Source organism: Lolium rigidum, chromosome 2 (genome assembly GCF_022539505.1).
Source record: "Lolium rigidum isolate FL_2022 chromosome 2, APGP_CSIRO_Lrig_0.1, whole genome shotgun sequence".
Lineage (NCBI taxonomy): Eukaryota > Viridiplantae > Streptophyta > Magnoliopsida > Poales > Poaceae > Lolium > Lolium rigidum.
In genome coordinates this window covers 247964611-248036699 of record NC_061509.1, presented here as the reverse complement: position 1 = coordinate 248036699, position 72089 = coordinate 247964611, and the positions used below count along the sequence as shown (strand labels likewise).

Below are 72089 nucleotides of genomic sequence, written 5' to 3'. Positions count from 1 at the left end.
ATGGCCAGACATTTCTGGAAGTAAGTTGAAACTTTGCAGGCGAGGTCCGGATGAGTTTACATGTTTAACAACATCCCTGACAGGCTCAATTGCTCCCTTGATAATATCCATACCATCTTGGACAACCAAATTCAAAATATGTGCTGCGCATCTCACATGCAGATCTTCGCCACCAAATGGCTTGTCCATCCAAAGTTTGGCCTTTAACTTATTCACTGCAGCAGTACTTGATGTGGCATTATCCAGAGTAATAGCAAAAGCTTTGTTGGACAAGTCCCAATCATGGAGACAATCCATAATTGTACTATGGATTGCAGCAGCATTATGAGGATATGGAACACTTTTAAAGCTGATTGTATGCATGTGCAGATTGAAGTCTTCATCGATATAATGCGCAGTTAGGCAAATGTAGCCAAGTTCTTGGACTGATGTCCACATGTCAGTTGTGAAACTAACACTAGAGCCAGAATTAGCCAAACTGTTTTGAATCTTCTTCTTCTCTTCATCATACACACCAATACAATCCTTTTTGAGAGTTTTTCGGCCATGAACATTCAAACTTGGGTGCGCTGACTTCATCATTTTCTTGAAAAAACCCATTTTCAATCTTTCTGAAAGCAAGATTAGCACTGATCCAAAACTTGGTCATGAAATCCCTTGTAACAGCTGGATCTAGTACAAAACCGCGTCCATCTGCAGCAGCGTCACTCACGGGAAATATTGCATTACGGTCAAGATCCTGTGGGAATTCTTGGCATCCAGAAAAGATATGACGCTTGAAGTGTGACACGCCAATCCCTTGATGATATGATAATTTGGTTTGACAATAAACGCAAATAGCCTTTCCTTCATCAGGTAGCTCTTTGAAAAAATCCCAAACTCTTGATCGTTTCTTGCTTCTGCGATTGGGGAGCTGAGTCACTTCATCCGCTCCGTCACGAAACTGTGATTGCTCTGCAGTTTGACTGTTTGACATTCTGACAATTGGAGTATTACTAACGAGTATCAACAACTTAAGATGCTCTAAGTGAGACAGCGCAACTGCAGTAAATATGAGCAAATGATAGTCACTAACAATATTGGAGATTACAGGGCATGTAAAAATAATAATCTGAAAGATATGTCACAGAGCCCAAACCTTAATGGAACTGTGCATATTTTTTACTGAGCAAAAGTAATGTATAGTTTATAGGGGAAACAAGATATATCCGGTATCCATTTGCTCATCATAAAATATATCATTTCTACTGAAAGCTACCCAAACGTTCGACCTTACTAAAATTTAGCAAACAACACCATTCTACATTACTCAAAATTGTCAGATAGTAGTAGGCAGAAATATTCAGCACACGGCTAGCAGGAACGCCAGCAATAGAAGATGCATTGCAACAGGTGAAGCTAGTTGTATCATAAATAAGCAATCCGGTGTGTGCTAGCTGTAGGGCTAAAGTCCATGATATATATTCATCGAGAAGGTAAGCTCATACTGTATCATACATAAGCAATCTGAGTTGGACAAAAATAGCTTAGTTGTACGCATGTTTGGACTCATGAGTCAGTACAGAACTTGGCACACACATTTGCATTGGCACTACGGATTGACCATCAGTTTCCATGTTCTAGTCAAGCAATTAAACTGAGAACATATTCCAAATTAACAAGCACAGCCGGAAATCCATAGTTCAATCTAAAAGTAAACAAGATTATTTTAACACTAATATTTACCGGCTAATGGACACCTAGTATCGACAAAATAACAAGCTATTGCTAGAACTCTTCTTATTGCTAACTGAATATTGCTACCGCACATACATGTTCACTACATTGATGTGAATACAGAATAACGCCGAATTGCAGAATGTGAATACAACTTTGCAAGACGAATTGCAGGCAGCAGCGGATGCAGACTGCCAAGTACGTACACCAATTAGTGCAAATCAAGAACAAGAAAGAGGCCACCTTGACAGAGAAAAGGCAGCTCACCTTGAGCTAGGGGAAGGGGCGGGCTTCAGGGTCCTGGTATTGGTGGCCAGGAGCTTCGGGGTTGTGCAGGCAGCGGCGGAGAGGCTCGTCGGAGTCCAGGTGGAAGGGATGGCGGAGACGTCTTGAGGAGGAGGTGGCGGCTGTTAGGCTGTAGGCTCCTCTTCGGGCGTCGTTGGCTACCAACGGCGTAGTCGGGGAAGGTAGTTCCGGCTCGCGATCGCCATCGAGTCTCCCGACAAGCTTGGAGGATCTACGATCGCCGACGGAGCGGGCGGAGGGCAGCGGCGAATCGGGCGGTTGCCGGCAGCGGAGGGGCGGCTGCCGGAGTCGTGGGGGCGGTTGCCGACGGCGGAGGGGCGGCTGCCGGAGTCGTGGGGGCGGTTGCCGACGGCGGAGGGGCGGTTTCCGGTGGCCGGCGGCGGAGGGGAGGTTGCCAGCAATGGAGGAGCCTTGGGGATTTGGGGGCAGAGGTAAGGGTCGTTTTGTCCAGTGGATACAGGATGGTCAAAAGTCAAAAGCCCATAGGAATCCACCGTTATGGACCTGACGTCCAGTTCACGCCCATAGTCCAACGAAGCCCAGTCTAGTGAGGTCCGTGTAATTTCAGGTCCAAAGTCCGTGGATTTCGGGAATCCAGTTCCAGATTTATATGTTCCTGGTGGTGTGGAAGGCAACCATTTTTAGAGCCTATGTGTCGACGGCGACCAAGGACTTGATTGCTATTGCAATCAACCAACTATCAGTCAGGAACTCAATTGATCGAGTATGGACACAAAGCTGTTAAAATGGGAAAACTGGAAGCTTATCCACTCCCGTATCCTTTTCTTCTTTTTATTTCTTTCTTCCTTTCTTCTTTACACATTTGTCCTCTTGATATCTACATATTACATATAAGTACATAGATAAGGGAAAAAAGATAATACATTGCTAACTCAACACTCCCCCTCAAGATAGGGAGAATGCATCATATAGCCCCATCTTGTAACATAGACTAGAAAAAACCTTCTCCGATAAGTCTTTGGTGAATATATCTGCTAGTTGATTTGAAGAGCTCACATAAGGTATACAGATTATCCCTTGATCAAGTTTTTCTTTCATGAAATGTCGATCAATTTCAATATGTTTAGTCCGAGCATGTTGAATCGGGTTATGTGCAATATCTAGTGATACCTTATTATCACAATATATCATTAATGGTTTTGCTTGACATAAACCCAGCTCCGTCAATATGATTTTCAGCCACATCACCTCACATATTCCATGAGCCATAGACCTAAATTTTGCCTCGGTGTAGACCGAGCAACAACGGTTTTGCTTCTTACTACGCCAAGTAACTAAATTTTCTCCAATAAATGTACAATAGCCAGATGTGGACCTTCTATCATCCAGTGAACCTGCCCAATCTGCATCAGTGTAGCATTCTACTTGCATATTCCCATTTGATTGGTATAACAATCCACGCCCTGGATTACCCTTAAGATATCGAATTATTCTAAGTACTGCATCCATGTGGTGAGTTCTAGATCATGCATGAATTGACTAACCACACTCACTTGCAAAAGCAATATCCGGACGAGTATGAGACAAGTAAATCGGTCGTCCAACTAGTCGTTGATATTGCGCTCGGTCTACAGAGTTGCTCGGTTCACTAGTAAGTCTATGGTTTTGCTCTATTGGTGTTAAGGCAGGTCGGTAACGCAACATACATGTTTCTGACAAGATATCTAATATGTATTTTCTCTGAGACAAGTAAATACCTTTTGAGCTTCGAGAGACTTCAATCCCAAGAAAATACCTTAGCTGGCCCAAATCTTTAACCTCGAATTCTCTTGTTAATTGCAGCTTCAGGTCTTTGATTCCTGCATCATCATCTCCTGTGATAACAATGTCATCCACATAGACTATCAATATTGTTAGTTTGCTCATATTTATCTTATAGAACATAGTATGATCAGCATTACTCTGTTTGTAGCCATGTTTCAATACAACCCTCCTAAAACGATTAAACCATGCTCGTGGTGATTGTTTTAGACCATATAAGGAGCGATGTAGTCTCAACACTTTGCCCTTCGGTTTGTGCGATATTGAATCCCGGAGGTATTTGCATATAAATTTCCTCTTGGAGATCTCCATGAAGGAAAGCATTTTTTACATCAAGTTGATGTAAATCCCATCCAAGATTAGCTACACAAGAGATTGAAATTCTTATTGTATTCATTTTAGCCACCGGTGTAAATATCTCCTCATAATCCACTCCATATGTTTGTGTGTACCCTTTTGCTACTAAACGTGCTTTGTACCTTTCCACTTTGCCTTCAGGATTATGCTTCATGGTATACACCCACTTGCATCCGACCGGTTCTTTATTTTTTGGCAGTGTCACCAGTTCTCATGTCTTGTTTTTCTTTAAAGCCTCCATTTCTTCAAGCATAGCAACACTCCATCTTGGATCCTTGATGGCATCTTTCCAATCTGTGGGTACAGAGGTCGAGTCTAAAGATGCAATAAAGTTTTTAAATGAAGAACTACACCTCTTGTAAGATAGATATTTTGCGAGATTGTGTTCGTATCCCACATAAACCTTTAGGTGTGCTGGAACATCAGCATGTCTTGACAGTTTTCGTAGTGCAATAGGATAATCAACTATTGGAGTAATAGGTACTGGTGAAGAATTTTCATTACCGTCACCTTCAACGACATCATGTATAATCTCCTGATGTGATGGAGACTCTCGAATAATACAAGTAGGTTCAATATCTTCAATTGCTTCATGATGTACAGGTTCGCTTGTCGATGCTCCAGGTCCCACAGATGCTGACGGTGTAGTGGTTTCCATCACTTGTTGATCAGACGGAATGTTGTTTGCCTCATAATTTGTTGAATTGGCATCTCCTTCATCAATACTTTCACTTCTCTCCCCCTGTGTTCCATTCTCTGGCTGATAAATATCCATTAGCGGAGCCAACACAGAACCACCTGAAGCATTATCTTTGTTTGAATTCTCCCCCTTACTATCAATACCATAATTAGGAGCATTAAGCAAATAAAATGGTTCATTTTCATGAAAAGTAACATCCATACTCACAAAGAATCTCCTTTCATCGGGGCTCCAACAACGATACCCCTTCTAACTGGGTGAATATCCCACAAATATGCATTTGATGGCACGTGGATCAAGCTTTCCAACCGAACCCCTATAATCATGAACAAAACACGTACAACCAAATACCTTAGGAGGTACAATGAAATCATTAGTGCCATTTAAACATTCCATTGGGGTTTTATAGCCCAACACTCGTGATGGCATCCGGTTTATTAGATAAGCAGCTGTTTTAATAGCCTCGTCCCAAAGAAACTTTGGCACATTAATCGTGAACATAAGAGACCGAGCTACCTCCAATAGATGCCTATTTTGTGTGTTCACACATGTAGTCTGATGAAGAATGTCATGTGATGACAAGAAATTATTAAAAGCTTTGTTAACATACTCAGTCCCATTATCTGAGCGAAGTATTTTTACAGTGACCTTATATTGATTGTGCACTATGTTATAGAAGTCTATAAATGCGGATAATACTTCAGATTTGTGCTTTAGCAGATACAACCAAGTACATCTACTAAAACCGTCAATAAAGGTCACATACCATCTTTCTCCTAAAAGAGAAGTCACAACTGAAGGGCCCCATACATCAGAATGAACTACTTCAGAAGGGATATTAGTCTTCTCACTAGTACTAGGATAACTTGTTCTTGTGTGCTTAGCTAGTTCACACACATCACAAACCAAACCTTCCTTACAATAGATATTAAATTTTGACGGGAACAAGCGACTTAGGGACTGAAAGGACACATGTCCAAGTCTATAATGCAACAAAGTTAACTCACCTTTGGCAGGGCTACATCTTGTACTAAGCGTCAATGGTGCTGGAACATTGCCGAGGTAGTACAAGCCATCTCGTTCAGTCCCAGTCCCAAGTATTCTTCCCGACTTTAGCTCCTGAAATATACAGAAATAAGGTTGAAACCATGCTCCACAATTCAGTTCCTTTGTAATTGAGCTAACTGATAATAAATCCACTGGAAAGTTGGGAACATGTAAAACATGACTCAATGACATAGAAGGAGTACAACTAATGGTGCCACTACCCATTATTGGAGCAGAGGATCCATCGGCAATACGAACTCTTTCTTTGCTAGAACGTGGTGTATAAGATGAGAAACTTTTTGATGAACCGAGTCATATGATTTGTTGCCCTGAATCAATGATCCAAGGGTTGGATGAACAATTCACACCTTGACTCGCATGAGAGGTGGATGCAGATTCAGGGACATCTGTAGCAGTGGCCGTCATCATGGATTTAAATTCCTCCACTGCAGTAACATCAGGTGATTCCTTTACAGTTGCAGTAAGATGGCTTCGTTTAGGCTTCTTCTTGAATATTGTCCCATTATTGGGACGGTTTGGTGGGCTCTTACGCAACCGGGGGTAACCAATCAGCTCAAAAAAATCTTTCTTCACATGACCAGGTCTTCCACAATGATCAAAGATCACTCTGGGTTTCATCTGGTAACCAAATTTCATGGCGTGTGCTTGATCATTCTTTGAACCAACATATTGTTTATCATGGGTCAGTGAGGACAGTGCTGCTCTATTGTCGACACCTGTATTTAGGACTGAAATCTTGTTAGATCGACGAGTTTCCTCTTCCAGAATGCTAGCAATTGCCTCGTCTAAAGTGGGCCAGTCAGGTGTTAACTGAGCTCGAAAATTAAATTCCGAATCCAGGCCTTCGAGAAAGGTTTGCACAAGCGATGGTTCAAACCATTCTCGAAGGAGTGGCACATCTCCGGGATCGTGTGCCTTGAATGGTCCGAAGAACTCTAGGTCCCTGTAGAGCTTCTTAATCTCCCTGCATACTCGGTCATAGTTTTTTGATCTTGCCCGACATGCCTCATCTCATGGAGAATCCTGGCGACTTGCATTTTGTTTGATTTTCCTGAAAACTGTTTTTCAATATCTACCCAAAATTCAGCTGCAGTTGTAAGGCCTTCTACTGTTCCCGAACTGTTTTCTCCATTGAGCTTAGAAGCCGAGACCATTACCTTCATTTGGTTCCGCTCCCATTGTTCATGTGCAACACCTTCGGGTTTCTTCTTATCTTCCTCAAGAAAATTTTTGCGAGACCATGCGCTTCCGAATGAACTCTGCATTTCGTGCCCAACTAAAATAGTCACCTGGGCCAGTAAGCTTGACTGGATTTGACTCCAAAGCAACGGATACGCCACCAGATGCATTAGCAGATTTTGTCTGAACTTGTTCCATCAACTGAGATAGCATTCTCTGCATGCTCTCACACAATTTTTATACACTCGATTCCCCACTCTTGTCCACTCTGATACCATATTGCAATCAACCAACTATCAGTCCATGAACTCAATTGATCGAGTATGGACACGGAGCTGATAAAATTGATAAAATGGGGAATCTGGAAGCTTATCCACTCCTGTCTCCTTTTCTTCTTCTTATTTCTTACTTCCTTTCTTTTTTACACATTTGCCCTCTTGATATCTACATATTACATATAAGTACATAGATAAGAAAAAAAAGGATAATACATTGCTAACTCAACAATTGCTTTTTCTATATTCTCTTAGGATCCTTTGTGATTATGTCCAGAACTTGCTTGTACTTTTGTTATAGTCTAGGGCCCAGTTTGTAAAACGGTATATAACTGTCCTACTTTATCGCAACTTTCATGCCTTTCGAGGACATTCCCGTTCAAAAAAGAAGTGTTTATTCGGTATCACACATATCGGACTTCATCCATACTTAGGGAACATCTCATTGTGGTTCCAAAAAAAATCTTTCCAAAGGAAAAAATAACAAATCTGACGTTTAGACATTTCTTATGTAGCATCACACTTTATAATTTTCATCGGTACACAACAACATCTCTTTGTAGTCCAAAAATCGTTTCCAACTAAAATGGAGAATGCATCCAACATTTATAAATTTCTTATTTAGCATCCCAAAAATTTCAGATTTTTATCAATACTTCAGTAACATCTCTTTGTAGCAGATTCAGAAAACATTTACATAAAATCAATAACGAATCCAACATCTAGAAATCTCCTTCGAGTTTTTTCTTGAATCCAAACCATTTGTGATAATATCAGCAATGTTTTGCATTTTTATTAATGCGAGACGATCTTGGATGTTTGGTTTCCGATTTCCGTCTAAATTTTGTCAAACCTAAATTTGCCAAGTATGCTAACTCGAAAAGTGTAATTAAGAATTTGTAAGCCACAAAGTGTGGCAAAAGTTGAGAAGAAACTCAATCAACGGAAAACCAAATCTGATCCCGGGTGCATATGCACCTGGTATATATAAAACTTATTTCCAAAACATAAAAAAATTAGTAAAAAAATTTAGCATATAGAGGGACTTGATTGCTATTGCAATCAACCAACTATCAGTGTGGAACTCAATTGATCGAGTATGGACACAAAGCTGTTAAAATGGGAAAACTGGAAGCTTATCCACTCCCGTATCCTTTTCTTCTTTTTATTTCTTTCTTCCTTTCTTCTTTACACATTTGTCCTCTTGATATCTACATATTACATATAAGTACATAGATAAGGGAAAAAAGATAATACATTGCTAACTCAACACTCCCCCTCAAGATAGGGAGAATGCATCATATAGCCCCATCTTGTAACATAGACTAGAAAAAACCTTCTCCGATAAGTCTTTGGTGAATATATCTGCTAGTTGATTTGAAGAGCTCACATAAGGTATACAGATTATCCCTTGATCAAGTTTTTCTTTCATGAAATGTCGATCAATTTCAATATGTTTAGTCCGAGCATGTTGAACTGGGTTATGTGCAATATCTAGTGATACCTTATTATCACAATATATCATTAATGGTTTTGCTTGACATAAACCCAGCTCCGTCAATATGATTTTCAGCCACATCACCTCACATATTCCATGAGCCATAGACCTAAATTTTGCCTCAGTCTGTAGACCGAGCAACAACGGTTTTGCTTCTTACTACGCCAAGTAACTAAATTTTCTCCAATAAATGTACAATAGCCAGATGTGGACCTTCTATCATCCAGTGAACCTGCCCAATCTGCATCAGTGTAGCATTCTACTTGCATATTCCCATTTGATTGGTATAACAATCCACGCCCTGGATTACCCTTAAGATATCGAATTATTCTAAGTACTGCATCCATGTGGTGAGTTCTAGATCATGCATGAATTGACTAACCACACTCACTGCAAAAGCAATATCTGGACGAGTATGAGACAAGTAAATCAGTCGTCCAACTAGTCGTTGATATTGCGCTCGGTCTACAGGTTGCCTGGTTCACTAGTAAGTCTATGGTTTTGCTCTATTGGTGTTAAGGCAGGTCGGTAACGCAACATACATGTTTCTGACAAGATATCTAATATGTATTTTCTCTGAGACAAGTAAATACCTTTTGAGCTTCGAGAGACTTCAATCCCAAGAAAATACCTTAGCTGGCCCAAATCTTTAACCTCGAATTCTCTTGTTAATTGCGGCTTCGGGTCTTTGATTCCTGCATCATCATCTCCTGTGATAACAATGTCATCCACATAGACTATCAATATTGTTAGTTTGCTCATATTTATCTTATAGAACATAGTATGATCAGCATTACTCTGTTTGTAGCCATGTTTCAATACAACCCTCCTAAAACGATTAAACCATGCTCGTGGTGATTGTTTTAGACCATATAAGGAGCGATGTAGTCTCAACACTTTGCCCTTCGGTTTGTGCGAGTATTGAATCCTGGAGGTATTTGCATATAAATTTCCTCTTGGAGATCTCCATGAAGGAAAGCATTTTTTACATCAAGTTGATGTAAATCCCATCCAAGATTAGCTACACAAGAGATTGGAATTCTTATTGTATTCATTTTAGCCACCGGTGTAAATATCTCCTCATAATCCACTCCATATGTTTGTGTGTACCCTTTTGCTACTAAACATGCTTTGTACCTTTCCACTTTGCCTTCAGGATTATGCTTCATGGTATACACCCACTTGCATCCGACCGGTTCTTTATTTTTTGGCAGTGTCACCAGTTCTCATGTCTTGTTTTTCTTTAAAGCCTCCATTTCTTCAAGCATAGCAACACTCCATCTTGGATCCTTGATGGCATCTTTCCAATCCGTAGGTACGGAGGTCGAGTCTAAAGATGCAATAAAGTTTTTAAATGAAGAACTACACCTCTTGTAAGATAGATATTTTGTGAGATTGTGTTCGTATCCCACATAAACCTTTAGGTGTCTTTGGAACATCAGCATGTCTTGACAGTTTTCGTAGTGCAATAGGATAATCAACTATTGGAGTAATAGGTACTGGTGAAGAATTTTCATTACCGTCACCTTCAACGACATCATGTATAATCTCCTGATGTGATGGAGACTCTCGAATAATACAAGTAGGTTCAATATCTTCAATTGCTTCATGATGTACAGGTTCGCTTGTCGATGCTCCGAGTCCCACGAGATGCTTGACGGTGTAGTGGTTTCCATCACTTGTTGATCGGACGGAATGTTGTTTGCCTCATAATTTGTTGAATTGGCATCTCCTTCATCAATACTTTCACTTCTCTCCCCCTGTGTTCCATTCTCCGGCTGATAAATATCCATTAGCGGAGCCAACACGAGAACCACCGAAGCATTATCTTTGTTTGAATTCTCCCCCTTACTATCAATACCATAATTAGGAGCATTAAGCGAATAAAATGGTTCATTTTCATGAAAAGTAACATCCATACTCACAAAGAATCTCCTTTCATCGGGGCTCCAACAACGATACCCCTTCTAATCGGGTGAATATCCCACAAATATGCATTTGATGGCACGTGGATCAAGCTTTCCAACCGAACCCCTATAATCATGAACAAAACACGTACAACCAAATACCTTAGGAGGTACAATGAAATCATTAGTGCCATTTAAACATTCCATTGGGGTTTTATAGCCCAACACTCGTGATGGCATCCGGTTTATTAGATAAGCAATTTGTTTTAATAGCCTCGTCCCAAAGAAACTTTGGCACATTAATCGTGAACATAAGAGACCGAGCTACCTCCAATAGATGCCTATTTTGTGTGTTCACACATGTAGTCTGATGAAGAATGTCATGTGATGACAAGAAATTATTAAAAGCTTTGTTAACATACTCAGTCCCATTATCCGAGCGAAGTATTTTTACGGTGACCTTATATTGATTGTGCACTATGTTATAGAAGTCTATAAATGCGGATAATACTTCAGATTTGTGCTTTAGCGAGATACAACCAAGTACATCTACTAAAACCGTCAATAAAGGTCACATACCATCTTTCTCCTAAAAGAGAAGTCACAAGCTGAAGGGCCCCATACATCGGAATGAACTACTTCAGAAGGGATATTAGTCTTCTCACTAGTACTAGGATAACTTGTTCTTGTGTGCTTAGCTAGTTCACACACATCACAAACCAAACCTTCCTTACAATAGATATTAAATTTTGACGGGAACAAGCGACTTAGGGACTGAAAGGACACATGTCCAAGTCTATAATGCAACAAAGTTAACTCACCTTTGGCAGGGCTACATCTTGTACTAAGCGTCAATGGTGCTGGAACATTGCCGAGGTAGTACAAGCCATCTCGTTCAGTGTAATATCCCAGGTATTGGGGTTACAAAAATAGAGGAAACAGATGTGTGCATTGCATTCATGCATAGAAAATCTGGGGAATTTTCGCGCTTTAAAGTTAAACAGTCACGATGAATCGAAGTTTCACTTGACCTTGGTGGAATTGAAGTAGCTCATCAAGTCAAGCGCTATAAACCTCAATGTGACTTTGTTAAAACCTTGTTTTGGGTAAAGATGATTTGATCTAAGGGGTTAGATCAAATGGAACTAATAATCAACACAAGAACACTTTACTCAATGATCAATTGCTTGACCTCATAAAAGATCATATTATGGAATTCCCTGCCATAACATATGAACCTACAATTAATTGGGAATCAAGTAACAATAAATGGAGAAACCATTCTTCACTTATCTTTTCCATGTCTTAAACAAATCCTTGATCCTACCATGAACCTCATGGCATTCATTCTATCTCATTCTTGGAAGCAAGACCAGGAGATAAATTCTAGAAATATATAATCCTCTCTACTACATATTAATATACATCAAACCTAGAGAGGTGAGAGTTCTATGATAATTATCAAAGAAGCAATAACAAAACTTGAGCTAAACCTTGGAGATACATCCAAGTATTCAAACCATCATCTTTCAGAGAAGCTCTAAGATATTATTCTAGACATTCTCAAATGAGAGAGACCATCCATGCTAATTTCAGTTCAATCTATTCAAATACCCAAATGGTTAAACCAACATTTCTTGAGAGAACTTTAAGTGAATATCTCAGGCATTCTCCTGGGATATAAAACTATTGAGACAACCATGACCATGACCATCCTAGATAGTAAAATAAAAGTGCAATACCTTAAATTGATCAAGACAATGCTTGATCATGGAAGGGAGAAACCATTTAATGAGAGATACTTTAGGAAGCCAAACCCTGATCAATATAAATTGTGTGATGATCATAAAACCTAAGAACTTGAGGAAATGACATCAAGAACAAGTTGATCATGTCTAACCATGATCATGCTCTTGAGATATGTGAGTATAAGATAAACCCTAATAGGAAAAGTAGATATCATTCACCACATAAAACTATGGGGAGATCATTAGTAAGCAACCCTAGACTTATATCCTAACCTTTACTTGTGAACCACTAGGTGATCACAATTAGAAACCTACCATATCTATGTTTCCTAAATTAAGGAACCCAAGAGCACCTTAGAGTTAAACACTATACTTTATGTAGTGAGAAACCATACCTCAATGTGACCAAAGTTAACTATAAAAAGAACCATAATCATTCTAGTTACTTTAATGATAAGTTGGGGAAAATAATAGAAGTTAATTGGTAGAAGATAAAACCAATTCTCAAATTCTTAGTAATTAGAGAAGCACATAAGGTATTAAGCAAGTAACCTTATCATAGATAGGGAGATTAAACTTTAGCCAATACAATATGGGTCACCTCATTCATACAAACTAAAATTATATCTCAACCCTAGTTATGGTATCACTATGGTGATTACCATATAAACCTAGACCATAATTGAGATTCAAACCAATTGCCATTAGGTAAATATAATTAGAACTTCAGAATTGCACTCTATTTAAAACCTATGCTTAATTATTGAACATAAGAGACATCTAATTCTAAGTCCTATAAATAAACCCACAAGTGGTGATCAACCACTTATCATTATAACCAAGACCAAACCATATTGAGAGTAGCATCTACTTTAGGTATTTCAAGGTGTTAAGTATTAACCTTGAAATAGGGTTGTAATCAAACCTACAAGACCTCAATAAAGAAGTACTCACATAAAATCATATGCAAGTAACCAAATTTCCAAATATGAGATCAAGTCCTTAGAAATAATCTAGCACTTGAAATCATGTCATTAAATCACTTCTTAAAAGAAATCCATAAGTATATGTTACTTTGAAATTGTTCCTTGCCAGGTGATACCAAAGAAAACTCTATATATCACTAAGTAAGAAAGGTTATCATTGGAGAACAAATTGAATATTTACAAAGATAATATCAAATTCTTGTCCATAAGGGTATTCAAATTCAAGTCCTAACTATAATAATTCAACCAATGTTATAATACCTATATTCACATTCTAATACACCACTAAAGTATTTGCAGTATCTTAGGCTAATCCTTGTATTGTTCAAATAAGAAATACCTGCAAATACAAAAGCATTCAAAATTGAATTAAAAACAGAATTCAAAAACAGAAAATAAGAAGAAAAAGAAAACAGAGAAAAAAAATGGAGCAGGGGCTTACCAGACCTCATTTGGTCGTGGCAGCCCAGTCTGCAGCCACCGCAGCCCAGCACGAGCCCCACCAGCACGACCCAGTCCATCGCCAGAACCAGCCCAGCCCAGCCCAACTTACCCCTTCGCATCGTCAACACGCACGGGAGGAGTCATCCTCTTCCTTCGTTCACTGCAAGCAGCTCGGTGGCAGCCTCCCGGCCACCAGCCACGCCAAGATACTCGCCGCCGCTCCTTGGCGCCTATAAAGGTCACTGAGCCGCCGCCAAGAACCCTAACCCTAAATTTCCCCATTCATCTTCTTCATACTCGGAAAAACCGAAACCCTAGCTTCTCCGGCCAACTCTTCTCGCCGGTAATTGGAGCTTCCCCACGACTCGACGTGGATGCCATCGTCATCTACACCCTTGACTTGGTCATCCTGATCAAGGAATCGAGCTTCCGAGGTCGAAATCACTCGCAGTGAGCTCCTCCTATCCGACGATGGAGATGGTCGATTCCGGCGACCTGGACCTTCCCAGACCTCGCCGTCCAGCTCTACCGATTCCTGGTGAGCTCCTACATCTCGCAGTGTCCCTAGCCTGCTCGATTGTGCCCCGTAGTGCCGCCTCGTCGTTGTTCCCTGTCCGCCGCCGCTCTGGCTTGCCGCCGGCAAGGCTCCGGCGACCATTTGGTCACGGCGCCGCCCCTTCTCGGCTCGAGCACAACGCCGTGCGTCTCCCAGCTCGCTCGGGATGGGCGCGGGGGCCCGAATCGACGTCGCCGCCGATGAACCGGCCGTCGGCCGGCCACTTCCCTGCCACATTGGCGCCCCGTGGCAGCTTACTTGGACCCCGGCCCACTCGTCGGTGTCCCCGAGGGTAGCCAACCCGGGTAGGTTTAGTCATTTCGTTATAATTTTTCAATTCAATAATTACTGCAACTTCAAATAATTATAGAAAAATCATATTAACTCGAGAAAAAATAAAAATAAGACATCTAAATTCTTATAAAAGTAAATTCTATTTAATAAAAATATAATATGAAATTTTTATTTTTAATAAAAATTTAATTGTTTAATACCTGTTAATTAAGCCTTTTCTTTTAATTCAAAATGCAATTAAAATTCAATAATTACGAAAACTTTCTAAATTAAATAGAAACCAGTAAGTAAATAAGTAAAACATTAAAATTAATTTTTATTTACTATTAACTTATTAAATCCTTATTAAAAGGATTTAAACCCTAATTAATAATTACCTTAATTATTAATTCTTTAAAAATAATAAAAGGACAAATCCAATATTATTTTAATTCCAAAGTTATTAATAACTTCAACTTTATTAATGAAGTTATTAATCCAAGAATTATAGGGTAATTAAGAAACCCTAGTTCCATTAGAAACAAAGTGATAACTTCATCATTTCATGTGTAATCCTAAAACCCTAATGCCATTTAGACCCTAGATCCATTACTTCTTATGAACCCTAAATTGTTCCCAAACCTAAACCTAAGTAACATGTGATCATGTTACTTCACCAGTAAACATAGATTCATATCTAGCAACTAAATACTAGTTCAAATCCACATAAAATATGGGAACCCTATTACTACTAATTAACATTCCATGTGTTCATCTTCATCAGACCTAGATAATTAAGTAGGGCTAATCAAGCGTAAACCCTAGATCCTATTACCAAAGCCATCATCCTTATTCATTCCTATTTAGCATCACGCCATTGTGATGAACCCTAACAACAACCATACCTACTATTTTACTTTACATAACCCTGTTCCACTAAACCCTACTAGTGTGAGATACTTATGAACCATCCTATTTAGGAGCCAGCCATTCCCTACTTAGAGATTCAATGGCTAGTACAAGACAACCTCAACCCTAATTGATATACTTCTTATTGTTTAAGAAGTATGTTCTTCAAAAGTTATTCTTTTGAAGAAAATAAGGAATCATCACCAACCCTGCTTATAAGGACCTACAAACCCTAGCCAGCTATCATTAGCAAAATAAACCAACCTTGACAACAACACAGTATAATGAATTGCTTAGGATGCCTAGGCTTACCTTAACCTTACAAGCCCTAGGTATTGATGAATCCAACTTTGTTGGGATCCATCTAATACTTATCCCAGCAACTACATGAAGTCATAGAAAACCATAGAACCCCACAACCCTAATTATCATACTTGTTCTTTACTAAAGAACATGTTCTTCAAAAGTTATTCTTTTAAAATATATGATAATTAATCATTAACCATGCCATAGAGTGCTAAAACCAACCACTGTTCATTACATGTTAGGATTTTACCAAATGTTATTGTTGTGTGCTATTTATGCTATTATTATGATATATTGCAGCACATGTTCATGATACCAAGTAATCCTACCTGAATAAGAACCTTGTTTGTGAATCACTCTAAAAAGTGCAACACACCCTGAACTGATCATTACAACTCACTAATCCTAAATCATTGGGGTTAGGTCACGCTTAGAGCGATTGCATCTCATTCTTATGCATTATTGCATCCTTGCCAATCTTTTAAACATCGTCCTTACCGGACGATGATGCTATTTCAGAATTTGGAGTTATTGCGTATCGAAGACCTTGTCTGCATAATCTTGCGAGTCAAGAAAGGCAAGTTCATCACTTGCTCATGTCATTTGAGTATTTTTATAAAATTACTTGCAAAGTATTATGGTTATCACTATTGCACAAAAATCAAAACCACTACTTTCATAACTATGAATATGACTATGTGGTGGGCAATGGAACCATGGATTGTGTTGATATGGTGGAGGTTCCATTGCACGGGCTTGTATCCACCTAGGATTAAACAACAAATGTCGCCAGTGATTCTTGTGCCGTAATATCCGTGTTAACCATAAGATCCGGAGTGGGACGGAGTAGTCAAAAGTGTTTCCACCTCTCGTTCATCAACGGATGCGCTTTACCGTAGACACTTGTATCTGTCGGGGCAAGCCGTAGGCTGGGGAAGCCTTAAGTCCCCACGGCATAGTCCGTAGACACTTGTCGCTCGAAGTGCAAGCGGTGGGCTGGGGAAGCCTTAAGTCCCCACGGTATTGCGGTCTATGATGGGTTGCAGCTACCGGCGAAGGAGTTTGGTTAACGAGTCCCAAACTGTTGTCGTGGTCGGGGTCCATCCTTAAGTGGTATAAGAGGACCGACGAGGACCCCGGGTCGGGGTATGCAACAAAGGGTGGGTGTTCGAGGTAGCGGAGGAACATGATTGGCTAGACCTTATACCGGGCCTCACACCAAAGGAAGTGTGGACGAGAACTAGACTCGGTTGGCACCAAGGTTAAGATCTCTTATGGGTAAAGCAACACACCTCTGCAGAGTGTAAAGAACCGTGACCTGTCACTCCCTGTTCCGGGATATGGAACTGCGAACGCGGCCGGAAAGGAGCTCCATGAAGTTCTAGTAAACCGGTGAAGGCTGACGGACATAGTTCTTCTGAATAAAAGCAACCTTTTGAAGAAATGATTATGAAAACCTGCATTGGTATTAGACTTTCTGGTCTAATGCTGTAGCTAGTGCATTAAACACCTCTTTCCTATAATGAACTTGTTGAGTACGCTCGTACTCATCCCACTCTTAAATCTGTCGTGGTCGGGGTCCATCCTTAAGTGGTATAAGAGGACCGACGAGGACCCAGGGTCGGGGTATGCAACAAAGGGTGGGTGTTCGAGGTAGCGGAGGAACATGATTGGCTAGACCTTATACCGGGCCTCACACCAAAGGAAGTGTGGACGAGAACTAGACTCGGTTGGCACCAAGGTTAAGATCTCTTATGGGTAAAGCAACACACCTCTGCAGAGTGTAAAGAACCGTGACCTGTCACTCCCTGTTCCGGGATATGGAACTGCGAACGCGGCCGGAAAGGAGCTCCATGAAGTTCTAGTAAACCGGTGAAGGCTGACGGACATAGTTCTTCTGAATAAAAGCAACCTTTTGAAGAAATGATTATGAAAACCTGCATTGGTATTAGACTTTCTGGTCTAATGCTGTAGCTAGTGCATTAAACACCTCTTTCCTATAATGAACTTGTTGAGTACGCTCATACTCATCCCACTCTTAAATCCCCTGCTTAGATATGGAGGCATCGAAGGAGGATCTACAGTGCAACTCGAAGACCGAGGAGTCAACAACTACTTCAAGGGACAGGAACCTGTCAGAAGATTCAGATACCACATCCAACAAGGAGAAACCTAGATTAGCAATAGAAAGGAACTAGCTTCCTAAACTTAGCTCCTATTTAGCTAGAATCTATTCATAGCCTCTATAGCTAGGTAAATACTCTACAAATAGAGTTCGTGATAGGCTTAGACCACGAGTCGTTCTTCTGGAGTTTATTTGCAGATTTACCTCATTGTAAAGTAGGAGGCTATGCTGATCTTCTGTAACAGAGTCTGTATGTAATTCTTTAGACATGCCTTGGACCCGCATATGTTTCTGTTGTACCACTCTGAGCGATATAATACTAGTGGAACGATGTTTCATTGGTGTTATATCAGACTTGCATACTACACCATGCAGTGGTATGCCGGGTCACCACAGTTGGTATCAGAGCAAATGCTTTGACCTAGAATTAAAACCTTTAAAGGAGACCTATAGGATTGGTAGTGTCTATAGGAAGTTGTATTAGCTAAGTCAACTATGCTAAACCAAATACTTTTTATGACTTGAGATGGATACTCACTTGAGAATAATCCTGACACACTTGAGTCAACATTTCTTTTCTAGCTTACCAAGATAAAATAAAGTTAGTTAGCTAATCTCAAATATGTAGTATACCATTAAGTCCTTAAAACAATAGATGAGTAGACCACAGTTGGTATACAATACATGGTAGTCCAAAGAGAGGATACAACCATAAGGAAGCTATCCTATTGGAAGATGTGTACCAACACATATTATGATTAAATACAAGTATTCAGACCTGTAATAGGAATAATATCAAGTGATGAAGATAATTATGATATCCTATTAGAAGGTATATGCTAAGACAAGTAATGAGTAAGTAAAATTTATCTAAACCTGTGAAACAACTGATAGTAAGTGATACAAACAAGTAATATGAAGTAGTATAGACCATGATGAGTCAATCATGGGAGATAAGGAAGAGAGATATGAATAAAATATGTTTACTTACAAAGTAGAGTTGTTAATCATATATGATTCACCTGAGAATCATTATGTGATGGAATAGAACGTCATAAATACTTAGGAGGAGTACAATAAGAAGTCAGGTGTTCACCAATAGTGCAAGAGTTGTTATCCAAAACCATGGGAAGTGTGCCAAGCACATCATGACCATAGATTTATGATAGAATCACTTGGAAGTATAGGAGCTATATTCCAATAGTTATGTGTTTAGAGTAGCCATGCTAGAACCTAGACATATCATAGGAAATAGTCCTCAATAACACTTATATATGGTATAATACTTTGTTAGTACTTCCAAAGAAAATTAGGTTAACCACAACTATCCTAGACCACTTTGTTTCAAGTTTATCTCATTGCAAATGTGCAATTAAGGTAAAGGTTGAGACAAATAGTAGAATTCCCTATATTCGTGCTAAGTATTACGATATAAACCTATCGTATGTGGTGTTATATACTACACATCTCAGCCTGATGTTTAGAGATGTCTTACTCAACTAGTATATTCAGGCTTATGATGGTGTGTATTATATGCACAAAGCTGAATCTTCTTGGATTTTATTGGATTTTCATTGTTTGACTAGATCCATACATGAAGTTTGACGTTGATATGCAAATGCATGTTGCAATATCAAGTCCTTACTTGATGCTATAGATCTAGAGGGTAATGGTAAACGTGTGAGGAAGTGACGAATTCTATATATTTTAAAGATAACATGAAGGTTCATCAGATAAAGGAAACAAAGTTGTGGGAAGCAACCACAATACTCTGAAGGAAGTGCCAATCAACATTCATGCTTTACCTCAAAAGAGGAGTACTTTAGTACATGAGAAGCATGAAGGTTAGGAATATGGTGATTATGGTGAAGCTCAAGCAGATCCATAGTCAACATAGAAGAGGGAATGCATGGGAAATCACTTAGGATACTATAATCATAGTGTCAGCTAGTGTTTTCTTGCAAAATAAACCCTGAATAAAGGAAGGTGATATATGGAACCATAGCAGTTATAAGAAGACCATAGTTGGTATCAGAAGGCCACAAATGGTATAGGATCAATACTGCGAGATAAAGTAGAAGGTGTCTCGTCCAGTTGATCAGAACCTATAATAGAATCCATTTTTAGATACCAAATAGCCACATTTAGTATAATAATCACAGCTGGTATCAGTTGGTGTTACAAATAGTCCACGATTTAATTATTTGTATTAATGAAGTTGTGAACAAATAAAATTTTGTTAGCCAAATAACAATGACCTATTATCATTTAGTCAAAGGATTCACATTGGATGTCCACAATTAAGTGGATACATCACAAGGATTCTTCACAAGACCTTAGAAGAATATAAACCATACGCTACACCTAGACAAATATTCTAACCATCAATCCAATGTTTGGAATAAAAGGAGTCGAAGAACATAAGTAAACTCTAAGGGGTAGAGTAAAGATTGAGTTGGATGTACAATGACTCAATACTTTAAGTTAGATATAAACAGAAGGTCTGAACTGAGAGGAAGTTCGATCTTATTTTCATAAGATTGTTGGACATTACTTTCAGAAGGATGTCAGACCAAAAGCCGAGGTTTATACTTCGAGGAAGTAAGAAGTGGACTGTAACTTGAGAAAGTGAGTAATATTTACTCAGAAGTATGATAGCCCAAGTAAATTAAGGCTAAGGAAGTTGGATAAAGGAAATATCGGAGACCAAATACAGCTTGAGAAGGCCAAAGCCCGAAGGATATTGATTATACCAAACCTAAAGACTAATAGAATGATTCCTTTCATGGAACCTGAATAACCTGAAATAGTTACAGGTATCAATTATAAACTCTGATTGGATGGACTAAATGAGTCAAATCCATTCTTAGGAATAAACCATCACGATCATTTCCATGATAAGTACCTTACGAAGTACCAATATTGAAGTTTTGGTAGTAAGGGGAAAACAAAGACCTATTTTATCAAATAGGAGGATGTTATCCAATTAGTCCTCAATAAAGACTGCCAGGACAAGAAGAAGTCCTAATCATTGAATATTCAATGAGAAATGAAGCAAGATTATAATAGTTGGAAGAAATCAATGAATCAAACTAAGACCCATGGTTCAGAGACAAGTATTATTAGATTCCGGAGAAAAATCATAGAATTGGAGCAAGAAACTGATGTTCAGATACAAACCCTAATGGATTCCAGGAAGAATCTGGATAAGGGATATATACAATTATATCCAGTGAGATTACCACGGAGTTCGAGAAAAGTCGTAGTCTGCACAAGACAGATCCACACTTCGGAAACGTGAGAGAGATCAAACTTCGAGGACGAAGTTTAGTTTAAGGGGTAGAGACTGTAATATCCCAGGTATTGGGGTTACAAAAATAGAGGAAACAAATGTGTGCATTGCATTCATGCATAGAAAATCTGGGGAATTTTCGCGCTTTAAAGTTAAACAGTCACAGTAACTGAAGTTTCACTTGACCTTGGTGGAATTGAAGTAGCTCATCAAGTCAAGCGCTATAAACCTCAATGTGACTTTGTTAAAACCTTGTTTTGGGTAAAGATGATTTGATCTAAGGGGTTAGATCAAATGGAACTAATAATCAACACAAGAACACTTTACTCAATGATCAATTGCTTGACCTCATAAAAGATCATATTATGGAATTCCCTGCCATAACATATGAACCTACAATTAATTGGGAATCAAGTAACAATAAATGGAGAAACCATTCTTCACTATCTTTTCCATGTCTTAAACAAATCCTTGATCCTACCATGAACCTCATGGCATTCATTCTATCTCATTCTTGGAAGCAAGACCAGGAGATAAATTCTAGAAATATATAATCCTCTCTACTACATATTAATATACATCAAACCTAGAGAGGTGAGAGTTCTATGATAATTATCAAAGAAGCAATAACAAAACTTGAGCTAAACCTTGGAGATACATCCAAGTATTCAAACCATCATCTTTCAGAGAAGCTCTAAGATATTATTCTAGACATTCTCAAATGAGAGAGACCATCCATGCTAATTTCAGTTCAATCTATTCAAATACCCAAATGGTTAAACCAACATTTCTTGAGAGAACTTTAAGTGAATATCTCAGGCATTCTCCTGGGATATAAAACTATTGAGACAACCATGACCATGACCATCCTAGATAGTAAAATAAAAGTGCAATACCTTAAATTGATCAAGACAATGCTTGATCATGGAAGGGAGAAACCATTTAATGAGAGATACTTTAGGAAGCCAAACCCTGATCAATATAAATTGTGTGATGATCATAAAACCTAAGAACTTGAGGAAATGACATCAAGAACAAGTTGATCATGTCTAACCATGATCATGCTCTTGAGATATGTGAGTATAAGATAAACCCTAATAGGAAAAGTAGATATCATTCACCACATAAAACTATGGGGAGATCATTAGTAAGCAACCCTAGACTTATATCCTAACCTTTACTTGTGAACCACTAGGTGATCACAATTAGAAACCTACCATATCTATGTTTCCTAAATTAAGGAACCCAAGAGCACCTTAGAGTTAAACACTATACTTTATGTAGTGAGAAACCATACCTCAATGTGACCAAAGTTAACTATAAAAAGAACCATAATCATTCTAGTTACTTTAATGATAAGTTGGGGAAAATAATAGAAGTTAATTGGTAGAAGATAAAACCAATTCTCAAATTCTTAGTAATTAGAGAAGCACATAAGGTATTAAGCAAGTAACCTTATCATAGATAGGGAGATTAAACTTTAGCCAATACAATATGGGTCACCTCATTCATACAAACTAAAATTATATCTCAACCCTAGTTATGGTATCACTATGGTGATTACCATATAAACCTAGACCATAATTGAGATTCAAACCAATTGCCATTAGGTAAATATAATTAGAACTTCTAGTTAAAACCTATGCTTAATTATTGAACATAAGAGACATCTAATTCTAAGTCCTATAAATAAACCCACAAGTGGTGATCAACCACTTATCATTATAACCAAGACCAAACCATATTGAGAGTAGCATCTACTTTAGGTATTTCAAGGTGTTAAGTATTAACCTTGAAATAGGGTTGTAATCAAACCTACAAGACCTCAATAAAGAAGTACTCACATAAAATCATATGCAAGTAACCAAATTTCCAAATATGAGATCAAGTCCTTAGAAATAATCTAGCACTTGAAATCATGTCATTAAATCACTTCTTAAAAGAAATCCATAAGTATATGTTACTTTGAAATTGTTCCTTGCCAGGTGATACCAAAGAAAACTCTATATATCACTAAGTAAGAAAGGTTATCATTGGAGAACAAATTGAATATTTACAAAGATAATATTCAAATTCTTGTCCATAAGGGTATTCAAATTCAAGTCCTAACTATAATAATTCAACCAATGTTATAATACCTATATTCACATTCTAATACACCACTAAAGTATTTGCAGTATCTTAGGCTAATCCTTGTATTGTTCAAATAAGAAATACCTGCAAATACAAAAGCATTCAAAATTGAATTAAAAACAGAATTCAAAAACAGAAAATAAGAAGAAAAAGAAAACAGAGAAAAAAATGGAGCAGGGGCTTACCAGACCTCATTTGGTCGTGGCAGCCCAGTCTGCAGCCACCGCAGCCCAGCACGAGCCCCACCAGCACGGCCCAGTCCATCGCCAGAACCAGCCCAGCCCAGCCCAACTTACCCCTTCGCATCGTCAACACGCACGGGAGGAGTCATCCTCTTCCTTCGTTCACTGCAAGCAGCTCGGTGGCAGCCTCCCGGCCACCAGCCACGCCAAGATACTCGCCGCCGCTCCTTGGCGCCTATAAAGGTCACTGAGCCGCCGCCAAGAACCCTAACCCTAAATTTCCCCATTCATCTTCTTCATATTCGGAAAAAATGAAACCCTAGCTTCTCCGGCCAACTCTTCTCGCCGGTAATTGGAGCTTCCCCGCGACTCGACGTGGATGCCATCGTCATCTACACCCTTGACTTGGTCATCCTGATCAAGGAATCGAGCTTCCGAGGTCGAAATCACTCGTAGTGAGCTCCTCCTATCCGACGATGGAGATGGTCGATTCCGGCGACCTGGACCTTCCCAGACCTCGCCGTCCAGCCTCTACCGATTCTCGGTGAGCTCCTACATCTCGCAGGTGTCCCTAGCCTGCTCGATTGTGCCCCGTAGTGCCGCCTCGTCGTTGTTCCCTGTCCGCCGCCGCTCTGGCTTGCCGCCGGCAAGGCTCCGGCGACCATTTGGTCACGGCGCCGCCCCCTTCTGGCTCAGCACAACGCCGTGCGTCTCCCCAGCTGCTCAGGATGGGCGCGGGGGGCCCGAATCGACGTCGCCGCCGGTAACTGGCCGTCGGCCGGCCACTTCCCTGCCACATTGGCGCCCCCGTGGCAGCTTACGTGGACCCTGGCCCACTCGTCAGTGTCCCTGAGGGTAGCCAACCCGGGTAGGTTTAGTCATTTCGTTATAATTTTTCAATTCAATAATTACTGCAACTTCAAATAATTATAGAAAAATCATATTAACTCAGAAAAAATAAAAATAAGACATCAAAATTCTTATAAAAGTAAATTCTATTTAATAAAAATATAATATGAAATTTTTATTTTTAATAAAAATTTAATTGTTTAATACCTGTTAATTAAGCCTTTTCTTTTAATTCAAAATGCAATTAAAATTCAATAATTACGAAAACTTTCTAAATTAAATAGAAACCAGTAAGTAAATAAGTAAAACATTAAAATTAATTTTTATTTACTATTAACTTATTAAATCCTTATTAAAAGGATTTAAACCCTAATTAATAATTACCTTAATTATTAATTCTTTAAAAATAATAAAAGGACAAATCCAATATTATTTTAATTCCAAAGTTATTAATAACTTCAACTTTATTAATGAAGTTATTAATCCAAGAATTATAGGGTAATTAAGAAACCCTAGTTCCATTAGAAACAAAGTGATAACTTCATCATTTCATGTGTAATCCTAAAACCCTAATGCCATTTAGACCCTAGATCCATTACTTCTTATGAACCCTAAATTGTTCCCAAACCTAAACCTAAGTAACATGTGATCATGTTACTTCACCAGTAAACATAGATTCATATCTAGCAACTAAATACTAGTTCAAATCCACATAAAATATGGGAACCCTATTACTACTAATTAACATTCCATGTGTTCATCTTCATCAGACCTAGATAATTAAGTAGGGCTAATCAAGCGTAAACCCTAGATCCTATTACCAAAGCCATCATCCTTATTCATTCCTATTTAGCATCACGCCATTGTGATGAACCCTAACAACAACCATACCTACTATTTTACTTTACATAACCCTGTTCCACTAAACCCTACTAGTGTGAGATACTTATGAACCATCCTATTTAGGAGCCAGCCATTCCCTACTTAGAGATTCAATGGCTAGTACAAGACAACCTCAACCCTAATTGATATACTTCTTATTGTTTAAGAAGTATGTTCTTCAAAAGTTATTCTTTTGAAGAAAATAAGGAATCATCACCAACCCTGCTTATAAGGACCTACAAACCCTAGCCAGCTATCATTAGCAAAATAAACCAACCTTGACAACAACACAGTATAATGAATTGCTTAGGATGCCTAGGCTTACCTTAACCTTACAAGCCCTAGGTATTGATGAATCCAACTTTGTTGGGATCCATCTAATACTTATCCCAGCAACTACATGAAGTCATAGAAAACCATAGAACCCCACAACCCTAATTATCATACTTGTTCTTTACTAAAGAACATGTTCTTCAAAAGTTATTCTTTTAAAATATATGATAATTAATCATTAACCATGCCATAGAGTGCTAAAACCAACCACTTGTTCATTACATGTTAGGATTTTACCAAATGTTATTGTTGTGTGCTATTTATGCTATTATTATGATATATTGCAGCACATGTTCATGATACCAAGTAATCCTACCTGAATAAGAACCTTGTTTGTGAATCACTCTAAAAAGTGCAACACACCCTGAACTGATCATTACAACTCACTAATCCTAAATCATTGGGGTTAGGTCAAGCTTAGAGCGATTGCATCTCATTCTTATGCATTATTGCATCCTTGCCAATCTTTAAAACATCGTCCTTACCGGACGATGATGCTATTTCAGAATTTGGAGTTATTGCGTATCGAAGACCTTGTCTGCATAATCTTGCAGTCAAGAAAGGCAAGTTCATCACTTGCTCATGTCATTTGAGTATTTTTATCAAATTACTTGCAAAGTATTATGGTTATCACTATTGCACAAAAATCAAAACCACTACTTTCATAACTATGAATATGACTATGTGGTGGGCAATGGAACCATGGATTGTGTTGATATGGTGGATGTTCCATTGCACGGGCTTGTATCCACCTAGGATTAAACAACAAATGTCGCCGAGTGATTCTTGTGCCGTAATATCCGTGTTAACCATAAGATCCGGAGTGGGACGGAGTAGTCAAAAGTGTTTCCACCTCTCGTTCATCAACGGATGCGCTTTACCGTAGACACTTGTATCCGTCGGGGCAAGGCTGTAGGCTGGGGAAGCCTTAAGTCCCCACGGCATAGTCCGTAGACACTTGTCGCTCGAAGTGCAAGCGGTGGGCTGGGGAAGCCTTAAGTCCCCACGGTATTGCGGTCTATGATGGGTTGCAGCTACCGGCGAAGGAGTTTGGTTAACGAGTCCCAAACCGTTGTCGTGGTCGGGGTCCATCCTTAAGTGGTATAAGAGGACCGACGAGGACCCGGGGTCGGGGTATGCAACAAAGGGTGGGTGTTCGAGGTAGCGGAGGAACATGATTGGCTAGACCTTATACCGGGCCTCACACCAAAGGAAGTGTGGACGAGAACTAGACTCGGTTGGCACCAAGGTTAAGATCTCTTATGGGTAAAGCAACACACCTCTGCAGAGTGTAAAGAAGCTGTGACTCGTCACTCCCTGTTCCGGGATATGGAAGCTGCGAACGCGGCCGGAAAGGAGCTCCATGAAGTTCTAGTAAACCGGTGAAGGTCGACGGACATAATTCCTCTGAATAAAAGCAACCTTTTGAAGAAATGGTTATGAAAACCTGCATTGGTATTAGACTTTCTGGTCTAATGCTGTCGTAGCTAGTGCATTAAACACCTCTTTCTTATAATGAACTTGTTGAGTACGCTCGTACTCATCCCACTCTTAAATCCCCTGCTTAGATATGGAGGCATCGAAGGAGGATCTACGAGTGCAACTCGAAGACCGAGGAGTCAACAACTACTTCAAGGGACAGGAACCCGTCGGAAGATTCGAGATACCACATCCAACAAGGAGAAACCTAGATTAGCAATAGAAAGGAACTAGCTTCCTAAACTTAGCTCCTATTTAGCTAGAATCTATTCATAGCCTCTATAGCTAGGTAAATACTCTACAAATAGAGTTCGTGATAGGCTTAGACCACGAGTCGTTCTTCTGGAGTTTATTTGCGGATTTACCTCATTGTAAAGTAGGAGGCTATGCTTGATCTTCACGTAACGAGTACGTATGTAATTCTTTAGACATGCCTTGGACCCGCATATGTTTCTGTTGTACCACTCTGAGCGATATAATACTAGTGGAACGATGTTTCATTGGTGTTATATCAGACTTGCATACTACACCATGCAGTGGTATGCCGGGTCACCACATTCAGTCCCAGTCCCAAGTATTCTTCCCGACTTTAGCTCCTGAAATATACAGAAATAAGGTTGAAACCATGCTCCACAATTCAGTTCCTTTGTAATTGAGCTAACTGATAATAAATCCACTGGAAAGTTGGGAACATGTAAAACATGACTCAATGACATAGAAGGAGTACAACTAATGGTGCCACTACCCATTATTGGAGCAGAGGATCCATCGGCAATACGAACTCTTTCTTTGCTAGAACGTGGTGTATAAGATGAGAAACTTTTTGATGAACCAGTCATATGATTTGTTGCCCTGAATCAATGATCCAAGGGTTGGATGAACAATTCACACCTTGACTCGCATGAGAGGTGGATGCAGATTCAGGGACATCTGTAGCAGTGGCCGTCATCATGGATTTAAATTCCTCCACTGCAGTAACATCAGGTGATTCCTTTACAGTTGCAGTAAGATGGCTTCTTTTAGGCTTCTTCTTGAATATTGTCCCATTATTGGGACGGTTTGGTGGGCTCTTCTGCCAACCAGGGGTAACCAATCAGCTCAAAAAAATCTTTCTTCACATGACCAGGTCTTCCACAATGATCAAAGATCACTCTGGGTTTCATCTGGTAACCAAATTTCATGGCGTGTGCTTGATCATTCTTTGAACCAACATATTGTTTATCATGGGTCAGTGAGGACAGGTCTTTGCTCTATTGTCGACACCTGTATTTAGGACTGAAATCTTGTTAGATCGACGAGTTTCCTCTTCCAGAATGCTAGCAATTGCCTCGTCTAAAGTGGGCCAGTCAGGTGTTAACTGAGCTCGAAAATTAAATTCCGAATCCAGGCCTTCGAGAAAGGTTTGCACAAGCAGTGGTTCAAACCATTCTCGAAGGAGTGGCACATCTCTGGGATCGTGTGCCTTGAATGGTCTGAAGAACTCTAGGTCCCTGTAGAGCTTCTTAATCTCCCCTGCATACTCGGTCATAGTTTTTTGATCTTGCCCGACATGCCTCATCTCATGGAGAATCCTGCTGACTTGCATTTTGTTTGATTTTCCTGAAAACTGTTTTTCAATATCTACCCAAAATTCAACTGCAGTTGTAAGGCCTTCTACCTGTTCCCGAACTGTTTTCTCCATTGAGCTTAGAAGCCAGACCATTACCTTCATTTGGTTCTGCTCCCATTGTTCATGTGCAACACCTTCAGGTTTCTTCTTATCTTCCTCAAGAAAATTTTTGCAGACCATGCGCTTCCAGAATGAACTCTGCATTTCGTGCCCAACTAAAATAGTCACCTGGGCCAGTAAGCTTGACTGGATTTGACTCCAAAGCAACGGATACGCCACCAGATGCATTAGCAGATTTTGTCTGAACTTGTTCCATCAACTGAGCTAGCATTCTCTGCATGCTCTCACACAATTTTCCTACACTCGATTCCCCACTCTTGTCCACTCTGATACCATATTGCAATCAACCAACTATCAGTCCATGAACTCAATTGATCGAGTATGGACACGGAGCTGATAAAATTGATAAAATGGGGAATCTGGAAGCTTATCCACTCCTGTCTCCTTTTCTTCTTCTTATTTCTTACTTCCTTTCTTTTTTACACATTTGCCCTCTTGATATCTACATATTACATATAAGTACATAGATAAGAAAAAAAAGGATAATACATTGCTAACTCAACAATTGCTTTTTCTATATTCTCTTAGAATCCTTTGTGATTATGTCCAGAACTTGCTTGTACTTTTGTTATAGTCTAGGGCCCAGTTTGTAAAACGGTATATAACTGTCCTACTTTACTGCAACTTTCATGCCTTTCGAGGACATTCCCGTTCAAAAAAGAAGTGTTTATTCGGTATCACACATATCGGACTTCATCCATACTTAGGGAACATCTCATTGTGGTTCCAAAAAAAATCTTTCCAAAGGAAAAAATAACAAATCTGACGTTTAGACATTTCTTATGTAGCATCACACTTTATAATTTTCATCGGTACACAACAACATCTCTTTGTAGTCCAAAAATCGTTTCCAACTAAAATGGAGAATGCATCCAACATTTATAAATTTCTTATTTAGCATCCCAAAAATTTCAGATTTTTATCAATACTTCAGTAACATCTCTTTGTAGCAAATTCAGAAAACATTTACATAAAATCAATAACGAATCCAACATCTAGAAATCTCCTTCAGTTTTTTCTTGAATCCAAACCATTTGTGATAATATCAGCAATGTTTTGCATTTTTATTAATGCAGACAGTACTGGATGTTTGGTTTACGATTTCCGTCTAAATTTTGTCAAACCTAAATTTGCCAAGTATGCTAACCTGAAAAGTGTAATTAAGAATTTGTAAGCCACAAAGTGTGGCAAAAGTTGAGAAGAAACTCAATCAACGGAAAACCAAATCTGATCCCGGGTGCATATGCACCTGGTATATATAAAACATATTTCCAAAACATAAAAAAATTAGTAAAAAAATTTAGCATATAGAGGGACTTGATTGCTATTGCAATCAACCAACTATCAGTCAGGAACTCAATTGATCGAGTATGGACACAAAGCTGTTAAAATGGGAAAACTGGAAGCTTATCCACTCCCGTATCCTTTTCTTCTTTTTATTTCTTTCTTCCTTTCTTCTTTACACATTTGTCCTCTTGATATCTACATATTACATATAAGTACATAGATAAGGGAAAAAAAGATAATACATTGCTAACTCAACACTCCCCCTCAAGATAGGGAGAATGCATCATATAGCCCCATCTTGTAACATAGACTAGAAAAAACCTTCTCCGATAAGTCTTTGGTGAATATATCCGCTAGTTGATTTGAAGAGCTCACATAAGGTATACGGATTATCCCTTGATCAAGTTTTTCTTTCATGAAATGTCGATCAATTTCAATATGTTTAGTCCGAGCATGTTGAGCTGGGTTATGTGCAATATCTAGTGATACCTTATTATCACAATATATCATTAATGGTTTTGCTTGACATAAACCCAGCTCCGTCAATATGATTTTCAGCCACATCACCTCACATATTCCATGAGCCATAGACCTAAATTTTGCCTCAGCTGTAGACCGAGCAACAACGGTTTTGCTTCTTACTACGCCAAGTAACTAAATTTTCTCCAATAAATGTACAATAGCCAGATGTGGACCTTCTATCATCCAGTGAACCTGCCCAATCTGCATCAGTGTAGCATTCTACTTGCATATTCCCATTTGATTGGTATAACAATCCACGCCCTGGATTACCCTTAAGATATCGAATTATTCTAAGTACTGCATCCATGTGGTGAGTTCTAGATCATGCATGAATTGACTAACCACACTCACTTGCAAAAGCAATATCCGGACGAGTATGAGACAAGTAAATCGGTCGTCCAACTAGTCGTTGATATTGCGCTCGGTCTACGAGTTGCCCGGTTCACTAGTAAGTCTATGGTTTTGCTCTATTGGTGTTAAGGCAGGTCGGTAACGCAACATACATGTTTCTGACAAGATATCTAATATGTATTTTCTCTGAGACAAGTAAATACCTTTTGAGCTTCGAGAGACTTCAATCCCAAGAAAATACCTTAGCTGGCCCAAATCTTTAACCTCAAATTCTCTTGTTAATTGCAGCTTCAGGTCTTTGATTCCTGCATCATCATCTCCTGTGATAACAATGTCATCCACATAGACTATCAATATTGTTAGTTTGCTCATATTTATCTTATAGAACATAGTATGATCAGCATTACTCTGTTTGTAGCCATGTTTCAATACAACCCTCCTAAAACGATTAAACCATGCTCGTGGTGATTGTTTTAGACCATATAAGGAGCGATGTAGTCTCAACACTTTGCCCTTCAGTTTGTGCAGTATTGAATCCTGGAGGTATTTGCATATAAATTTCCTCTTGGAGATCTCCATGAAGGAAAGCATTTTTTACATCAAGTTGATGTAAATCCCATCCAAGATTAGCTACACAAGAGATTGGAATTCTTATTGTATTCATTTTAGCCACCGGTGTAAATATCTCCTCATAATCCACTCCATATGTTTGTGTGTACCCTTTTGCTACTAAACATGCTTTGTACCTTTCCACTTTGCCTTCAGGATTATGCTTCATGGTATACACCCACTTGCATCCGACCGGTTCTTTATTTTTTGGCAGTGTCACCAGTTCTCATGTCTTGTTTTTCTTTAAAGCCTCCATTTCTTCAAGCATAGCAACACTCCATCTTGGATCCTTGATGGCATCTTTCCAATATGTGGGTACAGAGGTCGAGTCTAAAGATGCAATAAAGTTTTTAAATGAAGAACTACACCTCTTGTAAGATAGATATTTTGTGAGATTGTGTTCGTATCCCACATAAACCTTTAGGTGTGCTGGAACATCAGCATGTCTTGACAGTTTTCGTAGTGCAATAGGATAATCAACTATTGGAGTAATAGGTACTGGTGAAGAATTTTCATTACCGTCACCTTCAACGACATCATGTATAATCTCTCGATGTGATGGAGACTCTCGAATAATACAAGTAGGTTCAATATCTTCAATTGCTTCATGATGTACGAGGTTCGCTTGTCGATGCTCCGGGTCCCACGGATGCTTGACGGTGTAGTGGTTTCCATCACTTGTTGATCAGACGGAATGTTGTTTGCCTCATAATTTGTTGAATTGGCATCTCCTTCATCAATACTTTCACTTCTCTCCCCCTGTGTTCCATTCTCTGGCTGATAAATATCCATTAGCGGAGCCAACACAGAACCACCTGAAGCATTATCTTTGTTTGAATTCTCCCCCTTACTATCAATACCATAATTAGGAGCATTAAGCGAATAAAATGGTTCATTTTCATGAAAAGTAACATCCATACTCACAAAGAATCTCCTTTCATCGGGGCTCCAACAACGATACCCCTTCTAACTGGGTGAATATCCCACAAATATGCATTTGATGGCACGTGGATCAAGCTTTCCAACCGAACCCCTATAATCATGAACAAAACACGTACAACCAAATACCTTAGGAGGTACAATGAAATCATTAGTGCCATTTAAACATTCCATTGGGGTTTTATAGCCCAACACTCGTGATGGCATCCGGTTTATTAGATAAGCAATTTGTTTTAATAGCCTCGTCCCAAAGAAACTTTGGCACATTAATCGTGAACATAAGAGACCGAGCTACCTCCAATAGATGCCTATTTTGTGTGTTCACACATGTAGTCTGATGAAGAATGTCATGTGATGACAAGAAATTATTAAAAGCTTTGTTAACATACTCAGTCCCATTATCTGAGCGAAGTATTTTTACAGTGACCTTATATTGATTGTGCACTATGTTATAGAAGTCTATAAATGCGGATAATACTTCAGATTTGTGCTTTAGCAGATACAACCAAGTACATCTACTAAAACCGTCAATAAAGGTCACATACCATCTTTCTCCTAAAAGAGAAGTCACAACTGAAGGGCCCCATACATCAGAATGAACTACTTCAGAAGGGATATTAGTCTTCTCACTAGTACTAGGATAACTTGTTCTTGTGTGCTTAGCTAGTTCACACACATCACAAACCAAACCTTCCTTACAATAGATATTAAATTTTGACGGGAACAAGCGACTTAGGGACTCGAAAGGACACATGTCCAAGTCTATAATGCAACAAAGTTAACTCACCTTTGGCAGGGCTACATCTTGTACTAAGCGTCAATGGTGCTCTGGAACATTGCCGAGGTAGTACAAGCCATCTCGTTCGAGTCCCGGTCCCAAGTATTCTTCCCGACTTTAGCTCCTGAAATATACGAAATAAGGTTGAAACCATGCTCCACAATTCAGTTCCTTTGTAATTGAGCTAAGCGATAATAAATCCATTTGGAAAGTTGGGAACATGTAAAACATGACTCAATGACATAGAAGGAGTACAACTAATGGTGCCACTACCCATTATTGGAGCAGAGGATCCATCGGCAATACGAACTCTTTCTTTGCTAGAACGTGGTGTATAAGATGAGAAACTTTTTGATGAACCAGGTCATATGATTTGTTGCCCTGAATCAATGATCCAAGGGTTGGATGAACAATTCACACCTTGACTCGCATGAGAGGTGGATGCGGATTCGGGGACATCCGTAGCGATGGCCGTCATCATGGATTTAAATTCCTCCACTGCAGTAACATCAGGTGATTCCTTTACAGTTGCAGTAAGATGGCTTCGTTTAGGCTTCTTCTTGAATATTGTCCCATTATTGGGACGGTTTGGTGGGCTCTTCTGCCAACCAGGGGTAACCAATCAGCTCAAAAAAATCTTTCTTCACATGACCAGGTCTTCCACAATGATCAAAGATCACTCTGGGTTTCATCTGGTAACCAAATTTCATGGCGTGTGCTCGATCATTCTTTGAACCAACATATTGTTTATCATGGGTCAGTGAGGACAGTGCTGCTCTATTGTCGACACCTGTATTTAGGACTGAAATCTTGTTAGATCGACGAGTTTCCTCTTCCAGAATGCTAGCAATTGCCTCGTCTAAAGTGGGCCAGTCAGGTGTTAACTGAGCTCGAAAATTAAATTCCGAATCCAGGCCTTCGAGAAAGGTTTGCACAAGCAGTGGTTCAAACCATTCCTGAAGGAGTGGCACATCTCTGGGATCGTGTGCCTTGAATGGTCTGAAGAACTCTAGGTCCCTGTAGAGCTTCTTAATCTCCCCTGCATACTCGGTCATAGTTTTTTGATCTTGCCCGACATGCCTCATCTCATGGAGAATCCTGTCGACTTGCATTTTGTTTGATTTTCCTGAAAACTGTTTTTCAATATCTACCCAAAATTCAACTGCAGTTGTAAGGCCTTCTACCTGTTCCCGAACTGTTTTCTCCATTGAGCTTAGAAGCCAGACCATTACCTTCTTTTGGTTCTGCTCCCATTGTTCATGTGCAACACCTTCAGGTTTCTTCTTATCTTCCTCAAGAAAATTTTTGCAGACCATGCGCTTCCAGAATGAACTCTGCATTTCGTGCCCAACTAAAATAGTCACCTGGGCCAGTAAGCTTGACTGGATTTGACTCCAAAGCAACGGATACGCCACCAGATGCATTAGCAGATTTTGTCTGAACTTGTTCCATCAACTGAGCTAGCATTCTCTGCATGCTCTCACACAATTTTTATACACTCGATTCCCCACTCTTGTCCACTCTGATACCATATTGCAATCAACCAACTATCGAGTCCATGAACTCAATTGATCGAGTATGGACACGGAGGCTGATAAAATTGATAAAATGGGGAATCTGGAAGCTTATCCACTCCTGTCTCCTTTTCTTCTTCTTATTTCTTACTTCCTTTCTTTTTTACACATTTGCCCTCTTGATATCTACATATTACATATAAGTACATAGATAAGAAAAAAAGGATAATACATTGCTAACTCAACAATTGCTTTTTCTATATTCTCTTAGGATCCTTTGTGATTATGTCCAGAACTTGCTTGTACTTTTGTTATAGTCTAGGGCCCGGTTTGTAAAACGGTATATAATCTGTCCTACTTTACTCGCAACTTTCATGCCTTTCGAGGACATTCCCGTTCAAAAAAGAAGTGTTTATTCGGTATCACACATATCGGACTTCATCCATACTTAGGGAACATCTCATTGTGGTTCCAAAAAAAATCTTTCCAAAGGAAAAAATAACAAATCTGACGTTTAGACATTTCTTATGTAGCATCACACTTTATAATTTTCATCGGTACACAACAACATCTCTTTGTAGTCCAAAAATCGTTTCCAACTAAAATGGAGAATGCATCCAACATTTATAAATTTCTTATTTAGCATCCCAAAAATTTCAGATTTTTATCAATACTTCAGTAACATCTCTTTGTAGCAGATTCAGAAAACATTTACATAAAATCAATAACGAATCCAACATCTAGAAATCTCCTTCAGTTTTTTCTTGAATCCAAACCATTTGTGATAATATCAGCAATGTTTTGCATTTTTATTAATGCAGACAGTACTGGATGTTTGGTTTCCGATTTCCGTCTAAATTTTGTCAAACCTAAATTTGCCAAGTATGCTAACCTGAAAAGTGTAATTAAGAATTTGTAAGCCACAAAGTGTGGCAAAAGTTGAGAAGAAACTCAATCAACGGAAAACCAAATCTGATCCCGGGTGCATATGCACCTGGTATATATAAAACATATTTCCAAAACATAAAAAAATTAGTAAAAAAATTTAGCATATAGAGGGACATGTTCTATGTGTGCACGTAAAGTTTCACATAAAACCAACAATTTTTCTACCCTGTGTAAAAAAGACAAATAATGCCTCAAAAAATAGACTATTTTAGCACCAAAGATTTGTCTTTTTTGCACAAGGCACGAAACATATCGGTTTTTGCTGAAACAACTTTGTGAGCATGTAATATGTCAAGGTATACACGGGGAATTTTTATTTGTATTTTTCTAACATTTTAAAATATATTTAATATGCATTTCAAATAAAGGGTGCATATGCACCCGGGTGTAGAAACACCCTGTCCCTCAATCAATGATATGTGATCCATATTGATAATAAAGTGTGTAAACTTCAATGTGTGACAAGAACAGAACACATACCAAATTACTAAACTTTGGCTTGACAAATCATGGCCGTATATAGAACACCCCTATAAAGCTTGGAGAACTGAGTATTAGTACTCTATCTCCTACCAAGGTCTTCCCAAATCTAGCATTCCTATCATTTCAAATATTTTTGTACAAACTTCCATATCATTTCTTTTACTCGTATCAAACCTGCCTAAACCAGGGAGTCACGAGACTTATGTTTAATCCCAGAAATGCATTTTTCTCTAGCTTTTTTTATCCTCCCAAAAAGTCTTTCATATCCGGAAAATCCATTTTCACTCTTATGTGTAGATGCATTCATTGTCTAAAAGTGTATTTTCAAAATATTCAAAAAATTATGCTAAAAATATCAGAATCCAGACATTCTTTGGTCGCATACAAAGTTTACCGAATTTTTTTGTGGCTTCTGTAAAAAAAAAGATAATTTTCAGTGCTCCCAAATAACTAAATCCCGAGACATGTTTTGTCTTTTTTACATAGGACACAAAAAATGTTTTTTCCACTTGTACACCCGAGATATTTTGTCCAAATTTTTTAGCAGTTTTAAAATTTGTTGAAATTTTTTTTTATAATAGGTGCATTTTTTCTCGCATATGAACCAAAACACCGAATCCGTGATATCCCTTCTCTAGTTTCCAATTTTTGAAACCACTTAGCATTTAAAGCTTGATTAATCATTTCAATATTAGGCACTCCCAAGGCACATTGCTCCTTAGGTTAGCACACCACATGCCACCAACCTAAATGATATTTTTCTCTGTCTCTCAAAGTTTAGAAATAGTGATTGCAATTACTTCTTGGTAAAATTGCATATTTTAGATACTCTGGCTGATTTAGTATAGGGGGATACTGTTTGGGTATATTTTTAGGCCAGGAGATGGGTAATTTTAGGTGATTAGGAACTAAAAGAAGACAAGGGTGCTTCTAACAATCTCTCGATACAGAATTAGCTTAATTTTCAAGTCAAGTTCACTGTACATTTTGTATTACCTGAGATAATGCTTTCTCTTAGTTGAAACCAACTTGGAAATCTTAGTTGCAGCCGGGATGTAACAAGAAACTTTCTAGTTGCAATACATTTTTAAGTGAAAAATATTTTTTACTACCCACTTTTTGCTACAGGAACAAAACCTTTTTTTTAAATTGCAATCCACTTGTAATTGCGAAAATCTCAATGTCATCACCGCCGGGTGTCGTTTCCTTCTTGAAGGCGTCTCGATGTTCATCCTTGGTTCAAATTGATCGACTGTGTCCCTCTGCCTCAAGCTGCTCCTCTTGGTGGCCTCTCTTTGGGATAGCTTCTCTTGTAGTGTCTTGTGGGTCACCCTTTGTGCTTTCTCTGGAGTCGCAACCCTCTCGCAACATCGGCATGGCTATTTATACACAGCCCGCCATGTTCAGTCCCATGGCCATGTTGTTGGCCTATCGTCGAGTTCCACCTTTGACTACATTTTTGGTGCGGTGGAGGTTTATTGGCGTGAACATGGTCGTAGTAGCTCCGGTGCAACAAAAGACAAGATTCCCTCAACCTTGATCAAGTTGACGCTTCGGCTTGGCGTTCTTTTTGTGTTGTCTTCTATTGTTCGTTTCAGGGTGTGATGTGTGTGTTGTAGCTTATGGTCTAATTCCTAGTCAATTGTTTGGCTTGGTCAATTCAAAGCCGAGCTTATATCAAGACTTCTATGTAAACAAAATCATTGCAAAGAGCACACCACAGCAAAATTGCAGAGATACAATAAGGAAGAGCTCACAATCAGCTCAATCCCTCTGTTCTGTTCTACCAAGGATCAATCAGGCTAGTCAATAACAAATCGTGGGGTACGACCTAAAGCAGTAAGCACTAGGGGGAAAATCATCCAGTTCACGCGCGCTATCTCGGCTCGGACAGCTGCGTCGACGACATGTACGACGGCCACCCGCTCATCGTCGTCATCGTCGCCTCCGACCGAATGCGATCAGCAGCCACGGCGCCACTCACTATTACCTGCTTGATGATATTCCCGTCGGACGGCCCGGCGAACCCGCGGCCGTACAGCCGGAGGAACCCGAGCGCCTGCGCGCGCGGCTCTCGCAGCTCCATGGTGCCCTCGAGCATGCCGGCCACCACCGCCATGCTCGGCCGCGTCTGAGGGTCCTCGTGCAGGCAACAAAGCGCCACCTTCACCATCCTCTCCACCTCCTTGGCCACCACCCGGCCCTCCAGCCGCGCGTCGGCCAGCTCCGCGTACCGCCCCGCCTCGTGCCCCTCCAGCGCCACCAGCGGGAAGTAGTCGTTCCTCGAGCTCCGCGACGAGCCTCCCTCCGTGCCGCCGCCGCCGCCGCTCGAGGTATTCATAATGGAGTCATCGCCGCCGCCGGTGCCGTCGCTCACGTGCTCGCTACGGTTCTTGCGGCCATGCACCAGCTCCAGGAGCACCATGCCGAAACCGTATACGTCTGTGCGGTCGGTGATGGCCGTGTTGGTGAGCCACTCCGGCGCCAGGTACCCACGTGTGCCCCGCATCGTCGTGAAGAGGCCCGACTGCTCAGGCGTGAGGAACTTGGCGAGCCCGAAGTCAGCGATCTTCACCTGCCCGCCGTCGGCGAGGAGGATGTTCTCCGGCTTCACGTCGCAGTGGATGATCCTCTGGTTGCAGCCGAAGTGGAGGTAGGCGAGGCCCCTCGCGGCGCCGACGGCAATGTCCACCCGCTCCTTCCACTCGAGCAGAGGCCCCGTTGGCCGGAACAGGGGCCTGTCGAGCGAGCCGCGGTTCATGTACTCGTACACGAGGAGACGGCGCTGGCCCTCGGTGCAGAATCCCCTGAGGCGGACAAGATTGACGTGGTGGATGTTGCCGATCACGGCGATCTCCGTGCAGAACTCGCGCTTCCCCTGCGTCCCGACGCCCTCGATCCTCTTCACGGCCACCAGCGACCCGTCCGGGAGCTCGCCCTTGTACACGGCGCCGAACCCGCCAGCGCCGATCTTGGTACGGTAGCTGTTGGTCATGTCCTCAATCTCCTGATGCGTGAACCTGGTCGGGAGGCCGGGGATGACGAAATCGTCGGCGTCGTCCTCGCTGTCCAGGTCGCGCACGAGGTGCGCCGAGGCAGACCCCGGCGAGCGAGGCTGCCGCCTGAGCTGCACGTCCCTGTTGGGCCCCGAGGGGCGCCTCCCCGCGCGCCGCTCCTTCTTGCGCCACGACACGATGACGATGGCGCCGACGACGACGATGAGCACGAACGCGATGACGGTAGGCAGCAGGATGGCGATGAGTGTTTTGTTGGAAGACGAACTGTCGCCCGGCGACGAACTTGGTGACTGCGAGCTCTGGACCTTGATGTACCCGGACATGCCGGCGGCACTGGTGGCGTTGGTGCTTATGAAAGAGCCAAGCTGGTGCTGCGCGAGGTAGCAAGATCGCGAGGAGTCGTCGTAGAAGTAGCCGAGGCAGGAGCAGTTGCCGGTGCAGAGTTTCTGGCACGACGACGCGTTGGAGCCGGCCACTACCGGCGGCGAGAACTTGTTGCCGTAGTAAGCAATGCCACTGCCAAGGGGGAGATACGAGATCGCCAAGCTGCCACCAGCACCGCCAGCGCTGCCGCAGGAGCCGGCGGGCAGCGACGAGGAGCCGTCAGACGGCGCGCAGCCGTTGTCGTGCGACGTCGCGAAGAGCCGCGGGCACGTGCAGGTGGTGGCGTTGCCGTTGGGCGTGCAGAGGCCGAGCGCGCCGCACGAGAGCGGCAGGTCGCACCCCCTGCTCGGCGTCACGATCCCGCCATCCATCGGCGACGCCGACGCGTTCGCGGACGCGAAGCTCGAGATCCGCAGCTTCCCGTCCACGCCCAGCTGGACGATTCGAAGCTCGGCCGGTGGCATGGCGACCCGAATGATGACGGCGCCGTCCGCCGCGAGGAGGTAGATCCCTGTGCCGTTCACGGTCATGTGCGCGACCGTGCCGTCGCGGTCCTTGACGGAGATGGCGTCGTTGGAGAGGCGCCAGTACAGGGACCCCGACCACGACAGCACGGCGTCGGCGGCGGTGACGTTGAGGCGGTAGGGGCCCTCATCCATGTCCGATGCTGAGGCCGCCGACGCCAGGGACCCGCCGGCGGGGAGGCTCTGCGAGGACACGAGCGAGTCCGTGGGGCGGTCGAAGGACTGCCAGAGCGTGGCGTTGTCGGCGTCGAGGAGCGCGAGGTTGCCGTAGTCGTCCAGGCGGAGCGCGGCCACGGGGGACGAGAACGTCGGAGTGGACCAGACGGCCGTGCCGTTGGCGTTCTCGGCGGCGAGCCCGGCGGAAGTGAGGCGCACCGGCGTGGCGTTGTCGGTGATGGGCGCGGCGCGGTTGGCGGCCCAGACGCAGGTCTTGGACGGCGCGTGGAGAACGGCGAGGTAGTACCGGTCGTGCTGCCCGGCCGGGTTGTACACGGCGGCCTCGAAGGCGCCGCTCCTTGACCGGAGGAACACGCCGTAGGTATCGATGAACAGGAGGTAAGACGCCGAGAAGTCCGGCGTGATGACCTCCGTGCTGACCGTGCTGGCGTCGGCGGCGTGTCGGGCGCCGAGGATGAGCGAAAGCAGGAGGAGTGGAGGCATCGGCGACGGGGTCCCCATGGCCAAGACGAAACGGCCGGGTCATGAGGGTGCCGGAGCTGACGACGTGACGATGCCATGGAGGTGGGAGGAGTTGACTCGGAGTGGCGCCATTGGCTAGCTTGGCCGGGGTGGGATCTGATCCCGGAGCGCGCGAAAAAGATAATGCAACGCGACGACGACTTTGGCCTGCCTGCGGTTGGTGCCTCCGCGTGCAGCTCTACCTAGCTCACCATCTGCTCTGCTGTCGTCGGAGTTTGAACATGGCGGTGGAATTGTTGGCAGGTTTTAATCGGATTTTCCCAGCTCCCTCTTCTGATGATTGTTTAGTCCGATCGAGCTTGGAGATTAGTTTTTGAAAGGGTCTGATCCCAGCGCAAATCAGAGACGCGACAGCGCGCTCTGAAGAACGAAACAATGGACAATGTGATCTTCAAAATTACCTCACCAATGTTCCGAACAATACAGATATACAAAAAAAAATCGAAATTCAAGACATGGGACCAAAAAGGCTCCTAAAAAATATGTTGTTTTGCGCATGCGGGATCTGGAGACGGTACCAAAACTGTAAACTAAACTGTAAAATAGGGTTTTTTTGCTTATTTCCAAACATATTCATATGTGCCAAATCTGCAATGTTTTAACAGCTAAATTCAAACATAACCTTCGCGATCAGCCATTAAACATGTGGCACGACACCCAAGTGAGCCAAATAAAAAGGAGACGCAATCGGCCTGCGGTGCAGAGGATTAACCGGCATGCGAGTTCACCGTCGTCGACACGGAGGAAAGGGGCAAACCATACCTTGCCAAATCGCGGTCGTAGGAGCCGTCGGCAGCTGGAGCGCCGCAGTCAACTCCGCCAAAGAAGCCTTCTTAACCGGCGCCTTCTTGGCGCACGCCTTCTTCACCACCGTCTTCTTCGGTGCAACTTCTTCGCCGGTGCCTTCGCCTTGGTCGCCACCGCGGCGGCGACGAAGTGTGTGCCCTGCCGCTTGCGCTTGACCGAGTCGTTGCCTGAATCGGCCATGGCACCGAGCGAGAGTTGGGCGGCGGCAGCGGCGAATGGAGCTGCGGGGTTGGCCGTGGTGGTCGATTCGACCGACGCGAGGGTGCTTGGCAGGTCCGGTGAGTTTGGAGCGGCCATGGCGGCGCAAGCAAGCCGCAGCGAGGGGGGAATCCGGCCGGGGACGGTGGATCTGCAGCGGCGGTGACCTATGCGCGGGAAGGGAGTGGAGGGTGTTTTCCCTTCGCTCCACTGCCTCGCAAGGATGAGTATTGACCTGCAAAGGCCCCTCGAATCACCTATTGTGCGGGCAAGGAGGTCGTGAATGCCGACGTCTGCAAAAAAAATGCAGATTAGTCGAATTTGCGGTATCTATCCTAACCATGTTTTTCGCGCAAAACCATAAACACACGGAAAATATACAGATTTAGGCGATATGATGCTCTTAGAATATGTGGTGTTTCGCGAATGCCTAGCAATACCACACCGGTTGCAAATGCAATTTTCTCAAATTGCACGTGAGTTGCAACCAAAAAAAATGTATACACTATTAAATTCTACTGTGATTTATGTTGACCCGTGAGTCTCATAATCTTTGCAACTGAGATTCTGTGATGTAAGAGAATTAGGTTTATTCTTATGCAACATTGCGCTAGTTTTTATTGATTCAAGTCAAGCGATTCAATCGGGGGATGTCCTCACACACATCCTCCTCATACCGGATACAAGTACATGGATTGAACTGGTCAATGGAACGAACAATAAATTTAGTGCACATGGTTTTTTCATAAATTTAAAATATCGATTAATCTTCAAACATAAAGCCACATCTCTGCAATTTATGAGGTCATAGGCGTTAGTTGTCCCCCATAGACTTAATTGATTCAGTTAGCTATAGTTTTGATAGTTCTACAACACCGAAAACTACGATGATTTTTAATGGGAAATTTTTAACATTACAATCGTAGATTCTTATCTTTGGTAACTTTTATTTTCTTTGTTGTGTTCCAAACATAAAGTACGTCCATTTTCTAATTCTAATGATTCATCGAAAATTCAAGTTACATCATACTATCATACCTATCTATCCTTGGTGTGTAAACACATGGTAAATTATGCAACAAATGGAACTAACTGATTCTAGGACAGAGAAGTGAATAATACGATAAAAAAATTATTCTTAATTTCTAAGGAAATCCACGAGCCATAATAAATACAATTATTTATACTTAACTTCCGAAGTTGTTTATATCTCATTTGTATTAATTCACCGTCATAGCTCACATGTTGTGCTTAATCTAAACCGAATTTGTAATAAAATTTACATTAGTTTTCTAGTACATTGCACCATAGAAAGATAACTAAATAAATCCTCTCAAATGCGGGGAAAAATAGTAAACGAAAAGCCACGTGCCTTCTTGTATTAATTTGAGTCACTTACATGAATATAGTGCATATATATTTATGTATGTATCTTACCGATCTTGGCAGAGATCTCTAATTCATATGCTAAAGAATATTTTGATAGGGTTTTTTGGTTTATGATTTGGTATACTGAGATAGAAAATTCTAGAGTATACATGGTATCAAGAGAATATTGTTACCAAATCATTGCCATGTCCTTGTAATTTGTTGTCAAATATGTCTTATATATAATAGGAGGTTCAGTAATTATGTTTGTGACATGTGTCTGATCTGTACTTGGTACTAACATCGCTCTAGCAAAGATATACTTTAGTGTAATATGTAAGAGATGCGTCGAAGAGAGACTAGAAGCCTTACTAGACTAGTGGCCGATGATTGCCGGATTAATTTGTTTCTACATGGTACATACATTGGTTTATGGTGCTGACTTACTCCTAAACTGGATCTTTTTTTTTGTTATTTCTACATATTCACTAGACTCTTGTCGGCTATTATTGTTGTCTAATAAAAATTATGTTTAATACACATTTTTACTATGTGGGCACGGTCGCCATGTTTGCCCGTATATAGGCCAGCCATGCTTCCCTATCGTACATGGATGGAAGTTGGTGATCTCTCACATACATGACCTGGTATGGAGCTTGAGTTTGAACTCAAATTGGATGTTCTCCACGCGTCTAACTCGAGGAAGAAGTGAAAGGATCGTATGCCGCACCTAGAGGGGGGTGAATAGGTGCTAACCAATTTTTAGTTCTTTTTCAATTTAGGCTTGACACAAAGGTAAATTCTCTAGATATGCAACTAAGTGAATTTACCTATATGACAAGGATATCAACTAAGCAAGGTATAGCAACGCAATAGGAGATAGAGTGGGATAGAGGTAACCGAGAGTGGAGCACGCGATGACACGGAGATGATTCCCGTAGTTCCCTTCCTTTGCAAGAAGGTACGTCTACGTTTGGAGGAGTGTGGTTGCTACGCAAGCCAAACCAACAGCCACGAAGGCTTCACTCGGATCTCCCGTGAGCAACGCCACGAAGGCCTAGCCCACTTCCACTAAGGGATTTCCTCGAGGCGGAAACCGGGCCTTTACAAAGTTCTTGGGGCACACATCCACAACCAAATTGGAGGCTCCCAAATCTGTAACAATACAACAATCAACAACAACACATCAACAACAAATCAACTAGGGAACCAAATAGGAACACTAGCATGAGATCCCTCAAACAAGAGAGGGGGAAATGAAGAACGCTTCGGTGAGGATGTAGATCGGTGTCTTCGCCTTCGAATCTCCAAAAATCAAGAGCTTTGGTTGGGAGAGGAAGGAGATCTTGCAAATCTTGTGTTCTTGAGGTGGCTCTAATGGTGGTGAAGCTTGGCAGATTTTTCTTGCAATGATTGAGCAACTTGTCCCTTTGGAGAAGGAAGCTATTTATATGGGTGGAGCTTTCAGATCTGACCGTTGGGGACGAAATTCACTAACACCGGAAGTTCCGGCCATCCTGGCCGGAAGTTCCGGCTTCCACCGAAGTACCGCCCATTTGCTCCGGAACTTCCGCTCCCGATAAAAACCTGCAAAGCAATAGAAGGGGCGGAACTTGGGCGGAACTTCCGGTGACCAGAAGTTCCGGCCAAGTTCCGGCCAAGTTCCGGAATAGCCCGAAAACCTTACTGGACTATACTGAGCCACAAACTCGCAATTCCGGAACTTGCCCGGAAGTTGGGCGGAAGTTCCGCCGACCGGAACTTCCGGTCAGGAAGAAAATAGCAGCGGCCAAACTGCGCTGGGGAGCGTCTGCTGAAAAAGCCAGGGCGGAACTTCCGCCTGCTGGGGCCGGAACTTCCGCCAGACACAGAAAACCTGCAGAACTTCAGAACAGCTAAAGCAAAAACACCGATCCAACATAATCTTTGATAGCTTGTACCTGTCTACAACAACACACATAAAAATATACATCGTGTTGACGTCAAACACACAAAACCCAAAAGGGCGGGAAATGTTCTTTCAATCTCCCCCTTTTGGTGTTTGATGACAACACAAGTATTTGCAAGGAATGGATGATGTAAACAACAATGTGAGAGATATAGAGGAGCTCCCCCTAGATATGAGCAATGGTACATAAGAAGCTCCCCCTATATCTTGCATCCGTCTTCAAGGGTTAGCAATACAACATAGTGATAAGCATATACATAGTAAGATCATGCACACATAGATAACCAAGGAAGACTCACATACGGAGTTTACCATACACAAATAAGGTTCCAAGCACATAGATAGAGTTTACAAACCAAATAGCTAAGACATAGTTCGACACCATAACGATAAATAGAATCACAAGCAATAAAAACCAAAGCCAACACGAGCTTGTGACTCCCCCATGCAAATACCCACCGAAGAGCAACCTAAAAGGTCTCATTCTCCCCCTTTGGCACCAAAGCACCAAAAAGGAAAAGAGAGAAACTACGCGCCCCAAGGGTCGGCGTTAGCCCAGCCGGGAGGGAGGTTCGATGTAGCGCCGGGGTAGGGAGGAGTGTGTGGAGGAGACTCGATCTCAAGTCCATCTGGAGGGAGAGGCATGCCATGCTGAGAGACCCATTCCGCCTCCGGAGTGATGCTCTCCTCGGATCCGGGAGGAGACACGTCCACCGCAAGTGCCCTCATGATGCTCTTCGACGAACCCGAGACTTCTTGGCTTCGCATGCTGCTGACATGCGACGGTGGTTGACTGCAGAGGTGAGGCAAAAGATCTGTCTCATGCGGCGAGCAAGCTTAGAAGCCCAGCTTGGTGGCTTCTCATCCATGGGGTTAACATCTTCAAGAGGAGAGTTGTGGCGCTTGGCCCTCAATGACTTCACTTCATGGGATGTGAGAGAGAGTGGAATGGATTGAACGAGTCTAGCCTGACAAGTCTCCATCCAAGTGTCCTCAATGAGCTTCATAATGTACGGAGCATAGGAGGGAAGCTTCTTCTCCATCACACATGACCACATCTCATGATAGATGTAGTCCATCACATCAAGCTTCGCACCGGTGCCCTTCTTAGCAAAAGAGTTGGCCATAAGATCCACTTCATAAAGATGTAGCTCATCAAGGTTGCCACCCTTCGGTCCAATGGTTTCCCGGTAGACTCTAAGCATAATATCCCAAGTAGGGAGAAGATCCGCACTCTTGCTCGATACACCCCATCCGGGGATGTAGAGGTTCTCCAAGACTTCCCTTGTTTGAGCCCATTGGCTATCATGGCATCTCCATCCATTTGCATCAACGCCCGGGTAGAGAGGATATCCAAGGGCGGTTCCAAACTTTGCCAAGTTAGACTCAAGGAGCCTCTCATGAGTCATCCACCGAAATGTTCTTGCTTCATCTTGCTCAAAGTGAACGGTGGCATAGAATTGTTGAATTAACCCAACATCATAGTCCTTGTTGAGCTCCATAATGGGATAGAGCCCAAACTCTCCACACATGGCATAGGCTTCTTCAAAGTACTTGTTAGCGGCCATCTTCCCGGTGTCAATAGCATGTTGAGGGGCTACTCCCTTCTTGAATGGAATGTAGATCTCATAGAATATCTCCTCTTGGGTCTTGTTGTGGAACCGCTTATCCGTAACCCTATTGTTCCGAGGGGTAAGGTAAGGGTTCATGTCACGGAGCTCCTTGTACTCATTGTATTGCATTCCCTTCACGGATATATGTATGTTCTTCCCACGAACAGCCGGTGACTTGTGCCTCTGAGCAGCTGCAGCTTGCTGGCGAGCGGTGAGCTTGGATGGTCGGGTTTGCTCAAGCTCTTCCTCAACCTCGTCCACATGATCCTTGCCTCTCTTCTTGGAACCACCTGATAACGAAATCAACATGATAGGAATGATGAATGAGTGCACATAAGCAAGGAGGCCAAACACCAGAGAATGCACAGGATATCAGGTAACAGCAGAAAAACTTGCCAGGCCGGAAGTTCCGGTGGGAACCGGCTGAAGTTCCGCCCCGGGCGGAAGTTCCGGCTTGAAGGACCGGAACTTCCGGCTGTTCGAAAACAGCGGCTGTTTCCCACCAGATCTGAGGCAATGGCTAAGAAGACCGCATTACCACGACATCCTACGCACGATCTAGTAGAGGAAAGGCATCTAGAGGATTTCTACCATAGCTTTGCCTAGAGTATGCCCTATATTTCATCTAGTGAGGTCTACCCACACATAGAGAGGGAGAGGGCACAAACCGGGGGGAGCCATGGAGGAGAAGAGGGAGAGGATGCCGATCCATGGAGACGATCCGGCGGGGAGCGCCGGAGGAGGGAGATCCGGCCGGAGGAGCAGCAGCCGGCCAAGGGGAGGAGCACCACCAAATAGATCTTGGAAAGGGGAAAAGTGAAGGAGATGGAACTGCTCACCCGTTCGGCCCATATATATAGTGGTCACTTAAGGCCGGAAGTTCCGCTCGTTGGAGCCGGAACTTCCGGTCTCGCAGGAACCGTTCAGCCTGGACACGAACACGGCAGAAATAGGCGGAAAAGATACCAGCCGGAAGTACCGGTCGGAACGACCGGAACTTCCGATGGAACGAAGCCGTGCCCAAAAACAGGATTTTGACACGAACAAGGTGCACTTGGAGAGGGTGAAGGATATGTCTTAGATGAGATAGGCTTAGGACAGATACGCCAAACTCTGAGATGGTACATGATCACTCATTTTTGCAAATAATACAAATGAAGGCCAAAAATGAGTGATTTCCCATAAACAAGGAGATGTCAATAAAATCCAATGAAAATCCAAACAACTCCAACTCTTCACGAAGAAGAGTGCGGTGGCCTAGGCCACCATATATGAGTGTTATGATATGACACCGCGAAGATATATCTTGGGTTCAAACCACTACTCATCATTTAAGCTCACATATCAACATATGATATAACGAGAATGAAATCTTTAATGTTGGCATTATGGGGGGAGGGATAGCTCAATGATTTAAACCGCACTCCCCCTATTTCCATGCCCACATCTAAACCAAATAGAGTTTTGAGACAAAGGTGTGTTTGCAAGATGGTCAAGCTATACTCCTTGAATCAATGATATTTAGCTCATTCCTCAAATAAGAGAATCTTGCTTCATCAAGAGGCTTCGTGAATATATCGGCAAGTTGATCTTTGGTTGGAACATAGATAAGCTCAATATCACCACGGCCAACATGATCCCTAATGAAATGATTCCGGATCTCAATATGCTTCGTTCTTGAATGTTGCACCGGATTATAGGCAATCTTGATGGCACTTTCATTGTCACATAATAGAGGCACTTTGTCACAAATGACACCGTATTCCTTTAAAGTTTGCCTCATCCATAACAATTGAGTGCATCCACTTGCGGCGGCAACATATTCGGCTTCGGCGGTGGAGAGAGATATACAATTTTGCTTCTTAGAAGACCAACACACCAAGGACCTACCAAGAAATTGGCAAGCCCCGGAAGTTGATTTCCTATCATCCTTGTCACCCGCCCAATCCGCATCGGTATAACCGTTGAGAATAAAACTTGAGCCTTTGGGGTACCAAATACCATATCTTGGGGTGTCAACCAAATATCGAAAGATTCTCTTGAGAGCTATCATGTGGCTCTCCTTAGGAGAAGCTTGATACCTTGCACACACACCAACACTCAACACTATGTCCGGTCTAGATGCACAAAGGTAAAGCAAGGATCCAATCATGGAGCGATATACCTTTTGATCCACCTCTTTACCATTGGGATCTAGTGCAAGATGACATTTGGTAACCATAGGAGTGGCCACACCCTTCATCTCGGTCATCTTGAACCTCTTGAGCATGTCTTGGAGATATTTTGCTTGGTTGATGAAGGTTCCTTCCCTCAATTGCTTGATCTCAAAACCAAGGAAGAACTTCATCTCTCCCATCATAGACATCTCAAACCTATCGGTCATAAGCTTTGAGAATTCATCATTGAAAGCTTTGTTAGTAGACCCAAATATAATATCATCAACATATAATTGGCAAACGAAAAGCTCCCCATTGACCCTCTTAGTAAAAAGAGTGGGGTCGATTAGCCCAACATCAAACCCACGGTCTACCAACAATTCCTTAAGGTGCTCGTACCAAGCTCTAGGAGCTTGTTTGAGACCATAAAGTGCTTTATCAAGCTTGTAGACATGGTTAGGAAAGTTGAGATCCTCGAACCCCGGGGTTGCTTAACATAGACCTCTTCATGCAAAGGACCATTAAGAAAAGCACTTTTCACATCCATTTGTTGTAACTTAAAGTTATGATGCGAAGCATAAGCAAGAAGGATACGGATGGACTCAAGGCGAGCCACGGGAGCATAGGTTTCTCCAAAGTCAATACCCTCAACTTGAGAAAACCCTTGAGCCACCAATCTTGCCTTGTTCCTCACAACATTTCCAAACTCATCTTGCTTGTTCTTGAAAATCCATTTAGTGCCTATAACATTGCGGCACTCCTTAGGCTTCTTTACTAAAGTCCACACTTTGTTGCGCTTGAAGTTGTTGAGTTCTTCATGCATAGCTTCCAACCAATCCGAATCTTCAAGGGCTTCAAATACTTTCTTGGGTTCCACTAAGGAGATATAAGCATGATGATGGCTAAAGTTCGCCAATTGCCTTCTTGTGGAAACCTTTGCCCTTACATCACCAAGAACCTTGTCATGAGTGTGTCCACGAAGTTCGAGGTTCCTTTCTCTTCTTGCTAGACGACGGGCCTCGATCTCCTCCTTGGTCTTTCTAGGCCTTGGAGGTGTCACTTGATCAACTTGATCATTTGGGTCCCCGTCTTGACCTTCAACTTGAGCTTCCTCAATTACTTGAGGTTGCTCAACGTCATGTGCTTGATCTTGGACATCATTTGGTGCGGAGAAAATATCAAATGGATACTCGTCGGAACCATCATGAATTCTTGGTTGATCTTGACCTTGATCTTGTCCTTGATCTTGCACACTAGAGGGAGGGTTTTGTTCTTGTTCTTGGGTTGGTGCATCATTTGCTTCACTTGATGGGGTTTGTTGATGTTGAGAAGATGAGGGCTCCACCGTGGTAGAGCATAGTTCTTCCCGAGACGCCACACCGTGTCCCTCAATGGGGCGGAAAAATCCCACACCCATTCTTACTATGGCATCTTGAGGTATTTCATCACCTGCACAAACATCAACTTGCCCCACTTGGGAGCCATCATTTTCTTCGAACTTCACACTACAAGATTCAATGATAATCCCGGAGGATACATCAAAGATTCTATAAGTGTGAGATTCAGCACCGTAACCAACAAATATACCCTCCAAAGCTTTAGGAGCGAATTTAGATAAACGAACTCCTTTGATTTTGTAGAAACACTTACACCCGAACACCTTGAAGTATGAGATATTAGGATTGTTCCCGGTGAGTATTTCATATGGAGTCTTGTTCAAGCCCTTGCGGAGATAGAGCCGGTTGGAGGAGTGACAAGCGGTGGAGATGGCTTCGGCCCAAAAGTTATAGCGGGATTTATACTCCGCCATCATAGACCTTGCCATATCCATAAGAGTCCAGTTCTTCCTCTCCGCAACACCATTTTGTTGAGGGGTGTAAGCAGCGGAATATTGATGACGAATCCCCTCATCACTAAGAAAATCATTGAGTGTGTAGTTCTTGAACTCGGAGCCGTTGTCACTTCTTATTGCCATAATGAGGAGGTTGTGTTGGCGTTGCACCTCGGTAGCAAAGTCAATGAATATTTTTTGAGTCTCATCTTTCGTCTTGAGAAAGTAGACCCAAGTGTATCTTGAGTAGTCATCGACAATCACCAAGCAATGTTTCTTCGCACCAAGACTTGCATGAGTAACGGGACCAAAGAGATCCACATGAAGGAGCTCCAAGATCCTCTTGGAAGAGATAATGGTCTTGCTTGGATGCGGAGAGTCATGCATTTTGCCTTCAACACAAGCCCTACAAACACGATCTTTGACAAAAGACACATTTTCCATTAGTCCCACAATATGGTTCCCCTTGTGAAGACTTTGCAAAGTTCTCATGTTGACATGGGCTAGGCGGCGATGCCACAACCAACCCACGTCCGCCTTTCCGAATAGGCACATCGCACTTGACGTGGTGGTCCCCGAAAAGTCCACCACATACAAGTTGTGTTCGCGATACCCAACGAAAGCGACTTTTAGAGTCTTGCTCCACAAGAGGACCACAATATCATTATCAATAAAGACGGCGAAACCCATCTTGCCAAGGGCGGAAACGGAAAGCAAATTGTAACCAAGGGTTTTGACAAGCATGACATCCACAAGAGTAATGTTGTGAGCAACCACAACCTTGCCAAAACCCAATACCTCGGATGTAGAATTATCGCCAAAGGAGACGGTGATATCATTAATGTTAGGCCTCAACTCCTTGACGAGGTTCTTGCCGCCGGTCATATGACTTGTACATCCACTATCAAGTACCCATTTTGAACCTCCGGCGGCATAGTCCTACATGAGATCAATTCTTGGATTTAGGTACCCATTTCGCAATGGGTCCTCTTTTGTTAGCAACAAGGGTCTTTGGGACCCAAATAGACCAAGCAACATAACCATCATATGGGCCAACATATTTAGCATAAACATCACCATAATAATCTTTAAATAAAACATAGTGAGGGTTAGCAATTCCCGCATCATCATCATTCATGGTTTTGCCCTTGGAGGCTTCACCATTGGTGACGTCTTTCTTCTTCTCTTGTGCGGGCTTGGCCTTTTGCTTGTTTGCCTTCTTTGCCTTGGCATTGAAACCAAGGCCCTCCTTCCAATTGTTTGATCTTTGCTTACTCAAAAGATCATCCAAAGAAAGTTTACTTTGGGGAGAGGAGGCCTTAGCAAGTTCATCCTTCAACCTAGCATTTTCCTCAACAATATTTGCATGATCACATAGAGGAGTAGAGGAACTAGGCACATCATATGAAGCAAGCCTAATTTGAAGTTGCTCATAGGATTTGGATAGGAGAGTGAATTCACTCTTCAAAGCTTTGTGAGCTTTGTCTAGTTCATCTAGATCCTTCACAAGTTTCTCATGATCAACCTCAAATTGGGCCTTATCCTTTTTAAGCACTTTAGACTTAGCCCTAGCAAGATCTCTAGCTTTAGTGAGCTTGTTAATTTTATCTTGAGGCTCTTCAAGAGTTTCTAGCCTCTCCTCAAGAGAAGTTATAGTTTCTTGACATTCCTCAAGAGCATTTTTAAGAGAATGAATTTCGAGAGAGTCTTCTCTCTCTATTTGACCTTTTTTCTCAAGCATATCACTTTGTTGAGCTAAACGAATCATGAGGTTTGAAACATGCTTTTTAGTGTTACCTTGTAGGTTGAGAATGAAATCATCAAAATCTAGCATTTCTTGTTTCACTTTTAGACTAGCATCATCAACCCCTAGATCACTAGATATGTTAGGCATAGAGGAGCTAGGAGATGATACCTCGGAGGATTTAGCCATGAGGCAACTTTCTTCCTCCACAAGAGTGACCTCATTGGGGGATTCACTTGGTGATGAAGAGTTAGTGGAGAGGGAGGCAAGAGCGACCAATCCATTAGAGGTTGCATCTTCTTCATCATCAACATCATCATCTCCGGAGGTATACTCTTCTTGAGTTGATAGCACAATAGGTGTGTCCAAGGAAGACCTTGCCATGAAGCAATGTGCATTCTTGATAGGAGGGTTCTCATTGGGAGATTCAAAGAGAGATGAAGAGGGTATGTTGGTGGTGACGATGGCGGCCAATTCTTTTGAGCTTTCTTCATCTTCATCACCACTAGAACTTTCAACTTCATCGGATGAATATTCTTCCCTTGTTACAAGCACAACTCTTGAGGGCCTCTTGCCCTTCTTGGTCTTGTTGTTGTAGAACTTCTTGTTGGGGGCTTTTGAATATTTGCCCTTTGAGTCCTTGCTCTTGTCCTTGGGAATAAGCCTCCCATTATGAAGCTCTCTATTTTCATAGGGGCATTCGGCAATGAAGTGGCGCTTGTCATCACAATTGTAGCAAGATCTTGTCTTAGGACCAAAGCTAGTGAACCCACTTTTGTTGTTCCTCTTGATGTTGTCTTCCTTGGCCTTGGAGGGATCAACCCAAAAGGATTTTGCATGGAAGGCCATGTGATCATGGTAGTGGCATTGCAAATCTTCCGGATAGGACATACTCCAAGATGCCCTATAAGATTCTTGAGGAATCACTTCTTCACCGGAGTTGACCACCAAGGCAAGATTGGAACCTTTTGCCATCCCAAGAGCACGATTGCGAGAATCATGAGAGGTTTCCTCAAGCACCTTGAGAGCTTGCATCTCGTGCACGACTTGTTGAGAAGTGAGAGAAGAGTAGCATTCCCTTCCCACAAGAGTCTTGACATCAATGGGTGCAAATGGCATCATGCATTCAATGTACTTCTCCTTGATCCAAGATTCATTGATGTGGGTGGCACCAATAAGCCGGAAGGCATCGGCAACCGTGACAAGTCTTCCATACATGAGTTCATGATCTTCATCCGGTAGCCTCATGAATCCTTCGGCTTTATTCTTAAGAGCATTATACTTGTTCCTCCTTGTGCTCTCACTTCCAATGCAACTAGCGGCCAAGCCGTCCCAAGCTTCCTTGGCGGTGGTGTAGTTCCGAACACGATGCAATTCCGGTGTCCCCACACTAGTTTGAATCATGTGTAGGGCGGTGTTGTTGAGTTGACTATCAATTGCTTCTCTTCTAGTCAACTTGTCGGGGTTGTATGGCTTGAAGCCCTCCAAGATGATTCTCCATAGTTCATTGGAGGCACTACAAACATGAGAGCGGAACTCAAATTGCCAAGTATCGAAATTATCAACGGAAAACTTAGGTGGGTCGCCCCGAATGTTCAAGGCCTTGTTCGGTTGCAATAGATTTAATACTCTAGTGTAATTAATCCACCGAGGAATTGGGTGATCCCAACCCCGTCACCACAATCCCTGCTGTGACTAGTCCCAATATTTCCTCCCAACCCCTCTCGTAAACTGATGTTCGGTTAATCCCTCAATCTCCCAGAAATTAAGAGAATGATTGGGGAGAATAAGAAGAGGAGGATCGAGGCCTTAAAAGTCCATCGGCGGGAGAGAAACACGCCGGCGACGGGCTGGTTGCGGTCGCCGCCAATCCTGGTCTCCACGAATCTCACGCCGCTGCGATCCGCTGTGGTTGGATGTGGCGGCTCCGGTTGGAGGTGGAAGGGGGAATCGTAGGGGTAAGCTCGCAGCTGCCATCTCCTCCGGGTGCGCTGTCCCTCCGTCCTCGCCGGCACCGGTATGCTCGCCGCCGCGTCGACTTTTTCGCGAGAGGGAGATGGGTCGCGGGAGGAAGGAGTAGTACCGCTTCGGTTCGATCGGGGAAAGAATACACGAGGTGGATGGCGTGGATCTGACCCCGGTTGGTTTCACAGGTTTTGGGTGGGTTTGGACGGGCGTTTGACCCCGACCGGGGTTAACCGAACACGTTAATGAAGTAGGCCGGGAACAGAACCCGGTCGGTGACAAACCACGGGGATGGGAGGGAATCGGGCGCAAAACCCGGCGGGGAGGGGCTAACCGAACGAGCCCCAAATGGGGATGGGGAACCGGTATATCGGGAGATAGGAAAGGTGGAGCTACTCGATTGTAGCTTTCACCTCCACTAGTTCCCCTAGGAGATGCACTGGTAGATTTGATAGTGTTTAAGTTATCACCTTCCACGGGTTTGGTAGATGAGGGTAAGTCCGAAGCCTCTCCCTCATCTAACGCACCCGTGTCTTTTACCTCTACACTAGGAGCCTTGGGAAGGGCCGGAGCCAAAAGCTCGGCAATCATCTTTTTCATGCTTTCCATTTGGGCTTCCATGGAGGACTTCAATGAATTGAAGTCTTCCACGGAGACCAACTTGGCGGCCCCTACCGAGGGCTCCTCGTCCGGCATACTCTTAGGCGGTTAAGCCCGAAATAAGAGCCGAGGCTCGATACCAATTGAAAGGATCGTATGCCGCACCTAGAGGGGGGGGGGGGTGAATAGCTGCTAACCAATTTTTAGTTCTTTTTCAATTTAGGCTTGACACAAAGGTAAATTCTCTAGATATGCAACTAAGTGAATTTACCTATATGACAAGGATATCAACTAAGCAAGGTATAGCAACGCAATAGGAGATAGAGTGGGATAGAGGTAACCGAGAGTGGAGCACGCGATGACACGGAGATGATTCCCGTAGTTCCCTTCCTTTGCAAGAAGGTACGTCTACGTTTGGAGGAGTGTGGTTGCTACGCAAGCCAAACCAACAGACCACGAAGGCTTCACTCGGATCTCCCGTGAGCAACGCCACGAAGGCCTAGCCCACTTCCACTAAGGGATTTCCTCGAGGCGGAAACCGGGCCTTTACAAAGTTCTTGGGGCACACATCCACAACCAAATTGGAGGCTCCCAAATCCGTAACAATACAACAATCAACAACAACACATCAACAACAAATCAACTAGGGAACCAAATAGGAACACTAGCATGAGATCCCTCAAACAAGAGAGGGGAAATGAAGAACGCTTCGGTGAGGATGTAGATCGGTGTCTTCTCCTTCGAATCTCCAAAAATCAAGAGCTTTGGTTGGGAGAGGAAGGAGATCTTGCAAATCTTGTGTTCTTGAGGTGGCTCTAATGGTGGTGAAGCTTGGCAGATTTTTCTTGCAATGATTGAGCAACTTGTCCCTTTGGAGAAGGAAGCTATTTATATGGGTGGAGCTTTCAGATCTGACCGTTGGGGACGAAATTCACTAACACCGGAAGTTCCGGCCATCCTGGCCGGAAGTTCCGGCTTCCACCGGAAGTACCGCCCATTTGCTCCGGAACTTCCGCTCCTGATAAAAAACCTGCAAAGCAATAGAAGGGGCGGAACTTGGGCGGAACTTCCGGTGACCGGAAGTTCCGGCCAAGTTCCGGCCAAGTTCCGGAATAGCCCGAAAACCTTACTGGACTATACTGAGCCACAAACTCGCAATACCGGAACTTGCCCGGAAGTTGGGCGGAAGTTCCGCCGATCGGAACTTCCGGCCAACTTCACCGGAACTTCCGGTCAGGAAGAAAATAGCAGCGGCCAAACTGCGCTGGGGAGCGTCTGCTGAAAAGCCGGGCGGAACTTCCGCCTGCTGGGGCCGGAACTTCCGCCAGACACAGAAAACCTGCAGAACTTCAGAACAGCTAAAGCAAAAACACCGATCCAACATAATCTTTGATAGCTTGTACTTGTCTACAACAACACACATAAAAATATACATCGTGTTGACGTCAAACACACAAAACACAAAAGGGCGGGAAATGTTCTTTCAAGAAGGCGGGACATGTTGGATGGGTTCAGACTTTCTGGATCATGTGGCGCCAAAAGCTCCATCGACAACGGGAGGCGAGATGAGTGGCTATCAAAGTTATGGGATTATTGATGTTGCATAGTTTGTTCGAACACAATGCAAGGTGTGTTTCTTATTGCACGCACACGTCTGATACGTGGCAAAGCCGTGTTACTTTTGTAGCTGAAAGATGTTTTCGCATATGTTGCATACACATCTCTTATATTGAATACTCTTGGTTTTATGTTGAACCATTTGTTTTCGATGATTTGTTGCCATGATGTTGCATACCCTTTTTGTCGGGGATAAAATGATGCGGCCTATTTAGCAAGACTTTGCATATGTACAGGGAAATGACTTATACGACAGTTTTATGTTGCAATGGTCATAAGGTGGATATCTTCTCAGTCAAGTGGGATCTAACGGCTAGGAGACGACAGGTCTGAAGATTTGTGTGTCCCACAATCCTATGAAAGTACAACTTCCCGTTTTCCTACCTTTTTTCCTTTGCTATGATCAGGTTCCGGCGTTGCTAATCCTTTTTGCATTTTTAGTGTTCCTAACCCTTCACTAGAATTTGATGGATTCTTCTTATAATAATGTCATTGCCCAGCAAAACCAACTAGGATGCGTATTCTGGCTGTATAAACTGCATTGATTTTGTCGAATACAACACAGTGCCTGAATACAAAAAGTAGGTTAAATAAGTTGTTGACTTAGGCGGTTGTCCCGGTCTATAGGTCGGCCCTACATATCTACTGAGGAAGAGGATGGTGAGATCACAATCATGACATGACGTGGAGCTTGAATTTGAACTTAAATGTTATTGCAAAGGTGCTTCTGCATATGTTACATAGACATCTCTTATACTCCCTCCATCCCACCAAAAGTGTCTTATAGTGTCGAGATACATTCAACTTTTGACAAATCTAAGATACTTTTGGTGGGACGGAGGTAGTATTGAATTTTCTTTTGCTTTCATGTTGGATGACTTCTTTTTAATGGTTTGTGTCCATGATGTTGCATGCCTTCTTTTGTTGCGTATAAAATGATGGAGCCTGCTTTGCATGATTATTTCAACCCACGGGCAAAAACAATGTTTGAACAACTGCATATGTTCGATTAAGTGAGATCAGACGGCTTTGGAGGCGATATGTCGTGAGATTTTCCTGCGCACCGATCAAAATCCAATGGAAGTACAACTTCCTGAATCCCACAAATTTGAAGTCTTTGCCATGCTATATGGTATGGAGAAAAAGCTATAATGTCCCGGACTCGGCCATTGCTAATCATTCATGTATTCTTGTGTCCCTAACCCTTCACTAGCTTTTGATGGATTCTTCTTACGATTATATTATGCCGCTGGCTCAGCAAAACCAGCTATGCTGCCTATTCTGGCCATACGCTACATTGAATTTGGCCAATACAGCATAGTGGGAGAATACAAAGCATAGTTTAAACAAGGCAACTTCGCTGGGTTTCCTTAAAACCAAACACAAAACTATTGTCCCATTTGCAGACTCGTTAGCCATGCTCCTCTGTTCATGTCCGCTCATTTTAAATATGCTATCATCTCTTGGGGGGGAGGATAAATCAAATCGATCTCGATGATTGCCGGTTGGAGGCGAGGCAAGGTCGGCCGGGCGGGCGATCTCCTTCACATGCCAATGAGTAGGGAGTATTTTAACGAGAGCTGCGCTTACTTTAACAAGAGCTCAAGGCACGACTTTCTGTTGATCCACGGCCCCTACGCGTTTGCATACAAGCCAGAAAATAAGAAAACGAAACGGCCCCTATAGTCCTGGCACTGGCAGGCAGGGGTGGGCGCCGGCGTCATGCATGATACAAGCACGCCAGCTCTCCTCTCGCGGCGGCGGCGGCGGCGCCGGCCCACGATTACGCGTACGAGGATCTAATGGAGAGATCAGTCGCTACATACTGGAGCTCGTTAGGAAACCGCTCCAAGAGCTTCTGAAGTCGTCGGCGACGGCGGCGCTTGTTCGCGCCACCGTGAAAGGTTCAATGGGTTTAGTCGTCCTGAAAGCGGAAAGGAATAACGAGCCAACTTGCGGGGATTATACTATGGAGTTCCATTTCATCAGGGGAGCTGCATCTGTTGCACGTGCATCCGGCTTAAATTTAGATCCAGTTGCATGCATCTTTCTTGTGCGTGGAGATGCATCTGAAAATACAGTACGGGGGTTATGTTATGGGGAACTCTCAAAACTAGGTTGTTTTTTTTGTTTTTAGGGAAAGCCATGCGGCGCGCTTTATTTCATCTCAAACAAGGATACATCGTTCATTACAAAAGGAATTATAAAAGTAAGGGGATTGCAGTTCCAAAAAATAGAAGTTTTTGAATCAAAAGCAACTCTAGCTAAATTAAGCGCCACAATATTAGCCTCCCTTGAGCAATGTTGAACCGAGATCTGTCAAATCCTTTGAGACCTTTGGAAGCAATCAGCTAGGATAGCTGAGTAAGGGCTTCAAATTTCGCGGGCTCCATTAAAAGCTTGGACAATTTCCAGCGAATCGGATTCAACTATCACTGGAGCTGGAGGGCATCCCAAGTCTTCAATCAGCCGCATCCCTTTCTGCAATGCAATAGCTTCTGTCGTCGTTGCATCAGGTAAGTTACCAAGAACCCAATTTGCACCCGCGACAGCTTGGCCTTTTATCATTTCGGAGCACCGCACCAGCAGCACTACCTGAACCATTTGGGAAAAAACAAGCATCAACAATAAGTTTATAAGTGTTTAGAGGGTGGCCTACACCATGCAGCAGCACGAGGCTCTGCATTATTCTCCGTTCCTCTGTAATTCTGAGTCAGCCCTTGGATCGCAAACGCATAACGCGCCGGAGTAGCGATCTTTTCTCCCTTCACATGCTCCCTTTGCTGCCACCAAACGTACCACGTCCACGATGCAACAGCAATCAGCTCCTTCACATGCAAATGGCCAAGAACGGCAGGCACCTAGATATCACTGTGAAGTATTTCTTCCAAAATGACGGATCCCGACCTGTCTACCAAGAAAGTCTCGATTGTTTCCTTCAAACCCAAAGCCTGCCAGACTTCCTTTGCTCTATTGCAACAGAACAAAATATGTCTAATATCTTCTGCACCTTCAGCACAGATCGGGCATTGGCCAGATACAGGAACATGTCTATTTGCAAGTATGGCATATCCAGGAACTATCCCATGTAAAGCTTTCCAAATGAAAATCTTCACTTTGCTCGGTACCTCGAGTTTCTAGAGCCATACCGGATTATTTGCAGATGGACCTAGGTCAGAATTGTGATTCAGCCTATTCCCATGCAAATGATTCCGTTGCACATAGTATGCTGACCGAACCGTGAAAACTAGGTTATGGTTGCTATTTCATCTTCTTTAGTTACACATATGTATCACTGTATGACAGAAATCTATACCTAATAATAAAGGAGCTAAGGTTTCGGCCTCACACAAGAACAGACAATTCTTACCAACACTTAGCACTGCCACTATAATATAGTACTACCAGATGGACCAAATCTACTGCTTCCCCGATCAGACTACACAACACAGCGATAAGTGAGGTTGTAAATTTTTAGAACTACCACTTGACACAGGATCAGACCTTACATCAACAAGCTGCACACGTCAAGGACATCATGCACAATACGAAAGGGGTTTGCAATCAACAACAAAAAATAACTAGTACTGCAAGTATATAAATATACTTCTGCGCCAGCAAAATATTGCATGTCAGAAGCTGGCATTCCACAAATTCGACAGCATAAATACGAGGTAAACAACAATGTGTAAGTAGAGTATTCCTCAGAACAGGCGATGATGGCAAAACCTGCTCTCTAACACCCTTGCTGTCCTAATACTTATTTTTGTCAAAATCAAACTTCCGGAGTAGGGCGGCAAAAAAGAGCTACTAGGCCTGCTTAATGAGTTCCTCTCATCAAAATGATGACACAATGATCATCTGCTACAAGAATAAAACATTTGGCGTAACTAAACTGATACAGTCCCAACCACCGATACGATATCCAACAACACATCATCATCATCATCATCATAGCAGAGAAAATCAAGCGATGGCTTTCCCTTCCTCTACTGCAGGAACTGGTGCAACACCACCGGTAGTTGGACTGGGAAAAACAACGGATTACCAATCGTTAGTCCCACAGAAGCTGTTTACCAGTATATAGTGATGAATCAGTAATCAGTATAGAGGATGAGATACTTACAGTCCAACCATGACCTTAAAGGCGTCGTATATTCCCCACTGGGCACCAGTAAGAGTACCGATCATGACAATGCGAAGGGGGAGCCCTCTGGTGAAGAGGCCCAGAACACCAATCTGCTTAACAGCCTGCAGATTTAATGATAAAATAAAGTCAGCAAGTTATTCAGTGATTAAAAAGAGGATCAGAACTCTCAATATGGGGTACTGGAGAGAACATGCTTACATCTCCCATTGTAGCACCCTTGGCATTGTTGAGGAAAGACACCAAGTTGTCAGCTGGATGAGAAACAATGGCACAGAAGACACCAGCGATGTAGCCACCAGCAAAGCTGATACCCAACTGGAAAGACTTGCTGCACTCAGATTTTGGAACTGGAACAGCGTGCTTGTAGATGAGTTCAACGATGGTCTCGAAGGAAGCAAACTTCATCATGGTGTCTGAAAAAAATATTGAAGTATGTAATGAATGAATACACCATCACGTTATAAACAACTAGAGAAGATCAAAGCATATAAATACAACCACCAAATGAAGTCATTGCATACACATGCCACATTACACATTAGATGCTCAGACTCACAAGTTACTTAAAATTATATCTAGATACCATGTGATCTACATGACTACATCTGCTAATGAAATATCACACAAATGACAACTTCTACAAGAAGGAAGCAAATACTAATCAATGATTAGCTGGCAATCTACAATTCTACATCACTTAACATTGGTATGCATAAGCTACAAATAGGTCAAGATAAAGCGAACTTGAATCTTTCAGCAAACTTCGTAAAAGTAACAGGACTGGATAAAGGCATACAATAAAGGTCCTGCCTGACAAAAATTGTCCTTAATTTAGTGAGAAATTAAATTTTCAAACTTCAGCAACAAAACTTTCATCTTGGCTATTGAGTGAATCACTGGAACTTTCTTTAAAAAACAATGCAGTGAACAATGCACATAATATTGACTACAAAAGGGTATGTTCACTAACAGTAGGGTCATTGGAGAAGGGAAAGTAACAGGCCATCACAAATAACTATCAATGCAAAACAAAAAGTAGCAAGTATATACACAGGAAGGACCAGTATTAGACCAATTGGTTCCAAAGTAAGCCATAATTGCGCAACTACAGGAGTGAGAATCAATGCTCATAGAATAGAATGCAACAGAATGGCAAGAGGAGCACTTACAAGGAATCTGGCGACCCCAGAGTGGAACAATTCCCTTGTAAAGCCTGCAATTATCAACCAGTAAAAGTATTTAGGGACTATGATCAACAAACAAGTGGAAAATCATGAAGCTTTTAGGACAGTTGGTATATTTACTTACCCAGCAGCACCCTCAGCCTTGATGAACTTGGGGAGCCCATCGCTCAAACCACGAGCAAATCCAGGTTGTGTCTGCACACGGACCTTGACAGCCTCCATGGGGCAGAGAGCGACATCAGCAATCAGCTCAGCAGAAGCTGACCCTGCAAGGTAAATCAGGGTCTTGTACTTGATGGCATTCTCAGGCCCAGCCATGTCTGAGTAGGTCTTCTTGAAGAACTCATAGAACCCAAACTTGCAGGCCCCCTGGGCACTGTAACCAAGCAAGGTAGGCACCCATCCCCTGAAGAATCCCCTTGCTCCTTGCTCCTTTAGCAGCACACCGAACCCAGATGAGATGCTCTTGTATTTCTCTGGGTTGATCTGCAACAAATGGTAGAAATGTGTTATGTCCAAAATAATTCAAACCTAACATCTACTGCAAATAGGAATGTAGAGATTACGAAACCTAACCAACTCAAACAGTACATCTATAGTCATAGTAGATGGCAGGTAAATGTACAATGCTAATGTGATGAAAGCAATGGTAAGAAGCAAATCAACCACATTCACCACAATATGCATAAGCATCATGTACCAAATTGCTAAACTTTAAATTGATTTGACTCACTAAAAGTCGCACATCGCACAATTGCGGACAGTTTGGATTGAACTTGAATGACTGGACAGTTCCACTGCTAAAGTGACAATGTTGAACAAAAGGCATGCAGTACATATAGAGGTGATCACAGGTTTATCACATCTCCTTCACGCTAAGACTTGAAATTAAATTCAAACTGGCACAGATTAGGTTGGGCTTCAGAGCAATAGCATAGACCAAAGTATAAGGAGAAGAAATGTACACTCACGGATACAATTTGTCAGATAATTAGATAGCACCGATGGAAATGAAACATGAATCGGCAAGTGACTAGAATAACAGGTCGCTCGTTCGAACAAACTAGCAAACGCAGAAAAGTGCGCCTAGTGGAATTGCAATTCACTCAACTACCAGCATGGACGTTTTGTACTGGTCCTAGCCCACCTACGCAATGAGCAGTAACCAGCGCATCTGGACCAAACAAAATTCGTACAGGGAAACAAAACGAGATGTAAATCGTAACGAGGCCCGAAACTAAATGCACGGGGAAGCGGAATACAGGCTAGATTTACGCGTCCAGATCGGGGGACGGAGATCGAAATCCCCCATGTTCCCACGCATCGAACCGACGGGAACAAGGCCAGATCTACGCGGAAACCTTACGAGGTAGAGGCCTAGAGGCGCGGAGGGCGCAGATCTAGAGGTTTACCTGCATGTTGCACTTGACGAGGTCGAGCGGGGTGACGGCCATGTGGGTGAGCCCGCAGCTGGCGATCCCCCCGGCGGTGCAGGCGGCGTAGAAGGCTGGAGAGTACATCTCGATCTTCTCGTTGGGGGAGTTGATCGAGAAGGGCTTTCCGCCGCGTGCGGCGCCGCCGAAGGCGGAGGCGGGGGGAGCCGGGGCCCCAGCCGCGGCCTGGTAGGAGGAGGCGGAGGAGGCGAGGCGTGATGCGGCGGTGAAGGGGGAGGCGGAGTAGAGGAAGCTGGGGAGGAGCGACTCGCGGGAGAGGTCGGAGAGCGCCATCGCCGCCGGGCCGGGAGATCCGGGCTGGGATTCGCGGGCGGGCGTTGGCGGCGGTGCTTTCTGAGCGCTCTCCGCTGGCGTGGATTTGTTGACGGGGAAGAGGAGGAGAGTGGCGAGGCGCTGGGGGAATATATCGAGGGGGAGGCGAGTTGTTAATAATTAGGGTTATTCGTTGGGCTCGCTGGGCGTGGGGCCAGCGGAGTGTGGGGCCCGCAGTCAGTGTTCGTTTGGGGTCGCGGTAGGTGATTGGTGAAGCCCGTCCGGGGCGTGGATGGTACGCGCGGATGCCCCGTTTCGGTTTCAATTCAAAGCTGGGAAATGGGAAACGCATAACGCATAATCTAATTTCTGCCTGGGCTCTCTCTAGTCTTACGGCGTGCTCACATCTCGCGTTCGTTGGATCCTCATCTAATGGTTGGAACTGCACACGCATGGACCATGCGGGATGAGAATACGAGATGCTTATCCGTGGGGACCACACGCACATGCGACCGCTTCTCATTAAAACAACAACATGCGTGGTCCTGGCTTCCATTGCTCTCATCGTCTACCTTATCCCCATCTCATCTCATAAAAAAAATACCTTACCCCATCCCCAATCCATGAAATCGAGCTCGACCATGAGATTTGAGGCCGGAAGAGGAGGAACAGGAGGCGGCGGTGGTGCAGATCCTACGGCGCTCGGCCGGCCCCGACGAGCCCTACCTCCGCCGGCAACTTAGCTGTCCCCGGCGCGCAAAAATTTCGCCGGGCGCGCGTGATGGAGGCGGTGGTCGCTGCCTGCTTCCGCCCGGCGAGTCCGGACCGTGACAGCCAGATCAGAGGCTATGTCTGGACGGCGCCGGCAACGTTCCCCCGAGCCCCGCCATGGCTGCTTGGCCGAGTGTGGACTGCAACCACGCGCGCAGCTCTGGCCTTCACCTAGTCCAGAATCTATTTTCCCTACCCGAGGTACGGCGCCGCCGCCGTTCGTCATCCTCGGCCTGAGATCCGGCGACCCCAGTGGCCGGCGCTTGTGGTCGCTGTCGATCACGTCCGTCGGCGCGCTCGTTGGTCCTGTGCATGATGTTTCCCTGTTTTCTACATCCAGAATTCCAGATCTTTGATTAGTATGGTCTTTCTATGTTTTTTGATGTAACAATAGTGGTTTCTTCCTAGATTTGGATGTAATTATATTCTTTTTTCTACATCCATCGCAGCTATTTTTTTACATCCTTAATTGGAATTACAGACACCGTATTTTTTCCAGCTCTTGATTTGTCTCCTACTATGTTTTTGGATGTAACAATAGAGGGTTTCTCCTAGATCTGGATGTAATTGTATACTTTTTTCTACATCCACCTGTGCTATTTTTCCACATCCTTGATTGGAATCACAAGCACCGTATTTTTTCAAGGATGTAATATTTTTTTAGTCAAACTCCAATTTCATACATGCAATGAACTGTACGATTTTTTTTCCAGGATGTAATTTTCTGTAGTCACACTTCATTTTCTTACATGGCATAAACCGGAGGAAGAAGAAGCCGGTGGGACCGTTTTTCTTGTGCTCGCCTATTGATGTGCACGCTCCGCAAAAAAGGTGGATGGCTGCATGTGCGGAAATGTGGTCTCGATTTCTATTTTTGTTAGGTGTCACTTTCAGCTCGTGGGACAACTTTCTGTTTTAGGTAAATTTTGCTTTCAGACAAGGGAGCACCGCGTAAGACTAACCGGTAACCGGGCACTCTGTAGCCACGCCCAATGGGAAAATGCTGTCCGTTTTCAAAAGGAAAGGCGGATGAAAAGTTTGCGTATTTTGGGTCTGGTACTGGCCAAAATTATGACTTGCTTTCTTTGCATCGTACTAATAAAATGTGGACTAATGAATGGCGTTACGAGGCGTGACAGAATATGCATGTGGATATTCTACTTCGAAACGGGCATTGTTCAGCCCGCCCATGTTCTCCACGGGTCTGAATTTCTCCCCGACGGGAGGAGCCGCGCGCCTCATGGGTCGACGACGCCGAATTTGTTCCTCCGTCTCACTATGCTTACATCTCCTTTTTTTTTTTTTTTTTGAAACACAGTACAATCAAAGACGCTCATACAAACGCGCACACACTCACCCCTATGAACGCACACACACACCCTACCCCTATGAGCACCTCCAAGAGACTGCGTTGAAGAATTGATCCGGCGGGTCTTGAGATTGACCACTATGCTTACATCTCTACCGGTGCGTTTCGCACCGATCTGAATAGCAATTTGGGGTTTGGTGTGATATTTTGGGCCGCACCGGCGTGGTCTAAAAGTAGACGCATAATACAGTCGCCGGTAACCCCGTGTCAATTCCTTTAAATTTTAATAGCAATGATTTAGTTGCGCTTTTGTGGGTGCGGAGAGGAAATACTCCATGGTTTATGAACTTGTTGGATTGCAATTTATTTGATGCTTGTATGAATAATTTAATTCGCGGGGGGCGATTGGGCCAGCAACAAGCTAGGCTCCATCGAAAACAAGAGAGAAAAAGAAAACCCTAGGCTACCACCCCTCGTTCCCCCTCCTCCGCCGCCGCCATAGGTCCCGCCGGGCGAAGCCTGGGCGGTGACGGCGGCGGGCGGGACCTCTACCTCGCGCGGTGGGGCCTCCTCTTCCGGCGGCGGCGGTGCGTGACGCGGCGGCGAGGTACTGCAGGAGTTCGGCGAGTGCGCATCTCGGCGACGTCGGCGGAGGCGCTGCTCTCCCCCGCGATGGAGGCGTCCCCTGCGGCGGCGGCCGGGAACTCAGGGTCCGCCGTGCCTGCAGGCCGGCACGTGGACGCATGTAGGCGTCGGCTGCTGGGCACCATGGAGGTGTCGGCGGCCGGCCGGGCGACGGCGGCCGGAGTCTAACCATCCAGTCCCTGTGATGCTTGCGGTGAGACGGAGGTCAGCACCTCCCTCTCTGACGACGGTAGTGTTCGCTTCTCGACAGCGGTGTGGCCAAAAGAGTCTCCTTGCTGCGATTTTCCGACGGGCTTGGGTTTTGTAGCATGACCAGGGAGAAATCCCTGCATAAGCTGATGACGGCGATGCCCGCGGGCGCCGTCACCTCGTTGGAGGCGTCGCCTAGGTGGTTCGGGAGTCCTCAGTGTGCCATTTGGAGACGGTGGTGGCCGCCGCTCAGAGCTTGGGCTTCCGGGGCACTATGTACACCGTCGGTGGCACTTCTTCGTGGTCGATGCCTCCTTCGATCTGGTTCAGCCCCGCCGTTCACTCGCCATTCCTGGGCACTTTTGGGCGGGCGGTGCGTTGGCTTGTGCCATCATGGAGTTGGAGTTGGCTTCCCGCAATTCCCTTCTTCGGTCGTGATGCGGCCCAGTAGCTTAGTGTATCGTCTCGTGTGGGCTGTGTTGTAATCCGTGTGGCGTCGTGTTTGTATCGGGTTGCCTTCGTTAGCGTTGTTTGGCCATCTTGGCCTCTTCTTCTATGAAATTTGATACACAGGGCGTATCCTTGAAAATAATTTAATTCTTATTTTGAAACTATGTGAGTGAAATGATTCGTATGTTTAAATACAGTAAATAATTGTTTGAAGTGGTTGCAAAATATTATAATTTGGTGAAAAGGGGAAATCAGTTTTTTTTGGGATGCCCGTATAGGGAGCGCCAGTTTGGGAAGATCGTCCTAATGTAAGGAGCTCATGTCAGTGCGCCTCATACAGCTGTGTTGACGCCCATTTGGGACGTGGCAGTGGAGATGCTCTAAACTCATCTTTTAAAACCGAGAGAGAGCCGACCAAATTGGTTCGCGAGTCTTGAGATTGACGAAATCACCACAGGCGCACCGTTGTCGGCGTGAACGTCGCCTCCCACTAAAAAAAAATTTCCACCTTTATGAGATATTAAAGTGTCAAACTGTGATTTGAACTCTGGTGAGCTGGGCGTGCCACTGCCCTCCTAACCATCCAACTACAGGTTGATTCTCAATTTATTAAAATTCAAATGTATTCATACATTATTAATAAACGGAGATAATATTTATTATAAATCTCCTGAATAAAATATACATGAGCAAAAGTCAAATGAAATCAACTTGCAGGAGAAACTTTTGCTTTTCGGCCAGCACGGTAAACATGGCTGTTGGGATAGTTCGTTGCTGACCGGCTGACCCCAAGATGAAGCTACTACCTCAAAGTGGGGCGAAGGGCTGCTTGAGAAAAACGCAGAGCCAAAACGGGTTTTCGGCTACCTGAAGAAGTGATGTCTTGGGAAACATTATCTCCTCCACACCGCTGACAGAATCCGATCATCTATAGGAAATAGCAACGAATAAATGTGCACACAAGTTTTTCTTTCCTGAATCCTGAGCATAGGACGCAGTAGGTCACCTTGTTCACCAGAAAAATGAAAAAGAAAAAAAACGATTGTTCAGCATTTGGTGATTTTCTATTGACTTCATGTTACAGGCTATAGGAATCTTTGTTACCAAAAGGAACGATGCTAGCAGCGATTGAAAAAAGAATGTGTCTACCAATGAACGGTGCGGTCAAGAGGCAGTTGTTCTTCCCGTTTTTTCGTAGGTTCAGTTGCACCTTCGGGATTAAATCGGTCACAATAGAAAATATGATAGACTAATATCATGCATGGGGTCTAGAGGAGATCAAGGAGGCGATCAGTTTTTCCACCCGCCTCCCCTCAGCGTCGCCGGCCTATCCCAATTATGTGGCCTTCGGGCCATGGAGGAGGGGTTGATCTCGGTCCCAGTCGGTGGAGGGCTCCGTTTTTTCGGTTTTAGGGTTAAGGTTTGGAGTGGCAGCACTCAAGTGGTGGTGGTGGCGTCTTTTCCAACAAAGTCTCCCCAGGTTCAGCCCCATCTCGACGACGACGTCGAGAAGTTTGTGGGAGTGGTGTGGTTCTCGATGACTTCTTCTAGTTGGAGGATCTCCGGATCTCCATGGAGCTTCATCGGCGGTTATTTCTTCTTCTTCATCTCTGGTACGGATGTGGTCTTCTTAACCCGTTCGACGACTTCCCGTCTGCAACCAACAGCGTCAGGCCGACTCAGGGAGGAGCGGTAGCGGCGGCACGTCTTCGACACGGTCTAGAGGTTGAAGACGAAGTGCATCTCAAGGATATTGTTGTAACTTTCGTTTTTGTTCGGGTGTTTTGTATTGCTCGATGTTTCTCTTAATCCTAGGGTTCGCAAAAAATATATCATGCATATGATACTAGTGTATGATAATATGTCCACAATGTATTGTATCATGTAGTAGTATCATCTTAGATATTTATTGATCTGTAGAATCTCGATGCAAAGTTGTGTATAAAATTTCTAGTTTTACGTGCTATGATACAATATCTACCTATAACCTATGATACTCTAATCACCCTTTTTCTTCATTAATTGTTGTGTCACATTACATTTTTGCTAACATGACATGATATTGCATATGATATTCCTATTCTGGCTAGTCTTAAGGTGTGCCCATTTCTATGAATACGTGCAATATACATAGTGAGGATAATTCATGCTCTGTTTGACATCAAAGTGTTCTTGAAGTATTCCAAGAATACTTTGGATTTTGAAAATGCTAAAGTATTAAATACTTTAGGGTGTTTGGGTCCAATAAATATTGTGGTCTTAAAACTAAAGTAATCTTCAAAACTGTGGTTTTTTAAGTATTGGAGAAAGAGATCTGGCCCTTTTTTTTCCTAAAACTGAGAAGGAGGAAAACTGTGGCACTTGTTAGGCAGACGTTATAATACTTGAGTTTTGAATTACCGAATTACCAAGCTGAGCTTCATTGTTTTGCTTAGATTACCTAGTAATTTTATTCAGACTTCCTTTTTTGAAAATGAGACTTCCTTTGAACACTCTCGTGGTATTTGATCCCAACGTCAAAGTAATGTATTTAGGAGATTTCTGAAATAATACAAAGATAACTCTGGTTAGACATTTTAACAATTTATACACCAATGCTTTGAGATGCTTTGCTCAAATAATTTTGATCCTTTTCACCTGCACAACAAAATTAGTATTAGTATTATAAAATCAAAATCAACATCGAAAAAGTAGTTCGCAGGTGATTAGTATATTATGGTATTATAAAATCAAAATCACATTAAACTGAAATGAGCTTGAATATGTTTGACAAAAAAGTAGTCCGCATATGATTAGTATATTATGGTATGGACTTTCGAAAGGAATTTGTTCGGTCCTAAATCTGAAATTTTAATCAGCTATGCAGAAAAGTAATTTCCATTCCAAAGCTAACAAGTTTCCCCTAACATGTTGTAGCGTAGCCCTCATATGATCTCTTAACGTATGCATGCACACACACATTAACACAAAAGAATTGCATATAAGATTATATACATGTACACATTCGACAAATAAAACTATTTGACCAATGACATAAACAAGTTATTACTCGAAACTAGATAAAGATACACAATAAAGCATGAAAAAACAATACATTGCACCACACATCATGTTTACCAATAGGTTACAATGGAGAGATAATGGAGAAGTCATTGGAGAGTTCACAGTCCTCTTTGGGGAAGAGGGGTAGCATGGTGACAATCGCGGCGTAGGACGGTGGTGGAGGCCACAACGGCGTGTCAACCGGCCATGGGGTGACAGTCCCTTCTCCTCCTTCATTTGGCTTCTTTTCTATTGTATATTAGCCTCCTCCTATGTAGATGGATGCTATAAGGGAAGCAAAATCGTGATAATGGATGACATCTCCCAAAACTAGGGTTGTACCCTCCTTATATGAACCTCAAACATTGAATCTTTGTCATTTGATCAATGTATTGCACCACACATCATGTTTACCAATAGGTTACAATGGGAAGTTGATGGAGAGTTGAAACTACATCCTCTTTGGGGAGAGAGGGGTAGCATGGCGACAAACAGGTCATAGGGTGGTGGTGCAGGCCACAAAGGCGTGCCAACCGGTCATGGGGTGACGACCCCTTATCCCCCTTCATTGGGCTTCTTTGCTATTGTGGATGAACCTCCTACTATATAGAGGATGCTATAAGGGAAGAAAATTCGTGATAATGGGTGACCTCTCCCAAAACTAGGGTTTCACCCTCCTTATATGAACCTCAAGCATTGAATCTTCTTCATTTGATCTATGACCCTTTGATATAAGGGTCCTTGGCATCTCTAGAGCCTTCCAAAGTCTTTATTATCTTCTCACGATCATAGGGTTGGGACCCACTCAAATCTTTCAATTATGGAGAAGTTAGAGCCAACCCCGTCATATATTTTGGGTTCCTGCAATGGTAGTGTTTGTCAGATGATGATTTGGATGTCCATGATTCGTACGAACTCCGATTTGGACATTTGAAAGGTATATGTAGGGAACAACTTTCTTGTTTTAGCCTTTCTTGTTTGACATCATCTTCATGAGTATAATTGGCATCTCTTGGAACTGGTCCTAGAGAGAATGAGAGATAGATTTTGATTTTGATCAACTCTGAATTCCATCGTAACTTAAAAAATTCAAGTGGTCCATCCAATATCTATGAAATTCTCACACATCAAAGTGTAAACCAAAGACTTGTGAACTTTTATAACTATTAATATGTTAATCCCCATAAATGTAATAAAAACTAGTAAATAACAATAGGAGCATTATATTAAACTTCAAAACATATAGATACATTATGGATGTATCATACATGCATGGAGATCCGATGGGTTAGAAAGCAAGAGAAAAATTTAGACATATACGTTACCCATGAGACACGGCGGTAACAACTATACTTCTATTTGCAGTGACATGTATTGATTTTTCAACGTATGCTCACGTTTTGTGTATGCGGTATTGTGATGTGTGGATTGAAAGTGCCCTTATGGGTGCTCCCTACCCAAGACAATATAGGTGAGGAGTTTATAGTTCTAGATGATGTCTCCTGAGCAAGTTATTGTTGGTTTCAAAAAGAAGTTCCTGTTGACACCGATTTTGTCCTAAGTTGTAACGAAAATAAATGATCATGAAATATGCTAAAATTAATAAATAAATTCCAAATATAAAAAGGTCTACCAAATAATCAAATGTAAATTTATTAACATGTATGTCGTCATCGACGGTGGTAGTCTAATATTGACCTAAATTCAAAACTCCGCGAGCGACACTA

General features: G+C 43.0%; 2 protein-coding genes across 2 annotated transcripts; both read right to left on the bottom strand.

The window, feature by feature from the left end:
- Positions 1 to 38321: 38321 nt before the first annotated feature.
- Positions 38322 to 41048, bottom strand: LOC124689116 (G-type lectin S-receptor-like serine/threonine-protein kinase At5g35370). Its single transcript, XM_047222706.1, has one exon. It carries the CDS (start codon positions 41046 to 41048, stop codon positions 38322 to 38324), a length of 2727 nt encoding a protein of 908 aa, XP_047078662.1.
- Positions 41049 to 60489: 19441 nt separating this feature from the next.
- Positions 60490 to 64053, bottom strand: LOC124693230 (mitochondrial phosphate carrier protein 3, mitochondrial-like). The gene is made up of 6 exons (XM_047226700.1): positions 63663 to 64053; positions 62375 to 62736; positions 62236 to 62279; positions 61265 to 61479; positions 61043 to 61167; positions 60490 to 60943 (listed from the first exon to the last, which is right to left on the bottom strand). Exons 1-6 carry the CDS (start codon positions 63975 to 63977, stop codon positions 60883 to 60885), a joined length of 1122 nt encoding a protein of 373 aa, XP_047082656.1. The 5' UTR covers positions 63978 to 64053; the 3' UTR covers positions 60490 to 60882.
- Between the last annotated feature and the right edge of the window lie 8036 nt (positions 64054 to 72089).

Coding starts and splice junctions, on each gene's coding strand:
- LOC124689116 (XM_047222706.1), bottom strand. CDS start 41,048: ATGGGGACCCCGTCGCCGATGCCTCCACTCCTCCTGCTTTCGCTCATC.
- LOC124693230 (XM_047226700.1), bottom strand. CDS start 63,977: ATGGCGCTCTCCGACCTCTCCCGCGAGTCGCTCCTCCCCAGCTTCCTC. Junction 62,737..63,662: donor TCGTCAAGTGCAACATGCAG/GTAAACCTCTAG, acceptor CATTTGTTGCAG/ATCAACCCAGAGAAATACAA. Junction 62,280..62,374: donor AAGGCTGAGGGTGCTGCTGG/GTAAGTAAATAT, acceptor TGATAATTGCAG/GCTTTACAAGGGAATTGTTC.